General features: G+C 47.6%; 1 pseudogene across 1 annotated transcript; it reads right to left on the bottom strand.

The window, feature by feature from the left end:
- Positions 1-16,063: 16,063 nt before the first annotated feature.
- LOC147738081 (uncharacterized) lies at positions 16,064-70,553 on the bottom strand (annotated as a pseudogene). The gene is made up of 2 exons (XR_015296415.1): positions 70,405-70,553; positions 16,064-18,201 (listed from the first exon to the last, which is right to left on the bottom strand). The product of XR_015296415.1 is annotated as an uncharacterized LOC147738081 (transcript).
- Positions 70,554-72,089: the final 1,536 nt, after the last annotated feature.

Here is a 72,089-nt window from a genome sequence, read left to right as displayed (position 1 = left end):
GGATGATACGCTTTTAATATCAAAAACCCCAATAGGCCTCCAAAGGCTCCTAAATAACTTTCAATCCTTCTGCTCCAAACGAGGCCTGGTAATCAACACAAGCAAGACAAAATACCTTGTGTTGAATCCTCCTAAAAAACCAGTCCGCTCCCCTACCCTGAACGCTGAACCTCTGGAGAGGGTAGAAGTCTTCGACTATCTTGGTATTCGCCTATCACACAAAATGGAATGGACCCCACATTTGGACAAAATGCTGTTAACCCACAAGAGGATAACAGGAGCTCTCCTGAAAGAACAACGCTCCTGTACAATAAGACCAATAGCTGTAGTCCTTGAGATCTATTCGGCCAAAGGGGTTAGTTCTGCTCTCTATGGGGCAGAACTTTGGGGGTCATCCATCACTGACGATTTACCAAGATCAGAGAAGAAATTTTGCAGAGCGATTATGTCACTCCCTCAGGGTACTCCCACGGTCCCGCTAATGTTGGACCTAGGTTGTCGCCCAATTGATGATCTTGCAAGATTCCGCCCACTTTTGCTATGGGCTCGACTGTGGCGTGTGGAGGAACTTGGCAAATATGCGCAAGGTCTAGCAGAAATCATGTCATTACCAGGGTGGCACAAAATCAAATGGTTGAGAGATATGAAGACATTGTTACTAAATCTGGGCTTAAACGAAGCGTGGGCAAACAGATCCTCACCCCCGAAGTCAACTCTCAAGAAACTTTATTGGGACTGGATTTTGCTACAAAGGAACACTAGTACTACTACGGGCAGACTTACGGAGGACTTCTTGAAGTTTAAGGACCAACCAAAACGGGAAGTGTACCTTGATACTATCGAAAAACCCTTTGACAGGGCTTTGTACTTCAAATTTAGAGCAGGAACTCTTCCTTTGTACTCTTTTACCTCACGCTGGAAATCCCCTGCACAGACTACAAAGCTTTGCCCAGTATGCCTAGATAAACCAGAGACAGTGGCACATTTTATGTTTGAATGCGTAGAGTATGCCCTTCCTAGGAGGGTTTGGCTCAAAAATCTATGCCGGCAGCTGGGCACTAGGAGCCACATGGTCGCAATTCGGATATTAATGTCTGACAGTCGTGCCATCTATGCTTGCGCCCTAGCCAAATTTTTATCATGGGCTTGGTCCATTCGAACTAAAAGGCTAAAATTAACTGTTTAATTCTCTTTTTAAACTGACTGCTAAATGAACTTTTTAAAAAATTTGTAAACTTTTAACCAATTTTCTTTATTGGGTTAAACTTCTTCTGTATGTTCATGTTTGCTTTTTGCTTTTAAATTTGATGTATTTGTGATCTATGTGCAGCTTTTATGATAATTTTTTATCGAAATAAAGCCTTTTTGACTTGACTTGACTTGACTTTGCATATGGCTGGGTCTAATCTTGGATAGCATGGTGAGCTAAAGAAGGATGGATTGAACCCAGATCTCTTGACTGGGGGTGAATGTTTGATTTGTTCCTCATTCCGTCCATCATTTGTGTCTTTTGCTTTCTTGCCCTAAGTGCTCCTGGTATGGCCAGACATGAGCCCTGGGCTCACTGTGCCACTGAATTGAACCTGACTTGGCTGATAAGTGGGATACGCCAAAACCGTTCTCAGGATGCTCGTTTCTGGTTCTAAGAGGACCTGGTTCGGCAGTTCAGGCTGGACTGTTCCCAATGGGGAGCAGGGTCAAGACGGATTTGCTTATGGCTGGTTCTAAACTGGGATGGCATGATGAGCAAAAGAACGATGGATTTAAATCAGATCTCCTGACTGTGGATGCATGTTTGATTTGTTCTGCATTCACTCCATCATTTGTGGGTTGTCTGTAGACTCCCTGCAGGCAGCACAAAGTATCTTGATAGTGTAGGGGAGCAGTCTCATTCTTTACAATCAGCAGTCAAATACTATAAATCCAAATTATTTTTTGTTTTATTACAGATACAAAAACATACAATTTTATTAACATGTAAAATCTAGTCATTATTATGTACATTCTATAGTGTCATGATTAGTTCCAACTATTTAATAGTATGGTGCAATCAATCTCTTTTTTATTTTCTTTGTAGAACAATCATTTCAAAATGCAGCTCCATCAGCCATTTATAACTGTCACCCACGAATGTACAATGGTGATTTTGTTCACTTTGTGCTCGGCCTTGCTATAAGACATTGGGAGGCTCTGGGGCTTTTGTTAATGATCCGTCACTTTTCTGCAGAGAAGCCCTGTGCTCAGCCCGGCAATCACACAGCCTGTGGGTCGGAGACTTTGTTAATAATTCATCTATGGTGATTAGAATTCTGCCTGGCTATCACACAGCTGCAGCAGCTCTGCGACCTTCATTATTGATCCTGCTCTCTTCTGAAGTGTGCTCGGCCTGGCTATCACACAGCTGCAGCTCCGTGACCTTCATTATTGATCCTGCACTCTTCTGAAGTGTGCCCGGCCTGGCTATCACACAGCTGCAGCTCTGTGACCTTCATTATTGATCCTGCACTCTTCTGAAGTGTGCTCGGCTTGACTATCACACAGCTGCAGCAGCTCTGCGACCTTCATTATTGATCCTGCACTCTTCTGGGATGAAGTACTCTGCATGGTTATCACACAGCTGCAGCTCTGCGACCTTCATTATTGATCCTGCACTCTTCTGAAGTGTGCCCGGCCTGGCTATCACACAGCTGCAGCTCCGTGACCTTCACTATTGATCCTGCACTCTTCTGAAGTGTGCTCGGCGTGGCTATATCACAGCTGCAGCTCTGGGACCTTCATTATTGATCCTGCACTCTTCTGAAGTGTGCTCGGCCTGGCTATCACACAGCTGCAGCTCCGTGACCTTCATTATTGATCCTGCTCTCTTCTGAAGTGTGCTCGGCCTGGCTATCACACAGCTGCAGCTCCGTGACCTTCATTATTGATCCTGCACTCTTCTGAAGTGTGCCCGGCCTGGCTATCACACAGCTGCAGCTCTGAGACCTTCATTATTGATCCTGCACTCTTCTGAAGTGAAGTACTCTGCCTGGCTATCACACAGCTGCAGCTCTGTGACCTTCCTTATTGATTCTGCACTCTTCTGAAGTGTGCTTGGCCTGGCTATCACACAGCTGCAGCTCTGTGACCTTCATTATTGATCCTGCTCTCTTCTGAAGTGTGCTTGGCCTGGCTATCACACAGCTGCAGCTCTGTGACCTTCATTATTTTTTTTTATTTTTTTTTGCAAAACCTTTATTGATCTTTTACAAAAGTACATCATTATTGGCCTACAACCCTGGGGCCGGCCTCAAAACCACTATAACACCGACGCAAGTTAGATATACTTTTCTATTTGAATGCTTTCGTTGGTCACACACGCCATCTATGACGTCTGCTCATATATAACAATATTGCACTAGTGGTCTTACGTTTTGCACTTTTTTTCTTTTTTTTTCAACTGGAATTAAAGAAATTAGCCAGAAACTGAAACTTAGATACCTAATCATAATACATATTGTATTCTATACTTCTTTGACTTACAATCCTTATGGATTCAGAAATGGCAACAGTTTCATGTTACAGCGGAACATATCAGGCATCTATCGACTCACGAATAGATATTAATTAGATAGTCAGGCCTTACGATCCCCCCCCCGTCTTTATCGTCCAATGTGAGCAGATAATCTGTTAGATAGCACCAAAAGTCTTTAGATCTGGATATCGCTGGCAACTCTTCATCATATGTCATAAGCTTATCCCTGCAGCTAGACATATCTTGCAACCATCTGGACACCGTAGGTACTTTTCTACTGTGCCAGCATTGTGCAACCTGTCGTTTGGCAAATAATAGCGAAACCGCACAGAACTTTCGTCTAGTGGATTTGAGGTGTGGAGTTAGCCCCAGTAGGCAAACCTGTATTGTGCAGTCCAGTTCAGTGCCTATCATAACGGAGAGGGTTCCGCTTACTTCCCCCCAGTATTCCTGTACTTTTATGCAGTTCCATGCTAAATGTGAAAAATCTGCGTTGTCTAGGCCGCATCTTTTGCATCTATCTTCCATTTCACCACCAAATTTGCACATCCGTGCGGGTGTATAATATGTTTGGTGGAGGAATTTATAGTGAATGATTCTTAGGTTGCCATTCGGGGTGAGAATCTGTGTCAGTGCACATGCTTGCGCCCATTCCTGGTCTGATAGTGGTCCTGTCAATGCCCTGTCCCAACGTGCTTTGGCCCTCCCCGTGTCGTGCGGTATTTCCTCCTGCGCCTTGGAGTATAATCTGGATACCATGTGCGATGTGTCTGATGTTGTAATAACCATTTGCAGTGTGTTCAGGCTATCAGGTTCAGTAGGGAATGTAGGATACAATTCTTTCAAAGCACTTTTCAGCCTGTGATATGTGAAGATAAACATAGGTGATTTGTTCTGAATATATGTAAGGTCTGACATTTCTAGAAATTCACCCTCGTTGAATAGATCTCCCATTTTGTCAATCCCCGCCCGCTGCAGCAGTGTCATACCTACTTTTTCCCCGGTCACTGATATTGCTTGATGGTGATGCAGTGGCATTGCTGGTGCATATAGTGGTGTCTTATGCGCTGGTTGAGCTAGTTTTTGCCAGGCTCTAACGTCACGTCTACCGAGTTGATGTCTCGCGCATGCAGTGGTTGTCTAGTGTGGGATGTAATTGCTGTCAGTGGAATTGGTGCTGCGTCATCACTTTCGATAATGGTATGGGTGAGATATGGTATTTCGTGGTACCAATAGGCAGCATATTGCGCCTGTGCGCACAAGAAATATAGCAGAAAGTCTGGCACTCCAAAGCCTCCGCGCGCATAGGGAAGACTAAGTGTCTGAAGGTCGATACGGGCTTGTTTGCCTGCCCATATGAGTTTCAACACTAGTGTTTTTATTCGGCGAAACACTTCGGCAGGGGGCGTAATGGGGATATTGTTAAAAAGATATAGCAGTTTAGGCAGTATGTTCATTTTGACAATCGCAATGCGATCTGCAAGTGACAATGGCAATTGGATCCACCTTTGTACCTTATCCTCCAATTTGGAAATTGCTGCCCCATAGTTTGATCTAATTACCTCCACCGGGTCTCTGTGATACATCACCCCTAAGTAGCGGATGGGTTCGCTTTGCCATTCTAACGGAAATTCCATCGCAAACGGGGTCGTTGTGTCCGTGAGTGGGATAATCGAAGACTTAGTCCAGTTTATAGCTAGGCCCGAATGGCCCCCAAATTTGATATATTCTCTCAGTAGTTTGTTTAAATGTGTCTCCGGGTCGCGGACATATAAGAGCATTTCGTCCGCATATAGAGATATGTGAAGAGGTCTTGCATTGAAACGGAGAGCCGATGCTTTGTAGTTTTCTCTGATTATGCAAGCTAAGGGTTCCAGCGCTAGAGCGAACAGCAAGGGTGATAGTGGGCACCCTTGTCTGGTGCCTCGCTCTATTGCAAAAGCTTTAGAAATATACCCATTGACACGTATCCTAGCACATGGATTGGTGTAGATCAGTGTCACCCATTGGATGAACCGTTTAGGAAAGCCCATCCTCTGCAGTACAGCAATCAGGTATCTCCATTCTATGGATTCAAAAGCCTTGGCGGCGTCGAGTAAAACCGCTGCCGCTTTTGTAGTGGGTTGTAAATAGTGTGATAACGCAAATAGTGATCGAGTGTTGTGTGACGTTGACCGTGTGGGGATGAATCCTGCCTGGTCCGGTAAAACTAACTTCGTCATCAATGGCGTTAGGCGAACTGCTAGTAGTTTCGCTAGAATTTTGGAGTCAGTATTTACGAGTGATAGCGGTCTATAGGAGTCGCATTTTTCCGGGTCTTTGGAGGGTTTGAGGAGAGCTATTATTACAGCCTCTTGAAGCGTGGGAGGTAGTTCTTTCTGGTCGAACGCTGCTCCAAACATGCCCACTATGTGTGCAGCAAGATCTACATACTGCTTGTAGAATTCATTTTTTTTTTTTTTTTTTTAAACCTTTATTTGGAGATAAGCAAGGAAAAAGGAAGTGCATACATGATACATACAGTCATAAATGGCCATTACAGTAGTACGACATACTCAAAAAAGTCCCGAGTACAGAGTGACATAGCAATCAATATATATAGCAATATTTAAATCCACATAGCATGTAGGAGAATGATGATCCAGGACGCGCAGGCAAGCTGATGAGACGATACAGTATGGGCATGTTCTGTTAGCGCAAAGAAACAAAGGAGAAACAGAAAGAAGGGCTAAAAACCTGACAGGAGTCCGATCTCTATTTCTACCATCTGAGTGACATACAAGGAAATACAGCCCCCTTGAGCTCGCTGAAAGAGGATGCAATTCAGCCCCCCCCGATACCTGAGGACCAGCAAATGGAGAATGAAATCCCAGCCCACCGTGCTGCTGTCAACCAACCCCTACTCGGTCCTCATGTTCAGAATCAGAATCCTGCACAGCTCTAGTTAGGAGGTACACCTGAAGCGGGCTCCAAAAGTCCTTGGGTCTGCACCTCACAGGCATCAATTCAGAATAGACATTATATTGGTCCTGACAGTATATGAGGTCATTCAACCAATCCTGGAAGCGCGGTACCCTGCCACGACCCCAACAGCAAGCAACCCTACGCTTAGCCAGAAGTAGGGCCACGTCAACAAATCTACGATGAGAGGCAGGCACGTCCTTAGAATAACCCAGCAACATCACCAAGGGGTCAAACGTCACCCCATCCTCCGCCATAACCTGCAGGGCCACATGGACCTGAGTCCAGTATTCCAGCACCCCCGCACAACTCCAAGCCAAGTGCAGAAAGTCAGCACCTTCTGCTCGACACCTAGCGCACCTGTCATCCTCCGCTAAATGAAACCGAAGTTTCCTCGCCGGGGTGTAATAGTACCTCTGGACAAATTTGTAATGGATGATTTTCAGGCGACAACTGGGAGAAACTTTGGCCGTGAGTCCACAGCAATACTTCCATTGCTCGTCAGTAATAGGGGCTCCCAGCTCAGCAACCCACTGCTCACGCACCCGATTGGACGGGACAGAGCGCTGTCGGCGAATAGCACCGTATAATTTCGACACCAGGTGACGCCCATCTGAAACCAACAGCACATGGAGGGGGAGGGTGACCTCCGGCTCCGAAGGGAAATCCGGTAACAAGGCACGCATGCCCTGCCTCAGTCGAACATAGTAAAACAGCTCCAAAGGGGAGCAGGCAGCAACTCCAAAGAAATGAGCCTGGGTACGGAAGGCACCTTCGTGAAACACGTCACCCCACGTGAGAATACCGAGCCGCCTACACATTCGTTGAAACCCCGTTTCCAACAACAGAGACAAATCAGGATGATAGGGCAGAGGCAGGGCCGGCGAATAAAGAAAGGAGACGCCCAGCAGTCGTGCTACCCGTTGCCAAGCATCCACCGTGCATGTCACCGTCGTTCGAGGCGTATCCACATCTGACACCTTGCCCAATACTAAACCCTCCAATGGGAGCGGATGGGCAACCCAATGTTCAGCCGCTATTTGGGGCATAAACGGCGTGGGGCGCATCCAGTGATAAGCGTAATGCGTTTGAGCGCTAAGATAGTAAAGCTCAAATTCAGGGACGTCGAATCCTCCATCAGAATAGGGTAGTGTAAGGGTAGCCCAAGCCACCCGCGGCTGTTTGCCCCCCCAGAACAATCGTAGGAGCTCAGAGCGAAGTCTGCGAAAAAAATAAGCACCAGGATGATATGGAAGGTTTTGAAAGAGGTACAGAAAGCGGGGCAAAACTACCATCTTGATAAGTGACGCCCGACCGGCCATGGAGAAAGGCAAGGACATCCATCTAGTGACGTCGTCTGCCAGTTTAGTAATAGCCACACCATAATTAAGCCTGATCGTTTCTTCTCTGTCCAATGACACAACAATGCTGAGGTACCGCAGCTCCGAATCGCACCATTCCAAAGGGTAATCAAGAGGAAACTTAGCCACAGCCGCAGTAAGGGGGAAGAGTTGGGATTTCCGCCAGTTGATATGGACACCGGAGACACCCCCAAAAGCAACCAGCTCTCGCAAGAGCGCATTAAGGTTGTTTTCAGGATCTTTCACATAAAGCGTGACATCGTCAGCGTACAAAGAGATCCCGACCTGGCGCTGAAGACAATTAAAGGCGCTCTGCTGGTGTAGCTGACGAATCCTGCAGGCCAGAGGCTCAATGGCAATGGCAAATAGGAGGGGCGAGAGGGGGCACCCCTGACGAGTCCCCCTTGTGAGAGGGAACGGGGGGGATAGCACCCCATTCACCACCACCCTCGCCATCGGATCAGTATATAAGAGCTTAACCCATGAAATAAAGATCCGAGGAAAGCCCATCCGACAAAGTACATCAATAAGATAGCCCCACTCAACGGAATCGAACGCCTTAGTGGCATCAAGGAAGATGGCGGCGACCGGGATATCTGGAGCGATGGTCGAAATAAGGGAAAACAAGGTGCGAAGATTGTGGGAGGTAGCACGACCGGGCACAAACCCCGACTGATCGGGCAGAACAATAACAGGCATGAGCTCAGCGAGTCTCACCGCCAGGACCTTCGCGAGTATTTTGACATCGCAGTTGAGCAATGAGAGGGGCCTATAGGAACCCACATCCAACGGATCCTTTCCCGGCTTGAGCAGCGACGTAATAGCGACCTCCCGCATGGAACACGGCAGTCGCCCCTCCTCCAGGGACTCCTCAAAAACCTCGCGGAGAACGGGGGCCATAATGTCTACATAACACTTGTAGAATTCAGCAGGAAGGCCATCCAGACCAGCGGCCTTCCCATTATTCAAAGACATGATGGCATTCCTGACCTCCTCCACCTCCAGGGGCCTACCTAAGAACGCCCGGTGATCATCCGACAACCAACACAGTGCCAACTCATCAAGAAATCCGCCATATCGTGTCTCACCAGTCTGCTGTGTCGTGTAAAGGTGTGCGTAATGGTCAATAAAGGTACGCTGAATCTCCGCAGTGTCCCGACAGCGAGTGCCATCCGGCAAAACCAATTCCAGCACGTCCGACCCATGCCTTGGATATCTAGTAAGGGCAGCAAGGACCTTACCGGGCTGCTCCCCCTCACAGTACCTCCTCGCCGTCCAATACTTTCCCCTATGTTTAGCCTCCCTGGCGGCCTCCTCTTCATACTCGGAGAGCTTGGTACGGAACTGGCTCAAAAGATCGGGATCCGAGTCAGCCTGCATCCTGCGTTCTAAGACACGCAAGTCACCCTCCAAGCCCCCGAGGGTCCGAACAATCAGTTTAAGCATTCCACAACTTTTAGAGATAGTGACTCCCCGGATCGTAACCTTGAACGCCTCCCATATAACCTCGACACTGTCGACAGAACCCTTGTTTCTGGGGAAGAACGCCTCCACCTCCTCGCCAAGCTCCTCCCTGAACACAGGGTCAAGCAAGGCAGTCGGAAAAAGGCGCCAAGGCGGGCGCGGCCTGTGCAGCCCGGGAACAGATAAAACAACCTTCACCGGGCAGTGATCAGAATACGAACGAGCAAGGTGCACAGCCTCCAGCAGGCCAGCCACCAACCCCCTAGAGAGAAACACATAGTCCAGCCTCGCCCATGAGCGCGCATGTGCAGTGTAATGAGTGCCCTCCTTAGTGGCAGGGTGAGAGTACCTCCAGCTGTCAATCAGACCAGCCTCCTCTACAACCCCACACAGAACTTCTCGAGCTTGCACATTATACTGAGGACTCCCGTCTGACCTGTCCAACTGAGCATGAAGTGCAAAATTGAAATCCCCCCCCACACAATGTAAGTGGCATCTACAGCAAGCACATGACCCCACAATGTAACAAAAAAGGTTGGCGTATCAACATTGGGAGCATAGCAATTAACAAACAGCACAGTGATCTGCCCAAGCCGCCCCCACAGTAGCACATAGCGCCCCTCAGGGTCCCCCATAGATCCCAGTTCTTGAAATGCGAGCGATCTTTTAACAAGGATAACAACCCCGCGAGCATAAGAGGAGTATGAAGCAAACATCCTGGCCGCAGCCCACCTCCCACCAAAGCTGGGGGAAGGTCCGGGTCGCAGATGCGTCTCCTGGAGGAGGGCAACATGAATAGCATGCCTGTCCAAATATTGGATCACACTACGACATTTCCTGGCATCATTAAGACCCCGTACATTCCAGGACAAAATTGATATCTGGTCTATAATGACAGTCGACATTAGCCATTTTCAGGGCCCCACAGGACCCAATGAGCAAAGGCGGAACGTCCGACTCCCGGCAGCAGCCAGCAGCAGGACACCAACCCAGGACGCAGTCGTCCCACCACATACACTCCACACACATCCCAGCCATCTCCAAACCAAGCAACCAGAACCACAACAACTCCCCCCCAGCAGCACCATCCGTGCAACAGGCACCCAGGAAACACATCGCGCAGCCCGCAGCAAACACAGCTCATCCGGCCCACAACACGCACACGCATTCCTCGTGTAGTGCGCTCACCACCACGCGGTCGCCAAAGATGGCGGCCGTTCCTCTCAGGCCCACAACGGACGAAGGCAAGGGCCCCAGGACCAATGCCGCCCAAAATAAACATGGAACAGCCGAAGCAGCGGGCTCGGAGCCGCGCCTGTACACACAGACAGCAATAGCAATCCACGCAAGGACCCATGAGGCCTGGGCGAGCACGTGTCGTCAGCATCATCCCCACCCCACCCACCCACCTGATGACACCCCAACTATCAGGCCATGCACACCCCCACCCCCCCCTGTTCCCCAACACACATCCAGTCAACCAACAAAGGACTAGAATCCAAACGAAAGGTACAAGTGGGGTACACCCTCCGGGGAACCCTCTAGAGGTGCACGACACCACTCCCACACACCACGCCAGTGTCCGAGCCAACGAGTCCCAAATGGCCCCAGGCGCAGCGCGGGGGGGTGGGTGCCCAGAGCGCGAAACCAAATAGCACCATCCTGCGGTTCCATACCGACCCCAAGAAACGCCACCCATACATACAATTGCAATCAGGCAAGATAAGGCCCCCGCCTCAAAAAAGAGGATGGCAGTTAGGCCTCCAGTGCTGTTAAGGAAGTCAATGCAAAAGACATACGTCTATAATGTCTCAATACAAAAAAAAGAACAAAGTCACCCCAATCGGGCGACCTCCTCCTCAGCCGCCGAATGTTCACCCTCAGGGTCTCGATCGCCTCCTCGATCTGCAGCCGCTCGATCGCGCTTGAGGCGCTTTGCAAAATCCTCAGCATGCTGTGGGTTAGTGAAAAAGTGTTGCTTAGCCTGGTGCGTCACTCTAAGCTTGGCAGGGTAAAGCAAAGCGTAGTCGACTTGCAGTTCCTGAAGTTTCTTTTCACCCCCAGGAACTTACGACGCTGGTCCTGCACCATCGGCGTGAAGTCGGGGTACATGTGAAAGACACCCCATCAAAGGAGAGGGCCCGATTGGTGCGGGCAGCCTGGAGGGCAGCGTCCCGGTCACGATAGTTTAAAAGACGCGCAATGATGGGGCGCGGTGCGGCTCCAGAGGCCGGCCGAGGCCCCAGTGACCGGTGCGCTCTCTCGTCGATGAACTGGGACGAGAAAGCATCCGCCCCAATGGCGCCCACCAGAAGTCTCTCCACATAAGTTTCTATCTTTCCAACATTCGTTGACTCCGGCACACCTACAATACGAACGTTATTGCGCCTACTCCTCGCCTCCAACTCCTCATTCTTAGCGGCAATTACCCGCAATATATTATCCATTCTCGCCAGCTGGGTGGTATGAGTGGCAGCCGTGTCGTCGTGGTCCGAGATGCGCTGTTCCGCCGTTGTCAGGCGTTCCTCGTGCACGTCTAGCTTCTGGACCACCGCATCCATGCGCGACGATATCTTGTCCACCTTGTCCACTATCGTGGCAAACCCCTGCCTCATCTCCTGCATCATCTGGTGAAAGTCCGGAGTTGGTGGCTGCGGCACAGTATCAGCGACAGGCGGGGGGGGAGACCGCGAAGTCCCAGCATCCTGGAGCAGTCGCGTTCCCCTCCTAGCCACTCCAGAGTCAAAGGACAACTTAGATTGTTTAGTGTCCGGCTTCCCCATAATAAAGCGCTAGCAGCACAGCGGGGCACCAAAGTCAAGAAGAGTTAGGCTGCGGGCCGGCCCAAGTTCTCGGCCAAACGCCGAAACACGGGGGCACGAGCAGGCATGTACGCCCCGCCACTCCCAGCGAAGAAAAATGGCCGTCTCCGCTCCCAGGCCAAAGGGGTTGTTCTCCAGGCGACCAGACGATGATCCACTGTGCCTCCGTAAGCAATAGTTTCTGGGCAGGCAGATGTGGGAGCCGAGAAATCAGTTCAAGGACAGGGGAGCATTCAGCAGCATGCCCGGCCAGCAAGCAGGCCCGGTGGAGAGAGGCAGAGCAGGGCCTACACCCCACGTGCAGAGCCGCGGGCTAGCGTGAATGATAACGCCGGGCTACGAAACACCCGACCTCCAGAGCGCAAGTCGGGGAAACTTGGAGCCCTCGTAACTTCGGCCAGCAACCTCCGAATGGACCAGGAGTTGGACCGTGGGTGGCCAGTCGGTATCCCAGTAGATCTATAGGGTCAGATCAGGGCGCAGCGATGGTAATCAGGATCCCTAGGCGGATAATAGCTCCGGGCAGCAGGAGCCTCACGACAGTGCGGCCATTCTGCAGTGCGCCCTCTAGCGCCCTGCTTGTAGAATTCATTGGTGTAGCCATCTGGGCCAGGCGCTTTACCGTTGGGAAGGGTCTTAATTACATCAGTGACTTCTTCCACTGAGATTGGCATCGCTAAGTACTCCCTATGTCCGTCCGATAGCCACCCTATTGCTACATCATCTAGATATTGGAGAATTTCGTCCCCTGGTGCAGTCGGTTGCGATTTGTATACTGAGGAATATGTGTCTACAAAGCTATGCAATATGCCCTCAGCCTGTGTGTGTATTTTGCCATCATCCGATTGGATCCGTAGCACAGCCGAGTGACTCTTGCCTTCAGCTAGCAAGACGGTATCCTGTGTAGCTTCAAACTCTGTCTCAAGCTCTCTCATGCGTTTTAACGTCGTTTTATCTGGTGTCGGATGTCTTTTAGTATGCCAATGGTAGTTGTAATACAGACCCCCCTTATAGTGGCTTTGAAAGCCTCCCAGAGAAGCACCGGGTCATCTACCACCGGTTCGTTTATGTGAATAGTATAGTATCATCATACACATTATCAGTAAGTGAGACCCTGAGCTGATGGTGAGCAGAGACCTGGGGGTGATGGAGGAGTGCGCGCTGGGGTGGAGGGGGCGCTACGTGGCCCTTGTGTTGAGCGAGGCGCAATGGGGTGGAAGGACCTGGAGGTGGTGGGGGGGGCAATGAGTAGAAGGGTGAGAGCCTGAGCTGATGGTGAGTGAGCGGGGCACCTGGGGGTGATGGAGGAAAGCGCGCAGGGGTGGAGGGGAGAGGGGGCGCTACATGTCCATACTGCTGAGCACGGCACTATAGGGGTGGAAGGACCTGGGGGCGATGGAGGGGTGAGGGTGTGAGAGGTTGAGCTGACAGTAATGGTTATTTGAGGGTTTAACCCCTGGGCTGACTGAGGGCCCGGGATGAGGGAGGGGAGTCCCCTTGAGACATCGGGAGCACTGTTTACAATGAGGATTGGAGTCGTGTGGGTGTGGGCAGGGGGTTGCGTAGCTCCTAGTGTGCGCTCATGCCATAGTCACTAAAGTGTCAGAGAATGGAACAAGGTTCTGGAGAAATGTTTTTATAATTAACACATGTATAGCGCCCATTGCTTAATTTGTGAATACGCCCCCAGCCCAAAGGGTTGCTCAGAAGCCCTCAGCGAACCGGGCCTGTCTGCTGCTTGTGAACAGCACTTGTGCAGCTGACCTTCTGCCCTGATTCCTCACCTTGACAAACATCCTCGACCAGCACTCTTTCCACCTTCCGCAGGGATTCGCTGTCTCATGCAAATACTTTTCGAGACTTGTTTTTGTCGCTTACCAAGTAATCCGCACAAACCTGTAATTACAGCGCAGTTACCTGGCGCTCGTTTACCGGGGAGTCCCCAGGGCTGGCTGCGATGAAAATGTAATGTAATGTAATGTATGTGTTCTTGTAAAGCGCACTGCTGCCTTGAGGCGTCGTGGCGCTGTAGATCGCTGGGGAACCCGTCCTGGCTATCCCTGTGAGATGGTCCCTACTGGGTATCTCCAAGGTGAAACCAGGCATCCCCGGCGAATGTGGGGGGCCGTTGTAGAGATGAGGCAAGCTAATGCCCAGAGTTGCCGAGTGTGATCCCTGGTTATAGTAGGCACCGAGGCGAGAATTATCGAGTCCGCTGACCCTGGTCCACGACCCTGCCGCGTCGGGAATTGAACCCTGGTCCCTAGCCGTTCTCTGCTTCCGGGTCTGCCGCCTCTAACCAGTGAGCCACACCACTCCACAACAGGCCCGGGCTATTTATTGCCGGAGTAAATGAGAAATATATCATTTACCGTGCTCCCAAGTGCCCCGACATACCTTGGGGACCGGATCACTGACAGCTAAACAGAAAGCAGCTCAGTATCCGGGCTGTGACTGAGAGGGCGGGGGCTGCCCGCGCATGCGCGCTATTTGTAATGAAAAGGGAGCCCCGGTGCCAAAGCGAAGTGCGGCAGCTGAAGTCCTGGGTCCCAGGAGGGGGCCCGGGTGAAGACCAGTGGATGGCACTGCGGGGCTCCCATACCTAAGGGGAGAGCCCCGCGTCGTGCTGGCAGAGGAGCTGGAGTGCCCTGCGGAGCTCCCATGAACAAAGGAACCCCCGTGTGTGCCAGGTGATGCAAAGATAAGAGCACCGTGAGGTAAGGGGAGAGAGGGGGGAGGGTGTGTGTGTGTGCATGCGCGCAAGTGTGTCTGTGTGTTATCTACCAATGTGGGACAGGAGATGTGCACGGCGTTTGGGTGAACGTGCGCGCTCACATGGGCGATTCTCCTGCACGTGCCCATCCCCTATCTCACATTGCGGCACCAGGGGGTGGGGTGGGGGGTTGTGGTGTGTGTCTCTATGTGTGCGTGCGTGTATGTGCGCTCGTGTCTCTCTGTGTGTGCGCTTGTGAGTGTGTGTGCGCATGCGTGTGCGAAAGCAGGGGGGGTGTGACTGTGTGTGTTGGAGGCTTTCAAGGGAGACAGGAGACGGTGAACGCGCGCGCGACCTGATCCGATTCCTGAGACTGCGCATGCCCATCTCTTGTCTCCCTTTTGGCTCCTTGTAAACAGAGCCGACAGCTATAGGTCTCGCGCTGCGACAGGGCTTTCGCACTGTATCGCAGGTGCGAGACCTAAAAAAGCATTTGCAATGCAATTGCGACGGAGATGATCAATATTCAGCCCATAGTTGGTCCATGGTACCTACTGAAGATATACAGGCATACTTCCACATTCATCCAGTGCCTATTTCTATATAGATGCACTGTCTAATTTTTAACATAATTGTACAACAGTTGCTACATCGTAAGGACAGACCAAAAGAGTAACATCAATGTAATTGTTGTCACATAGTTTCACAGTTAAAACGTAATCATTATTTTCATGGCCGAAGAATTTGTGTCCTCATTAGTTCTACATCAGAGCTTCAGAGGTAAATGTCATGCACTGCGAGGGTTAACCCAGAGAGCTGCAGCTCACATTCTCCTGCTTTCACTTTTGCTTTTCTACACAGTTCTCTGGCCACTGTCACAGAACAATTAATGATGCATAAAATGACAAAAACCACAGCCAGCTCAGGAGACCTCATTTTGTGCTTGTTAAATTGTTTTGAGTGTGTTGGGTTTATATGTTTTAAAATTAGCTGAAAATAGACTTGTTAGTCCAAGCATTGTTCATGGTGTTGCATGGTCCGGTGTTCTTGTATTTCTTTCGTTAAAACTCTCTCACAGAATAAAAACCAACAATGTTTCTTTACTTTTAGTCCACTTTGTGCTAGTCTCCCAATGGGTTTCGTGATATTTCATGTTTTTCCTAGCTGTAGGGAAATAAACAATAGCACAGAATAGACATGTTCATTGATGGTGATGGAGTGCTCGCTGATTTTATTTTAGGTTTGAAGACTGACAAGAGCTTTTTTCACGTTCACTGCCATGATATGGTTTTTCTCCTGTGTGTCTTCGCTGATGAATCCTTAATATTGAAGTATCACGAAGGCTACTTCCACATTCACTGCAATGGTATGGTTTTTCTCCAGTGTGTGTTCGCTGATGTCTATGTAGGTCTGATAAGCGACAAAATCTCTTCTCACATTCTTTGCACTGGAATGGTTTTTCCCCAGTGTGTGTTTTCTGATGCCGCTTTAGGTGCGATAATTTATAAAAACTCTTCAGACATTCACAGCAATTATATGGTTTTTCCCCTGTGTGTGTTTGTTGATGATACTTTAATCCTGAGGAGGAACTAAAACTACTTCCACATTCACTGCAATGATATGGTATTTCCTCTGTGTGTGTTCTCTGATGCTGTTTTAAGTTTGTTAATTGACTAAAGCTCTTCAGACATGCACTGCAATGATATGGTTTTACTCCAGTGTGTGTTCTCTGATGACGTTTTAGGTGTGATAATCGATTAAAGCGCTTCAGACATTCACTGCAAGGATATGGTTTTTCCCCAGTGTGTGTTTTCTGATGCCGCTTTAGGTGCGATAATTTATAAAAACTCTTCAGACATTCACTGCAATTATATGGTTTTTCCCCTGTGTGTGTTTGTTGATGATACTTTAATCCTGAGGAGGAACTAAAACTACGTCCACATTCACTGCAGTGGTATGGTTTTTCACCAGTGTGTTGTCGATGATGTACCTTTAATGTTGATGAGTCACTAAAACTACTTCCACATTCACTGCAATGGTATGGTTTTTCCCCAGTGTGTGTTTTCTGATGCTGCTTTAGCTGCCATAAGTTATAAAAACTCTTCTGACATTCACTGCAATGATATGGTTTTTCACCTGTGTGTGTTTGGTGATGATGCATTAATACTGAAGAGGAACTAAAACTACTTCCACATTCACTGCAATGATATGGTTTTTACTCTGTGTGTGTTCTCTGATGCTGTTTTAAGTTTGTTAATTGACTAAAGCTCTTCAGACATTCACTGCAATGATATGGTTTTACTCCAGTGTGTGTTCTCTGATGACGTTTTAGGTGTGATAATCGATTAAAGCGCTTCAGACATTCACTGCAAGGATATGGTTTTTCTCCGGTGTGTGTTCTCTGATGCTGTTTTAGGTGTGATAATTGATTAAAGCGCTTCAGACATACACTGCAAGGATATGGTGTTTCTCCAGTGTGTGTTCTATGATGTCGTTTTAGGTCTGATAATAGACTGAAGCTCTTCAGACATTCACTGCAAGGATATGGTTTTTCTCCAGTGTGTGTTCTCTGATGCCGTTTTAGGTCTGATAATAGACTGAAGCTCTTCAGACATTCACTGCAAGGATATGGTGTTTCTCCAGTGTGTGTTCTCTGATGCCGTTTTAGGTCTGATAATAGACTGAAGCTCTTCAGACATTCACTGCAAGGATATGGTTTTTCCCCAGTTTGTGTTCGCTGATGACTCATGACTTTAGATGATTCCGTAAAACTACTTCCACATTCACTGCAATCATCTGGTTTTTCCCCTGTGTGTGTTTGCTGAAGCTCTTCAGATATTCATTGCATTTGTATGACATTTCCCCTGTGTGTGTTCTCTGATGCAGTTTTAGGCTTGGTAAATATACTCTGTGTTTTATATAGCAGAACCCCCATTTCCTTTAACTTTCATTTAACTGTGCTTTTCGCTGATTGCTGTGGAATGGCCTGAAAGAGTTTAAAATACACCTCTAGCTCTGACTGGTGGTCTGATATCACTTTAGGAAGCAGAGTACTGCAGTAACCACCTCATGATCAGAGCTGGTATTGGATATGTTTACACAAGAAGTGGTTGATCAGTGTTGCCTTCATTTTCTAGAGGTCATTTCTTCATCTTAAGGCACAGAGTTGCACAGCTGAGACTCGTAGAACCACCGAATTGCCCTTGACGGTACTTCCAAGATCTGTCAGTTTATGTTCAGGTTCGGCTGCCTCTGAGGGCTCTTATGTTTTCCTGAATACTGAAACTCAATGTTTCGGACTTTGCTTTTGTAGATTTACAGTATTATCTTCATTATTCCTAAACATTTTGTGCATTCAAGGATTGTTTTCTGTTGGATGTAAAGAGATTTAAATTACTCATATGGAAAATACCGGAATGTGCATATACAATTTTTAGTTGATTGTAAAAGCATCTAATTTATTGCTATTGTTGAAACTTATCAAGACATATTTAAGACACATTTAGCCATACAGAGATATTTGCATAAAAGTTTCTTTGAACATGCCACAAACTTATTTATTTCAGCAAAGGTGTTCATAGAGTAACTTTGCAAAAAAGGGCACTCGCATAGCACACATATACTAGTTACAGATTTAGGTAGATGCATATGGTCAAAGTTTTGTTAAAACAAGAACAGCTCTTGGAGTAAAAGATGGATCAGGAACACTCAAGACAGCAAGGTGGGCAAAAGGAAGTTGTGCCATACATCAAATCTTATTGTTCACGGAGGTGCCTGGCTCCATTCACTACTAAATCCTAACTCTTTTTTCAGGAGGATTCCCCTGGCTGTTGTCTCAAGGCCTGGTTAATGGGGGCCTTTTGTGCGCTGATTGTGTTTGGGGCCCTTGTGGCATAAAGGGGCTCTATCGGGGCCTTGTAGGCACTGCATCATGTATCAATTCTCTCCCCATATAAAGTCCCTTCCCAATCTAAAATGGCGGCGCCTCTAAGACTCTAGGAATATAGATATCGACATAGGACTTTGCATGTCCTTCTTATGTACATGAAAGAAGGACTATCATGTTCTATAGCTTCAAAGTATTTCCACGGTGGCGGCCATCTTAGAATGATGTTGTTTACTAATTCTGCTTAGATTTCCAGACTGGCTCGGTCTATCGAATTTCCAAGTGCATCCTAGGCCACTGTTCATTCTATCCCCCCTATCCCTCTAATCTGGATTCTGTCTTCCTAATTGCATAATCTAGTTTGACCTAATGTATTTCAACTTCCCCTTTTTATATTCGCAGATGAGCCCTCTCCTGAGGATTTTTAGTTTTCCACCTAGTAATCACATGCATATAACGCTGGGAAGCCTAAAACAGAAAGAGTACCTTCTCTCTTGACATCTTCTGTCATTATGCTGCTGTTTAATGGGCTGTCTTTGTAGAACGGAGTCATCCAACTTTCCTCCAGCCACCCCATGATTTGCCCCATCCCTTCCTTCCTTCCTTCCTTCCTTCCTTCCTTCCTTCATCTGACCATACCCCCTTCTCCTCCTATCCCCTCAGCTTCCCCCCACGTGAGCATTGAGTACCCCGGTCCCTCCCCTCTTTCCACTCTGAAAATTTGGTGCCCTTAGCCATGGATTACCTTTCTCTGTGTGAAGCAAGCACACAATGTTACTCTCATCTTGGTACAGTGGTAGTCTAAACGCTGAAAGATGCAATCTAAGATTGAGCGAAGTGTCATGGAGATTCTCTTCCTTGCTCGAACACCTCCAGCACCTGAGATCTCTAAGAATCATTTACAACAAACACATGCATAGCTCAAAAGCAAACTTCCTTAGGAAACTGATAAACAATGCCAGGAATCGACCTAAAAACTGTTTGAACTCGTTAAATTGCAATCTAACAGGAAACCCAACCTCCTTTCTGGGTCTTATCTGCAGCCTAACTGCGAAGAACTTGCCGCCTTCTTCCTGGGAAAGACGAACAAAATTGAAAGTGACTTAAAGACTGCATTGGATCTCCCCCCGATGCTTTCACACGTCAGTCCCCTCTCACCTGTGTGGCCTGAGCGTCCTACACACACCCCCAAAAATATTGCTGCATGGTGTTCATTCAAATCCTTTGATGAAACAACCATACTAAAAATCCTGTCAACACTTAAACCTTCAAAGCACTTCAGCGATCCGCTTCCTTCAAATCTCTTAATTGAGATTAAAACCTCTCTTCTCCCACTCTGGACCAAAATAGTAAATGATTCATTAATTCAAGGCAGCATAACAGACTACCTCAAGTCTGGACAGATAACCGCCGTTCTGAAAAAACCCACAGCAGACCACACTGATCTACATAACTTCCGCCCTATCTCTAGCATCCCAACTCTTTCAAAGCTCCTCTAGAAATGTGCCCATACCCAGCTATGCAAACACAGAGCAATTTCAACTCTTAAATCAATACCAATCTGGATTCCTTCTGGGACGCAGCACTGAATCAGCCATGACTCACATAGCTGACGATGTGTTACACAATGCTTGATCAAATTTAATCCTGCCTTTTAAGCGTCCTTGACCTGTCATCAGCATTTGATGACTTCAAGTCAGTTGCTCAAGCCCTAGTGTTTTCCAGGCTGGACTGTGGAAATGTAACCCTTTGCGGCCTTCCTAGGTCAAAGTACCCCCCTTAATGCCTCCCTTAACTCAGCTGCAAGGCTTATTACTGGATCTGAATGAAATAACCACATCACACCGTTTTTGAAATCACTAAACTGGCTCCCTTACGAGGCACATATACATTTTTAAATTGCCTGCAGGACACACAAAGCCATACACTCCAACACCCCGAGGTACATTGCACAAAAACTGGAGATGCCTGGTGACTCTAGAACCTCAGGAAGCACCACATGCAGAAATTCAAGAAGAAACACTTACATGGCCCAATTTGAGGCACCATACGTGATGAATTTGAGAGAATGGATACATGTGAAGTTATATTGCCGCTTCATCGATGATATCTTCTTAATTTGGGACGACACTCAGGAATCATTGGAACACCTAATCAGAACTCTCAACCAAGTTGAGGCAAGAATACAATTCATATACAAAATAAGCAAAGAAGTAATTGATTTCCTGGACGTCAGGATAACTAAGACAGATAATGGATTTGACACGGAACTGTACACAAAGTCCACAGACCGAAACAGTGCACTCAGTTACACCAGCTTTCACCCAAGGAGTCTAATAAGGAATTTACCGCTATCACAATTTATTCGGATCAAACGTATATGTTCCAATACACAAACGTGTGAAAACACCTTGGAAAGACAAGTCCAAAAATATGAGGAGAGAGGATACCCAAAGGCCATACTTCAAGAGCAAATACAAAAGGTCTCATTAATGAACAGAACAGAATTGTTGAAACCACGGACAAAAAATCAACAAAACAGAATGGTATTTGTAACAAAATACACAACCCAATCACACAGAATCAGATACATCATCAACAAAAGATGGGAACTATTATCTATGGAGCAAGACTTTAATGGATTATTTAAAGAGCCTCCATTACATGCATACACCAGAGGATTGAATTTAAAAGAAAAATTGAAATTCAAACAACAGCCATCATCAACGACAATAAACAAAGGAACAACACGCTGTCTCAATTGCATTAATTGCAACAACGTAATAACAGGAAGTTCATGCACTCACCCAACCTCAGGAAAACTGATCCAGTTAAAACATACCAGTGACTGTAATTCACAGAACGTTGTGTACGGGATTAAGTGTCCGTGCGGAAAGATTACATCGGGAAGACGGAACGGAAAATAAAAGTTCGAATATCAGAACATAAAAGCCGAATTCGCAACAACTCCCTAACTTCACCATTGGTACACCATTGAACACAAGAGAAACACAGTATCTCTCAACTTAGATTCCTAGTTTTGGAACAGGTACCCTTAAAACAAGGAGTTAACAACCATCAAAAACTATTGCAGCGTGAACTTTTTTGGATCAAATATCTTAATACCATGGTACCAATAGGCCTTAATGATAAATATTATTTAGCGTGCTTTCTGTAGGGTCAGTAGATGAACTGAATAGCAATTGAGGTCAGGGAGGCATAACTCAACGTGATTTTCTGATTTTTAAACTCATTAACCAAATGTCAATGTGACCATAATGTAATATCTTGGACAAACCTGCTATCAACTGTATGTATATAATAACATGAGGTAACCTGACAACAACGTTATACACTTAAAAAACACATACAGATTCCTTCTGTTTCACAGGCTATCACTAGATTATACAATAAGTCAAGCAGCCAGCTGTATAACATTCATGATCAATCATGATAGTGTTAGAAACAGTTAACCACACAACAGAACGAGTGTTTGATCTCTTTAGAGTGTTGATAACTTTATATTATCCGGAACGCTTAGTTTTTTACAAATAATATCCAGGAATTATAACTAATATCTGGAAAGGCAGCACGAGTTTCTGAATCCTGTAATAACAAATTGTTGTAGCGGGTTTCATTAATGGCAGCAGAATTAGGACCACTCTAAGATGGCGCCTAACGGAGCGTGGTGAACAGAGAGATACCAACAGATAGTCCGACTTTTATTTCCACCATCACGGAGTTGTCCCGGAGTTTTGCGGAGTGATTTTAAACTCAGTTATTCTCGACACACGCTGATGTGAAAACAACTAACTAGGTTGCGTTTTTTGTTGAGGACGGAAGAAGGCTTTAACAGGTATGAGCAGTATGCGTAACGCGGTTATTCAGAGTAATGAACTTGGTAGCACCTAGAGATGAAGGGTAACTGACGGTTATTATTGTTTGTTCTGGTTTCCTCAGATACGAGTTGGAAACGGAAGATAAGGTAAAGTCGGCTTTTTGTCGAGAGTTGATTAAAGCTCATAATTTATAACAATACGGTGCTAAGGCATTTTTCCGTTTGTTGTTTCAGAGATTTTTGGCACATTAACATAAGGTACGTTGCCCATTGAGTGGCTGGCTATTCAAAATAAGTTAATAACAATAAGGTGTTAAGGCATTTCCCGGTTGTTGTTTCAGAAATTATTGGCACAATAGCAGAAGGTACGTTGGCTATTGAGTGGTTGGCTATTCAAAATAAGTTTAACACATTATACCTGGTCAATTAAAGAGATGTTTGAATTTTGTTTTACCAGAAGCATTGTGTTCAAGGCGGAGCATTGCATTCATACGTCACATACCAGCAACATTAAGGTACGCTAGCTAATATATTTTTAACTAAGTGAACCCCCAAGAACTAATATAGTCAACACACTTACACCATGTTTTTTAATTTTATTTTCTGCAGAATTTCCCCTGATGAAGGCACTCCAATAGTGCTGAAATGCATTGGGCTCAACCAAGGAACATTGATTATATGAGTCATGTACAATATTGAAAATGTTGAAAAATTTGAAGAAATGAAATATGCATTGAAATAATGTATTCAAAAGCAAGTTGTTATGAAAATTGTGAATAACAAAACTATAGTTTACATGATGAGGTGAACATGAGCACAAATTTAAAACTTAAGTAAAAAATAAGACATACTGTTGGTTTAAATTGTGTTTAAAAACGTAAAAATAAAAAGGTGCGTAGCACCAAGTGAACAGTGCGCGAATGGGTGGGTATCAATATCCATCATAACGAATCATGATGCCAGCTTCTAACATATGGTGTGGGAGTACCTCAAGCCATGACTACAGGTGGTATGGCTTGAAGTTACAGCCACTATAGCGGAACTCGCAGACCATACATGGTCACCTACTCCTGAATCCTGACTGCTAGGCCTTTGACCTAAAGTAAAGAGGGGGCAAATACTTACACCAGTTTACAGACCTTGCATAAGTACTTTTTAAGAATATGACTCGTTAACGAGTCATTACATCGCGTGGCATTACAACACGGTCGTTACAACAACCGTTTTGTTGCCACGCAATGCCATTACTATGCAAGTCATTACATCGGCTTGCAGTAGATGGCGCGCTAACATTAGAAATGTATAATTTACTACTCCAACTCCAGTCTACGTAACAGTAGGGAAGGTGTTGGAATAGTAAACTATACTATTCCTTTTGTTAGAGCGCCATCTACTGCAAGTCGTTGTAATGACCTGCCTTGTAATGGCATTGTGTGGTAACAACGCAGTCGTTGTAACGACCACGTTGTAATGGCATCACGGTGTAATGACCGCAATGTAAAGGTCGTTTCCCACTTTTCAAGCGCCAAATAGAAATGTCTTGGAAAGCAGGCTCTGTGCTGGACACCAAGAGGCAGCTGCATACTCTCCTGCACTGTGCAGGACCAGAGGCCAACACACTACACATGCTACTCACTGGAGGAGTGGGGAGAGTGGATGTGAGGGAACTGTGATATGTATATCTTAGCATAGAAGCCAAAAACGATATTCAACCACAATGAAGGGACTATGTCCGGGACCTCATGAATGCATCACTTCTGTACAATTGTACCTAAGTATGATGTATATCATCCTGTTCATCTGATCTCTGTGCCCCTGTTGATCTACCCATATGTGTTCCCTGCAGCATCCCCCTTACACCTACTTCCTTATAATTTATTATTTTATTGACGCACTGTCTGCTATTAGGATTGGCATGTTTTGTAGTCCTCACCGTCCTCCTTGCCTTGTGATCATACTTTACTGTAATGATGAAAGGATCACCAAAGGCTGGATATATCAAGTGAAGTATTTATTGGTCACAGCTGTAGCAGGTCCTGAGTAACTGAAGATACATAGAATGTCTCAGGCAGGTAAAGCATTGCACATTCTAGACTCAGGTGACATGGGCATATGACATGGCTGATGACACAGTCCAGCCAGATCACCACATTTACCTTAGTAGATCTTGCTCTGAGACTGATGTAAATGGCAATGCTGCCCAACCATGATCGGTTTACATATGTCACATATATGTTATGTTATGTTATGTTATTTTTATTTGTACCGCGCACAGCTGCCCCAGCAAAGGGGCGCCCTGGCGCTTTGAGGAGGTAAACACAACACAGCATTAATAGCGGGCAGCAAAAAGAGAAAAGACCTAAGATGAGCTAAACAAATAAAAAGGTCTTGATAGCCCGTCTAAACTGAAAGAGGTCATCGATGGCCCGGATTTGTGGAGGGAGAGAGTTCCACCAGCTCGCCGCCAGGACTCGAAACGAACGGCCACCAATTTTGTCATTCATGCTCCCTGTAACCTGTATTCCTCAATTCGTTTTTCTTGTTGATTTTTTTTAAAACACCATCATTTTGAACCCATGGAAACTGAAAACAGAACAACCTACGCATCTTGTTTTCAATGATCATTATCAGAGAAGAGGACTTGCTGCATGCACAGGAGGATTAACAACGAGACCTAGTGTGCCATGATAGGGCACCAGGTTCAGTTTTCCGTAGTCATGTATTCCAATGGGCTTTGGGAAGTGCAGTCTTTTTGTAACTGTGTTTAACTTGGATGCTGATAAAGCAAGGGATGAAATGCAGAATATTTGAGACTTTCTAAATCTTTAAACTTAGGAAATCTACATTCTGAGCGGGCACACAACGTGAAGTGAGTGAGCACTTGGATTAGAACAAACAGATGGCACCTCTCTCATCTTTTGCTTCCTATATACACGAAGCAGCCTTCCCCTCACACCAATTCTGACCCACTGTGGGAGTCTCAAAGGGAAGAGGACCAACCAGGCGATGACGCTGGATAACGACGGCCTAATCCTTGCTGACAGACACAGAGGTGAGGAGTGGGGGGAGTGGCATTGATCAAGCCCTGCACCGCAACAGAGGCAACTAATTGCCCTGGGGCAGAGACTGAGGACGTGTGAGTGCCCAAACAGCAAATACTCATGCTGGCTATTGGATTGCCAATATTGTGAAGGGGAAGGTTGCAGGGGGGCAGGGACAGATAGATAAATACACCAAACAAGTGGCACATGGCGGGTCCGTAGAGGGAGAAGCACAGGGCCTCCCATACTACCACAGGAAGTGACAGTTTCCACAGCAGCAGTACTCCAGGTGATCAAAGACAAACACAAATACTTGACAGACAATATTTATGGGGTAGGGGTCTCATTCCTTCGTCAATACTTGTGTAACTTATCTTCGCGAGCGATGGAGGCACAGGGGCGCATTTCCTCCCTGCAAGATGTGGCAGGCACCATTACATGAGCATAAAAGACTGAATGAGCAGACAACACTCCTCGAACACTGCATGGAAGATGCAGAAGGCCAATCATGCAGAAATAATCCGTGGCTGGTGGGACTGCCGAAGGGCATGGAAGGACAACAAACCAGGGAGACTGGTTTAAAACATGAATTCCAGGCAGAGTTATATCCGTGCTTTAATATAGAGAGGACGCAGGCCCCAAGACTGCCTCCGTCATCATCTGGAGGGAAGTACCCTTTTTGTATGGTCACACCCATACGTTTTGCTCCAGATACTGTTGGTTAGGACTCTGAAAGTGCACTGGAGCAGGTTGAAATTGCTATATGTGAATTGGCATCCTCAATTGGCAATGACTTTAACCCCCTTATAAGTCCCTAGTACATGGTCCCAATGGTACCCAGGGCATGGGTGTTAAAGTAGTCACCAGGGCCTGAAGCACTATTTATGCCACCCTGAGTAGCCCAAGTAAACTACTAACAAGAGGACGGCCAATGCAGACTGCAGAAGAGAATAAACTGCTTGATCTCGACTCTGCCTTCACCATGTGTGGTAAAGTCAAACACGATTTTTAATATAGGTCTGTCACCCCTAAAGAAGGCCTCCTGAGCCAGACAAATGGCTGGGCCTGCTTTGGCCCAAGGATCTGAGTAAACTCCGAGCTGAGCAAAAGCCAGGCATCCTTCACTGCCTCGCCCACCTCCATAAAATAATGGAAATTAAGGGCACAAATGCATAGTAAGATATTATTTGACTATCTACAAAAAAATTGATGAAGCAGCAGTACCCACACCTCGGAGCAGAACTCCTTGTTTCAGGATTCATAACTTTCTCACTACATCATATTTTAGTTAGTGTATTATGAGACTAGGTGTTCTCTCCCCAAGGGTCAAAAGAAATGATCATTGTTTTACAGCGCAGTTTTATCATCCCATACTTACTACCAGTGATTAGTTTGATTTAAGTTTCCATCTGGGTCACTACACAATGGGGTTGTGAGTTGTTCTGATGGTTGGACTCAGGAACTCCTCTCACCAAGAGATATGCCACTGTGCTGTGGAAACTGTCCAGGCTAAGTATAGATTTCACAACCAGCATACTGCCCATGTCTTGCGGTGAAGGTTTGGTGTTAGAGTCTGCCCACCACAAAATAGAATAGGCTTAGAGTGTGAAATCAAAAAAGCATAAAGCTTCAAAACCCAATTAGAGCTACAGAACTGCCCATAAAGAGTAGTTCATAATACTCAGCTGAGCCCCAATAAATCCAAGTAAAGCAGCAAACAGTTGTAACAGCAATCTGTCAAATTAAATCAGAAAAGGAATACAATGAGGGGAAACAGCAGCAGCAATCTGTCAAATCAAATAGGAAAAGGAATGCAATGAGGGGAAACAGCAGCAGAAGTTGCCACAACCATCAAGGGCCTGGGCGGGAAAGGGAATAAGAATAAGTTGTAACTAGCTAGGAACACACTAATATAAAAGTCAAAACCATATGTCGTAAACATTGACATATGTTTGCTTGCTCTCATCGAAAGTGTGTACCTTGCGACCATCTTCTCTCATAAATCATCGGACTCTGGCCCACATCACCCACTCACCCCATAGTTGGGCTTCCGCTCCTCATCCTAACGACCCTTAATGGCCATCCAGATGTAGATCCTCCCTATCCGATATGGATATCCATTCTCTCCAACCATTCTATGATCCAGAACACTCCTCCAACATATCCAACTTGCATTAATCCCCACTGATCCATTCCGGGAACCGAGGCTAAACTCTAGACTTTAGAGCATTAAATGAGAACAACTTCACGTAAGTCACCACCACACTATCTGCACCAATTGACACAAACACAAAGCTCAAATCCATGCTCCTGAAACTGTAGATCGGCAGTGAAACACTCTGCTGACATTGCATAACTCATCCCTGCACAGGACTTGGACCTTGTAATGCGGACTGAAGCGTGGCTGAATTACTCAGCTGCTCCCATTCTAAACATTGTAGTACCTACTAACTATGATATAATTCGGTTGGATAGAGCAAGCGGTCATGGTGGAGGCATCGCCTGCTTACATCGCAGCAACTTAATGAACAAGTTACTTACCTTCGATAACAATATATCAGTAAAAAACATTAGTTTGTGATAGATTCCTTACCTTATAATTCCCCCCTAGGCGTCAGATTGGATCCGGAAAGCTTTCGTCAGCAGTACCCCTACGCGTCAGGAGATGGCGTCGGTCTGCTCCGCGTCTGTCGTCGTGATCCCCGTGATGACGTTGCGGCGGACACTTAGATGCCGCGCCAGGAACGCAGAGCTATGCAAGAAACTGACCACAGATGCAATGAAACTAGGGACCTGAAAGGGATGACCTTGACCCTAGAGATCCGTTTGTTGGAGGACCTTCTTCTGTTTCGTAAGGCCATAAAAACCTTCCTATTTTAATGCCCCTTAGTTGTACCTCTTTTCTAACTCTCTGCATTGGCGGTGATGTGTTCTACCTTGTCGTGCGCCGGGACGCTCTATTGCTGGAGCATCTGTGCGCATTATAAGTGCCCATAGCATAGCATAGCATAGCAAATCAGTTTACATAACGGGGAGAATGGGTGGGGCGGAAAGGAATACATCACTAACTAATGTTTCTTGCAGCTATATCGTTACCGAAGGTAAGTAACTTGTTCATCTGAAAGAAAAACATGAGTGATAGATTCCTTACCTTAGAATAGATACCCCAGCAATACCAACCCAGGTAGTGGGTCTGCGGACCAAGAGCACAGCAGAAAGTCCCAGAGAACAGAACGGCCAAAGAAGCTGTCTCTCCGGACTTGGCTGTCCAGGCAGTAGTGCTTGGTATATGTGTGCAGTGAGGCCCATGTAGCTGCCTGACAGATGTCATGCAAAGGGACTCCCCGTCCCAAAGCAGTAGTGGCTGCCGTCGCCCTGGTAGAATGGGCACGCAGCACCACAGGAGGCTCTTTTTTAGCCAAAGAATAGCATGCTTTTATGCACAGAACGACCCACCGAGAGATGGTCTAATTGTGCAAAGCCCGACCTTCCTTGGCACCCACGTAGCCAACAAAGAGCTGGTCATCCACCCGGAACAGTTGTGTTCGGTTCAGATAGAGTTGAGAGTGCACGTTTTGGGTCCAGATGGTGGAGCCTCTCTGCCTCTTTCGAGGGATGCGGAGGTGGAAAGAAGGTGGGCAAAGTGATGGTCTGCCCGATGTGAAAGGCAGTGACAACATTTGGCAGAAAAGATGGATGAGTCCTTAGAACAACTTTGTCTGGATGGACAGAGAGAAAAGGTGGTGTAGAAGAAAGAGCCCGGAGCTCACTCACTCTTCTGGCAGAGGTGATGGCTACCAGGGAAGCAGTCTTTAAAGTAAGGAGACGTAAATGACAATTGTGAAGTGGCTCAAAGGGAACATACATCAGATATGTTAAGAAAAGATTCAAGTCCCACTGAGGCATTACGAAAGGAACAGGAGGGAACATGTGCAGAAGTGGTATAGGTGGAAATTAAAACAACAGACCGCAACTCCACTCGCAACGAAAATCGTCGTCTAGCGAGTTCTGCCTTGGAAATTCCAATGCGCAGAACTGAGGACATTGCGTGTTATCTTCGGTGGCGAATAAATCTAACCAAGGCTCTCCCCACTGCTGAAAGAGACCTTGCGCCACTTCTGAGTTCAGACGCCATTCGTGATCCAACATGCATCTGTGGCTGAGTTCATCCGCCCTGGCGTTCAAAGAACCTGCCAGGTGTTGAACCACCAGGGACATGCCCTGATGTTCCAGCCATGTCCAGAGGTGGAGAGCCTCCTGACATCGGGGCCAAGACCCCACCCCGCCCCGTTTGTTGCAGTATCACATGGCGGTGGTGTTGTCTGTAAAAACCTGCACCACACTTCCTCAGACAGAGGGAAGGAATGCTTTCAGTGCAAGTCGGATTGCCCAAAGCTCCAGAAAGTTGATATGGAGCCAGGACTCTGCCGCAGACCAGAGGGCTCTGATCTCCGCCTCTCCCACGAGGGACGCGTTCGTCAATACTGTATGCTCCGGTCGGGAAGGGATCTGCCATTGACCCAATGGCGATTCGTTAGCCACCACTGCAAGTGTTGTGCAGTGCCCTTCGAGATCTGGATGTGATCGGACAGGTTGCCCTGATGCTGTGCCCACTGGGACTTCAGGTCCCACTGCAGAGGCCGCATATGCCATCGGGCATGATCCACTAGCAGGATGCAGGAGGCCATCAGGCCCAGCAGCCGGAGGGTCATCCTGACCGAAACCCAGGATGGGGGCTGAAAGATCGGAATCAGAGCCTGAATATCCCGGACTGGAGGTGGGAGATGACTTTTTGGGTCGAGACCACCTTCAACTACTAGTCGTCGAGATAGGGGTAGGCTGGAACTACTTATCTGCGCAGATAAGCTGCGACCACTGCCATCACTTTTGTGAACACCAGAGGGGAGCTGGTAAGGCCGAAGGGGACAACTGTAAACTGAATGTGCTCTTGGCCTACCGGCAACCACAGGTAATGCGGGTGGGCGGACAGGACGGGGATGTGGAAACAAGCGTCCTGCAAGTCCAACACTACCATCCATTCTCCAGGGTCGAGGGCAGACAGGACCTGAGCTAGCATCAACATCTTGAACTTCTCCTTTTCAGAGGAAGCGGTTGACGTTCCCGAGGTCCAAGATAGGACTCATGCCTTTGTCCTTCTTGGGCACCAGAATTTAGTGGGAGTAACAACCACGACCTACTTCTGGCGCAGGAACACGCTTGATGGCCCCCTTGGCCAAGGGGGCCGTGACTTCCTGCTGGAGAAGCACCAAATGATCCCTCGACATGCAGTGGTACTGGGGTGGCATGGCTGGAGGGGTAGTCTTGAAGGGGAGGGAGTAACCCCTTCGGACAATTTGTGGCACCCACCTGTCCGAAGTGATATTGCGCCAGTGGGGGAGGTGATGGCGAATCCTGCCGCCCACTGGTGTTTAATGGGCTTGAAAGGTCGTATTAGGATGACTTTGAGGCAGATGCTGCGGAGGTGGAGGTGGAATGACCCGTCCGCTGGCTCCCTGCACCGCCTCGGCGGGGACCACATCCGGGCCGCGCTGAGGCAGGTTCTGTGCAGGCCTGTGCCTGAACTAACGTGTCGGCGTCCCTTCCGTGGCCACAAAATGGCCGGAAAGCAGAAGTGGCCGGGCGCCTGGTGGAAAGGTCCAAGGACTTGGCCGTAGCCCGGGAGTTCTTAAAGCGCTCCAGCGCACTATCTGCTTTGTTGCCAAAAAGGCGACGGCCATCAAAGGGTAAATCCATAAGGGAAATTAGGACATCCCCCGAAAAGCCAGTAGACCGAAGCAAGGCATAGCGATGGAGCGTCACTGTCGTGGAAATCGCTCTGCCTAGCGTGTCCGCAGTGCCAAGTCTACACCGTATGGCGAACTTTGCTGCAGCCTTCCCTTCAGCAACAGCCTGGGAGAACACTGTTCGGGTCTCCTCTGGATACTGAGGCAGCACCTGCACACCCCTATCCCACACAGAGTGGGAATAACGGCACAAGAGGAATGCAGTGTTCACTGATCGCAGCCCTAAGCTGGCACATGAAAACAGTTTCTTGCTAAACTGCTCCAGCTTCTTGGATTCCCTATCTGGAGGGGCGGTAGGGAACGCGCTCTGGGAAGGCCTGAATAAGTAGGTTCTCTGGGGTGGGGTGGGTGGACAGAAAAGCAGAGTTGCCCAGAGCCGGGGGGCTGCGCCTGGCCACGTTCCTATCCACACATTGGATGGTCCTATCCCGCCTGTGGTGGGCCAGGACCAAGTGCCCAGAAGAACGCCTGTCAGAGCTTCATTGAAAGGCAGTAGAGGCTCCAATGAGCTTGCTGGAACGCTTCAGTGAGGAGGTTAGTTGTCAAGGCCATCGTAGGAAGTTCGAGGTCCTTGGCTACCCTACGTAGAACCACACCTAAGTCGCACCCTCCTCCATAGCCACGGTAGAAGGAGGGAGGAAGCCAAGGTCAGGCGATTGATCAAAACCACTGGCATTCCCTAACTCTTCTGCCCAGTCCTAATCCAACTCACACTGTTGTGTGAGAGGGCCCTCAGACCCCTCCCAGTCCTCCCCTTCCACCATAGCCCGATAAACAGGTCAAAAAGATGGAGACTGCACATAGGGATAGAAATCCCCCATCGGCATCGGAATCGAACAACACCGAACTGGCGCCGTACCGGGGCCGACGTCGTCCGAGGCAGTGCCGGTGGGGTCGATGCCGGCGGAGGAGTTGTGAGGTCGACCGGAATCCAGGCCTGGACCCAAGGGGGTCCTGCAATGCCGGCAACAAAGTTGTTGGCGGTGCAGGGGCCAGAGCTGCCGGTAGCACAAAGCAAGGACCCCAGATGGGCCCGCGGCGCCCGAAGGCGCTCCGGCGGGGGCCGACGGCCCAAAGAAAATCTTGCACCTGGGCTTGAGTCGCTCCTGGACCCGGAAAAAGTGGGTAGGACGGGGTTGACTGCACGGGCTCCACAGTAGTCACAGGGGTGGCACCACCCGCAACTTCAGTTGAGTTGTGCGACCGGCGAGAGTAAGTCAAAGGGTGACGATGCTTCTTCGACTTCTTTTTCGAATGCCTCGACTTACCCGACCCCTAGGACTTTGATCCTGAAGATCGATGGTGGTGACTCCGTGACCGGTCCCTTGACTTCCTCCTTGACTGGGACTCAAGCGGCACGGAGCCAACTCCTGGGCTTCCAACAACTTTCGGGACCGCTCCCGCAAAATCTTTGTTGCCATGGCCCGACAGTCAGAGCACGACTTGGGGTCGTGGTCGCGTTCCAGGCAGAAGAGACACACGTCATGGGGGTCAGTCACCGACATCATGCGGGGACAGGCCCCGCAATTCTTGAAACCGGGCATCCCTACCCAGCATCAGGAGTCGATAGACTCGAAAAATAGAGACACAAATCTTCAAAAAACTCAGTCATGGAGGAGCTTCGCGCGCACCCAAGATGGCCACGTGAGCTCGGGGCTCCGAAGACCCTCCGAACCTCCGGATATATCCTGTCACCTATCCTGTCCCAAAATAGTGGGAAAATATTTGTGAACCGACGCCGACACTGGACCCGTTGTCAGAATTGAAATCCGACTTTGTACGGGACGGCTACGTTGTGTAGAACTCTGAGGTCCGTCGCCTATGTAAGACCTGGGCCGGAGCTGGCTCGAGAGGCGACACTTGGGGGAGACGACGAAGATCTGTCAGGAGTGGGGTGACCGAACAGTAGCTACTGGCTGCGGTGACATCGAGAACGGCTGGTGGGCTCTGGTGAGGCAGGGCGAGAAGGTTTCTGCCCGTGGGCTTGGAACACCGGTGGGCTGGCAAAGCCCCGGTGTGTGTACCGAAACGCTTGCTTGGTGATTAAACATGGCGGGCAGGCCGGAGACCGAGAAGACAAAGCCCAGGACCACCAAGAAGACGCCCTACTCCCAAGTCAACAACATGGAGCGCTACGCCCACCCGAAGGAGTCGCCCGGAGTCTCAGGCAGGACGAGAGAATCAACGCGTGAGAGTTTGCCCGCAGCTCCAGATCCAACGCTCCGCGACATAATGGGCGCCATTGAAGGCGTGAAGGCCACCATGGGCCAACACCATGAAGCAATGGCGCACAAGGTCAATACTATTGCGATCAAAGTCAACTTGATCCGTGTTGACCTAGGAAAAACGAATGAGCGGGCCAAGTCATTGGACATTAAGACCTCAAGCCTGATGACCGATGTCTCGGACCTACAGCTCGAGGTCCGGAATGTCAAGTCGGCCAACGACCATTTTGCGAGGAGGCTTGAAGACTTTGAAAGCCGTGCCAGGCGACAGAATGTCCGCATTATCGGAGTGCCGGAGCGATCCGAGGAGCCGGCTGCGGACTTATTCATCGAAGACTTGGTACAGAACCACTTGGCACCCAAGGGGCTGAGTAAGTTCTTCTCCGTTGAGCGGGCTCACAGAGTGCTGGGGTGTCGCCCTAATGTAGGGGCCCCGTCGAGGCCCATCATCGCCCGGATTTTTAACTTCAGGGACCGGGATGCCATCCTTCAGGCTTCGAGGAGCGGAGGGCCACTGCAGTTCGAGAACTCTAACATCAACTTTTACCCCGACTTTACCCAGTCCGTACAAAGACAGAGGCAGAGTTTTATGGGAGTGAAGCGACGGTTACGGGACATGGGGTTGAAATATGCCATGTTGTTTCCGGCTAAGTCGCGGGTGGAACACGAAGACTGGACTCTGTTCTTCGATTTGCCTGAGGTGGTGGGGGACTGGCTTGACTCATTGCCGCAGCAACATCGGGAACGTGAGGAACACACGGAGGAAGCTGATGGTGGGCACGATTCGCAGGAGTGATGGCTGGCAGCGGAACATTTGGACAATGGGTCACGACCCGGCTGTGCGGTTTGACAATCCTGTGTTCAGTTTTTAATTTACTTTCAAAGTGGGGGGTTCTGGGGGGATAGGGTAGTCTCCTTTGTCCTCGGGGGCTTTTTGTAGGCTAGTTTTTCTAAATAAGGGCGACAGGCACACTGTGAGTTGGGGGCGCTGTTTAGTCTAATGCAGGGGTGCAGGGAGGGGGGAGGTGGGGGTGTTTGGGACTGTTCTTCTCAATTTTCTTTTTCTTGGCAAGGCAGACGGCTGACTACGTACATGTTTGATGCGACTGTGCCCATTCGGGGTGGCGCAGGTCTTGGGTTTGATGATGGGGGGTAGGAAATTGAATGTTCTTAGTTGGAACGTTAATGGGCTGGGGGACCGCATAAAGAGGGGGATTGTGCTTCAAATGTTTAAACGGTGTTCCTGACGTGATTCTGTTGCAGGAGACCCATTTAGTGGGCAATACATGCTACGCACTTAATAGGAAGGGGTACAAAATGGTGGCACACTCTGGGTTCTCTTCGGGCTCCCGGGGGGTGGGGATTTTGGTGCGCTCAGCTCTGCCACTAGAAATAGAGTCGAGGGTGGTGGACGATAGAGGACGTTATGTCGCTGTTTCAGGGAGGTGGGAGGGGCGTACCCTGGTTTTGCTTTCGATTTACGTTCCTCCTGGTTTACAAACAGCTACCTTCACGGATCTTGGGGGCGCCATTTTAAATCTCCCGGAGGGACTTCTCATTATGGGTGGGGATTCTAATTCTGTTGGTTCAGGCACTTTAGATAGGCATCCATCCAGAGACCTCCGTGGTGCGCAGAACTGGCTTCCTGATTTTATGGAGACAATGGGACTTATTGACTGCTGGAGGCTTTTACACCCTGCCCGGCGTCAATACACTTTCCACTCAGGGGCTCACGGTAGCTTCTCCAGGATCGACTACGTCCTGGCTCTTGCGGCCCATGCACCGGCAGTATCCGAGGCTCGACTTATGGCGAGGGGTATCTCAGACCATTCCCCGGTCTGGGTATCCTTTGACTTTGACGTCGCAGCGGCCGAGAGGGTGGCACCGGTTAACCCATGGTACTTCCGCGACCCTAAGACCCGGGGACTCATGGCCAGGGCTATTGAGTTGTACTTTACCGAGAATGCAGGTTCGGTTCCCTCAGCTATCTCCCTATGGGAGGCGTTTAAAACAGTTCTGAGGGGTGAGGCATTCTCCCTTATAGCGGAGGTGCGGAAGCGTAGGGACGCGGAGGCACTACAGATTGAGTCCGACATTGCGGAACTGGAGTCCCAGTTGGAGGCCGGCCCGTCCCCGGACCTGCTGCATAATCTCTCCCTAAAACAATCAGAGCTCCAGGCCACAGTCACGGATGCGGCGAAAGCCATGGGCAGGGAGCAGCAGGGGCGCATCTATGATGTTGGCGATAAGGCCGGTAAGTTGATAGCCTGGCTTGATAAAAAAGAGGGGGCCAACTGCGTGGTTCCTGAGGTACTGGGAGAAGACGGCGTTGCCGTGACTGACCCTGGTCCTATTGTTCAGTGCTTTGCGGAGTACTTCGAGACGGTTTATATTTCGGTCTCTGATAGGCCTGAGGAGGACTCGCGGGATCTACTGAGGGACATAGAGTTACCGAGCCTGTCAGAGACCGAAAGGGAGGACATGGACAGGGACATCACGGCTGATGAGATTGCACTGGCAATACGCTCCCTACGTTCAGGCAAGGCTCCAGGCCCTAACGGGATTCCCGTTGAGCTACATAAAATCAAGCCAGACATAGTTGCCCCGCCGCTGAGAGACATGTTTCTGGAGGCGCGGGAGACGGGCACACTTCCTCCCGACCAGAGGCTAGCTACTATTGTAGTTATCCATAAGGAAGGGAAGCCTAGAGATTTATGACGCTCCTACCGGCCGATCTCTTTATTAAATGCAGAGCCCAAAAGTTTGGCCAAATTGCTGGCTAACCGGCTGGTCGGCGCAATTGGCGACTTGGTGCACCCAGATCAATCCGGCTTTATCCCGCATCGCAACACCGCCCTCAATCTCAGGAGACTCCATGGAGTTCTCGCGAGGGTTGGTACCCTCCAGGAGCCGGCCATCTTGGCGTCCCTAGATGCTACGATGGCCTTCGACTCCCTTGAATGGTCGTACCTTAGGGCGGTGCTTGCAAAGTTCGGATTTGGTCCAGGGTTTATAGGGTGGGTCAAGCTCCTATATGCAAGTCCTCTGGCCAAGGTGGCAGTGAACGGACACGCATCGGTTCCCTTTGTTCTGGGCAGGGGCACCCGACAGGGATGCCCACTGTCGCCGCTGCTATTCGCACTGGCTCTGGAACCACTGGCCACGTGGATCAGGTGGCAACCGGACATCAACGGGATTCGCTGGTCCCAGGGTTTTGAGGATAGAGTGTCCCTGTACGCAGACGACATTCTCCTCTACCTCACATCGCCGCGAAAATCCCTCATTGTTGTCTGCGACGTTCTGCGTTCTTTTGGCAGAAACTCGGGACTTGTCATCAACTGGTCTAAATCCCACCTTTACGTGCTGAAGGGCGAGGCCCCTATTCTTCCTCGGGGCTGTGCTATTCAGATTGCAAGGCAGGGGTTCAAATATCTTGGGATCTACATTTCTGTTGACCCTCGACTACGTTATACGAACAACTTGCTTCCCCCTCTCGAATGCCTTAGGCGAGACGTGGAGGGATGGCGGAAGCTCCCGCTTTCCCTTCTGGGACGTGCGGCATTGTTCAAAATGATGTCCCTGCCTCGTTTCCTGTATGCACTTCAGAATACTCTCGACCCTGTCCCATCGCGCTACTTTAGAGAGGTCGAGGGCCTTCAGCGTACCCTGTTGTGGGATGGCAGGCCGCGTATCGCGGTGCCAAATTGACTTTACCGTGGTATGATGGAGGGATGGCGTTGCCGGACATCCGAAGATATTATTGGGCGTCCCAGTTGGCGGCCCTCAACCACGGCCTCTACGGTCAAGCTCTGAGTCCAGGATATGCCATGGATCGGTGGCTTCTGAACAACGGGAAGTATTATAGGGCTCTGTACTCGAGGTGTCTGGATGGACGTATGACTGGCCCCACTAAAACAGCGGTGCACATTTGGAGGATAGTTACCAGAGTGCAGGGATGGAAGGACAGGCTTACTCTAGCAACCCCCTTGTTTGACTCCGATCTGCTTGGATAATTGTGGCACACCAAGGGCTTTGACCGATGGGACTTAATTGGAATCTCGAAGGTGGGAGACATGCTGGTCAAGGGTCAGGTCAAGTCCTTTGAGGTATTGCAGAAGGAGTTTCAGCTGGGGGGCACAGAGTATTTTCGATATGCACAAATAACACATGCCCTGCTCTCAGTGATGACCGATGGTGAGACGGTTCCCGAGTCGTCCCCTCTGGAGGACAGGGTCCTAGATGCCATATGCCAGACAGCGCAATCTCGCTTATATACAAAAAACTTATTAATGTACGTACCGACCTCCTCCTTGGGGTGCGAGACCAATGGACCCGAGATGGTTTAGAATTGGATGATGAGGACTGGTAGTACGCGGTCTCGTCCCCAAAGGAGGTGGCAATCCCGGCCAGATTGCGCCTTGTGCAACTTAAGATTCTGCACAGGGTATATGTTACAGGACCTCGGTTAATTCACATGGGTTACTCAGAATACGGGCTCTGCAAGCGGGGATGTGGATCTCTCGCAACATTTATGCACATTGTGTGGGAGTGTGGGGCTGTAGCGGCCTACTGGAAATGCATACATGAGGTCATGGGCGAGGTCACTGGGGTTGATTTGTTGGCAGAAGCCCGAAGATGTTTGTTGAATGTGTGGGGTCCCACTGATTACGATGGCTCACAGACACAATGGGTTACCCTGGGCAACATGGTGGCGAAGAGAGACATTGCACAAAGGTGGGGAGCGGCTTCACCCCCCACCCTAGAGATATGGATGACTAACATGGACTGGTGCATGTTTTGTGAAAAGACGGTATATGTTGCCCGGGGTAGACCCAAAAAATGGCACAAGATCTGGGGACCCTGGAATGAGTACCGTGGGGACATCTGCATCCCACCCGACACGACACCCATAGAGGAACGGATGTCTCCATAGCCCACCATTCCAACAAACGTATTGATTGCCATAGGTCCTTTTCCCTCCCTCCCTCTCTCTAGCCTAATGATTGCATTTAAAGTATGTTGAATGTCAGCTAGGGCCTAATCCGCCCCTGGAAGGGGTGACGTCGCATTATTAATACACTGCCTTGCCTTTCAACACTTATATAGTGTTTCTGGTTTTCTTTTGTTTTTCAAAAATATAAATTAAACCTCATTTGTTTATGTATTTTATTCTGTGTGCACCATACATATTGATCGATGATTAGCTGCCAAGCCTCAGGGATGTTCGGCTGAATAGCTGTGTACTACTGTGTGTAAATAAAGGTTTTCCAAAAAAAAAAAAAAAAAACTCAGTCACGGTACTTGCTCTTTCTGGATCTGCGCTTGCTGGTGTGGAAAACAAAAGAACTGCCATCAGCGCGCGAGAGTGGCGTCTAAGTACCTGCTGTGACGCCGGTGAACACGACGACGGATGAGGAGCAGAATGACGCCACCTTAGGACACGCAGGGGTACTGCTGACGAAAACTTTCCGGATCCAGTCTGACGCTTGGGGGTAAATAACAAGAACAAAAGCAGAAAGGGACACTAGTTCTACACAAATCGTAAACTCACTTCTAGGTCAAAGTTGCCCACCTCACTGGTCTTCTGCCAAGAGACCACACAGTTATAGTAGACATAATAAAGCACAGAGATGCAATATAAACATTTTAAAATGCACAAATGCACAGTAGATGAATCAATCCGGACTCTTCAAATGATGTTAGGCATGATCTTTTAGTTTAATGGATTCTTGGACCACATATGAATAGTACACACAGAGTGCAGCCAACGCGTTTCGCCCTGAATAGGGCTACCTCAGGGCAGTCTTCCAGTTACTCCAATCTTATGAGGTAAAAGAGGTGCCCAGATAATTACTGCAAAAAACTTTCAAATTTGGTGTGTATTTATTCCACAAAAGCGAGTATTCTTCCAGTTTCTATCTTGCTTTGAGTAAATGGTCTGTAATCACTTAAAACCGTGATGTATTAAGTCTCCAGTATTCCAAATTCTGTAGTGTATTCCAAATTCTATTTTCTGGTGATCACTATGATAGGTGATACACCTGGGGTTAATCAATATCACTGGTCCTGCAAAACCCAGGTATGCAGGTAAATGGTTAGGTGTTTCCCAAATGATAACCCTCATGCACGTGTCTTTATTTCGATCTCGTAGCGGTATATGATGGGTCCCCGCTTATTGAAGTACATGTAGGTGCATAATCATTGGGTTATTTTTTGTATAAAATGCCCCTCCACCAGGAGGTAGTACCTTAGGTTGTGACAGTAGTGATCGTGGATAGTGATCAGTGAGTGCTAGGATGTATAAAAGCCCGGACAGCCAGATGGCACAAATTTTTAATAGGTCTGGATTCGGGTGGCTGCAATGAGCACAGGGATAAAAAGTAGGTGCGTATAAAGATTTGGTTATGAAATCTAACGCAGTCATTTAGTGCAAAAAGAAAAAATAGGTCAACATGTTTCTGCCCTTATAGCCGTGGAGCGGTCAGTGGGCATTCTTCAGGCCCAACGAGTGCTAAGTGTGAGGAATAGGAAAATATTCTAGACCTGTTCCTTGGTGCGAGGTCACTTTGTACCTGTAAGAAAAAACAAATGTACAGGACAAAACGTAGGAAGGGGGACACAAGGAGGGAAAACACATATGTACAATTGTACCATGCCAAAATCACTGATTCTGGTAAAACAACTAAAAAACGGCAATACTTTCACAGAATCACTGTTGTATTAGGTTTCCCATCTTTCACTCTCATGCTTCGGCATAATAGGTGCAGTAATGGTGTTTCTGCGGTTGACTTGAATTGGTGTTATGTACTTAACTCTACCGTGTGGTCTCTCTCTCACGTGCCACACAGAAAACATTCTTAATTCTGTGAATAAACTCTTTTCATGCTGCTATGTCTGTGGCAGTACGCTTACAAATGATATGCTTTGTGTCCCACTAGCATGCCGGAGAAAGGGGCGTGTTTCTGTGCGTTTATGAAAAAATGAAAAAATGAGCGAACGTGTTTTTTATCAGCCCGTTTTGAAGTTGAAGCGACTGGTGCTCTCGCTTTTTATTATCGTTTCAAGTAAATTTAGGGGTCACACAGGTGAGTCGTGTACAGGTGGAGTTTGCCCATGCTCAAGATTGATATCTATGCTCGGTTTGTATCGTAAAAAATTGCAACTATGCAGAATGGGCATCAAGTCCCCACCGCTCAACGGACTCGGAGGTGAGGAGCCGTTTTGCGGTGAAGTGCGACTATCGTGACGTACCTCTTATTCTAAAGCGCATTGTGGCATTGGTTGTAGCTGGGCACGGTAGGGGTGGCTTGCTGTAGGGAACAAGGAAATTTAGTTGGTAAACAACCGAAGGTTATACTTGCGGTTCTCGAAGAAAAAGGTCGGCGTCTGGCAATACCTTCAGCCTTAACTTCCCTCCTCCTGCAGCTTGTGCTGTCGCTGCCTCTTCATAACCGGAACTCCTAGAGTTCGCTGCCGGTGGTGTTTTGAGTCGAGGTAGTGGGAAGCAGAAAAATACTATGGAATTGTAGTTTTATGTGCATCTGAGCGAAGAAATACTATTATTTGTAGTTTTCATTGGATATGTAAATTAATCAGGGGATCATATTAATATTGTACGTTATTATTACCATCAATTTATAAGTATTGCAAAGTACGTTGGGCATTAGGGGGCAGTAGCAGTGGTTTGCTGCTGGTGATGTTTTAAGTCGAGGCAGTGGGAAGCGAAAAATTACTATGAAATTGTAGTTCTTCTGAAGGAAAAAAGACTATTATTTGTAAATTTTCCGGAATTTATTGGGTATGAAAAATAATCAATAGATATTGTACGTTGTTATTACCATCAATTTATAAGTATTGCAAATTACGTTGGGCATTAGGGGGGCAGTAGCAGAGAGTTATTACTGCTAGTCGCTGTGAGGCGGTTAATAGGTGTGAGAGAGTGTCGAAGTACAATATGGGATGTTCATCTTTTATTAAAACTCAGCCATGGAACATTGTCATTCAGACCTTGGGTGTCTGTTTTTAATCTATGCACCCAACGCTGCTCTTTTTCAAATAGAATGGTGGCAGCATTGACATCCACTATATCTAGTGTCTCAAGGATGACCCATTGGAGGTCAGATGCAGAGTGTCCAGTTTCAATATAATGGGTAGACATTTTTGTCGTCATTTTCTTACAGTTTATGTTACTGCGGTGTTCACAAAGTCTTATTTTCGCTTTACGGCATGACATGCCAATATACCTTAATTGGCACGGACAGGTAATCATATAAATGATGTGACTGGTGTTGCAATTAGTGTGACGTTTTAGTTTCCACTTCAGATCTGGTAATAGTTGTAGTTCTTTGGTGGGTTTTGTAGTGTCACATGCAGCACATGTCCCGCAAGGAAAATGTCCTGTCACCGGTGGGTTGTCCCATAGGCCTTTGTTTTTTTTTCTTTTCTTTGGTGGGGGTCGAGTGTGAACTAGTAGATCCTTCAAATTTCTACTCCTTTTGTTAGCAAACCTTGGTTTGGACCACTGTAGAGTATTGGATGTGATGATCTTCCAGTTTTTGTTGATGATTTTTTTGACTTGATTAGACACCGGGCTGTAGGTGGTGACGCATGTAAGTCTATCTTACACAGGTTTTTGGTGTGACTCCAGGAGAAATTCTCTCGGTTGATTCCGCGCTCTTTTTTTGCATTGATTGATTACTTTTTTGGGGTATTGGCGTGCCGTGAGTTTGTGGCACAGATCATTCGCCTGTTGCTTGTAATCAGTTACCTCGCTACAGTTTCGTCTTCACCGGAGGAACGGGCTGTATGGAAGGTTGTCTCTTAAAGGCCGCGGGTGAAAGCTATTGTATGAAAGTAGACTCTTTTTGGCAGTTGGTTTAAAGAAAGTGCGTGTATGTAGAGTATTGGCCTCTGCAAAAATTGTTATGTCCAAGAAATCCAAGGTTTTTCTGTTTGCTGTATAGGTGAATTTTAGACACTCATCAAGAGAGTTGATCCAACAATGGAATTCTTTCAGTGTAGCTTCATCACCCTCCCAAATAAGTAATATATCATCGATATATCTTTTCCAGAAAAGTATATATCGTTCAAAAGGGTTGTCCGTGGTCTATACAAAAGTGCTCTCAAAAGTGCTGACGTATAGTCCTGCTATGCTGGGGGCAAAGGTACTACCCATCGATGTTCCATGGCGTTGAAGGTACAATTTGTCTTTCCTTATACTGAAAAAAGTTTTCTGTCAGGGCTAGTCTGCAACATACCAGGACAAAGTGTCTCGGGGTTTTATGAGGCCAGGTAGTACTGAACAGGATGGTTTCCAGAGTGTCCATGGTTTTCTGCTGGGGCAGGCTGATATAAAGACTTTCAACATCTAAACCTACTAGCAGCATAGTGTCTTCTGAGTACTCAAAGTCTTTTAGTCTCACTAGTAGGTCTTGTGTGTCCTTTAAATAAGTTGGTGTTTGTTGGACAAGAGGTCATAGGTATTGATCTGCAAATTGTGACAGTGGTTCCAGAATTGAGTTTATCCCCGATACTATGGGTCTCCCGGGTGGTGGCATTTTCTCTTTATGAGTTTTTGGGAGAGAGTAGAAATATGGTGTTTTTGGTGTCTTAGTCTCCAGGTATTCTGCTTCTTTTTTAGACAGCCAATTGTTGGCTTCTGCTTCTTCGACCATCATGGAGATGGTCCTTTGTAATCGGGCAGTAGGGTCCAGAGTTAGTACCTCATAGAATTTTTCATCCGTTAGGAGGTCCATACATTGCTTGTCATAGCCGGAGGTTGTAAGCAAGACCATGCCTCCGCCTTTATCGGCTTGTTTGATCACTATTTCTCCATTGTTCTTTAGTTCTGTCAATGCTCGTTGCTCGTTCCTAGTGATGTTTTGGAAAGGTTTGCATGTGAGCAGATTGATTTGGTCTATTTCTTTCATTATTGCCTGCTCAAAAGTGCAAATTTCTATAGGGACTTGTGAATTAAGAGGACAAAAGGTTGATTTATTCCTCAGTGTAGTGTCTCCCTCTGGGGCAGGTGATGGTTGGTCCTTAAAGAAAGCCTTCAGTTTCAAGGTGCGGCAAATGTTTGCAAGTTCGCATTTGGTTTCGAAGATGTCTGCTTTTGGAGTTGGGACATAGCCTAGTCCTTTATTGAGGACTTTTTCTTGTTCTACTGTCAGGATTTTGTCGGTGATATTCACTATTAAGTTGTTGGCCCCGGTCCTGGTTTTGCCTTGGTCACACTCCTTGTTTGATGTTGTCTCGTCTGGTCTGACCAAGTTACCCCTCCTTTTCTGGGCCGTTGATTGGCCTGGCCATTCCCTAAAAAAGGACGTCCTTGTTGATAGTGTTGGGCAGATTGTTGTTGTAATTGTTGGTTCATCTGATTCGGCATCTGGAAGAATGGGTTGGGCCTTCCCTGGAAATGTGGATTAAATGGTAAGAAGGGCATTCCTTGTGGATTGTTCTGAAAGTAAGGTGGGCGCCAGTTTCTGCGTCCTCTTCTGTTTCCTCTTCTGTTTTGATAATTCCTCTACCTTGATTGAAAAAGTCGTCGCCAAGCTGTCGTTTGAAGAGACACTACTCGAATCGTAATTATCAATCAATCAATCAAAGACATTTATAGAGCGCACTACTTACCCGGAGGGTCTCAAGGTGCTTGGGGGGTGGGGGGGCTGCTACTGCTCGAACAGCCAGGTCTTGAGCTTCTTCCTGAAGGAGAGGTGGTCTTGGGTCAGGCGCAGGTCGGGAGGGAGGGAGTTCCAGGTCTTGGCGGCCAGGTAGGAGAAGGACCTTCCTCCTGTTGTCGTTCTTCGGATGCGGGGGACGGCGGCGAGGGCGTGACTGGCTGATCGGAGATGGCGTTTGGGAGCGTAGAATTTGATGCGGTTGTTGAGGTAGCTCGGGCCTTGATCGTGTAGGGCTTTGTGTGCGTGGGTGAGGAGACGGAAGGTGATTCTTTTGTTGACGGGGAGCCAATGCAGGTCTCTCAGATGTCCGGAGATGTGGCTGTGTCGTGGGATGTCGAGGATGAGTCTGGCTGAGGTGTTCTGGATCCGCTGGAGTCTCTTCTGGAGCTTGGCGGTGGCTCCGGCGTAGAGGGCGTTGCCATAGTCCAGTCGGCTGGTGACAAGGGCCTGGGTGACCATTCTCCTGGTCTCGGTGGGGACCCACCGGAAGATCTTCCGTAGCATGCGCAGGATGTTGAAGCACGACGAGGAGACGGCGTTGACTTGTCTGGTCATGGAGAGGGAGGAGTCCAGGATGAAGCCCAGGTTACGTGCGTGGTCTGTCGGTTTGGGTGCGGGCCACCAGGAGTCGTCCCAGTCGTAGAGGTATTGTCATTGGTTTTAAAATCCTTGCTACTATAAGGATGGATTTTTTCCAAAGAGAATCTTTTTAATTCTTTAGACAATTTCTGTAATTTGTTTTGTGTGAAATATTCTTGAGTGTCCTTCATCTCTTTATTAATCTCTTCTAGTCTGGTTTTGTAGATGGTGACATTAACCGTATTCTTTAGTTTGGTTTCAATGATCTCAATCTTCACTGTAAGTTAATTTGTTAATCTTGTAGCTGTTTTAATGATGAGGACTAAATAGTCCCTGGTACATTTCCAAGAAATGGCCGACCAATCCTACCTGAAGGCTAAGCCTTTGAGGAATATACAGGGAGCGTTAGTCACCCATAATCCTCTTGGTGCTGCGTTCACTCTTAGGTATTCCGTCATGATTATTCCATGTACGGCGGTTCTCACTTGTTCTTTTTTGGCTTCGCTTAGTTCACCGCATTCTGTGGTAGAGGTCAGAGTTTGATTAAGGTCGCCTTCTACAAGTAGTGGTGGTCTGGAAAGTATTTCATCAAAATCTTTGGAAGTGTAGCTCAATCCAAAAATGCCCGCTATGGTGAAATACCGCGGGTCTCTGTTGTGAGTGATAAGCTTACTCAATGAAATTCTTCATTGGAAATCTCCCACAGCTGTACGCTGCTTATTCACAAATAATCAGGTGGGGGGGGAGGTAGAGTACTGATCCCTTCAGTCTCCTTAGTTATGCAAATAATCAGTATTGGAAAGGATCACTGGTCCTGCAAAACCCAGGTATGCAGGTAAATGGTTAGGTGTCTCCCAAATGATAACCCTCATGCACGTGTCTTTATTTCGATCTCGTAGCGGTATATGATGGGTCCCCGCTTATTGAAGTACACGTAGGTGCATAATCATTGGGTTATTTTTTGTATAAAATGCCCCTCCACCAGGAGGTAGTACCTTAGGTTGTGACAGTAGTGATCGTGGATAGTGATCAGTGAGTGCTAGGATGTATAAAAGCCCGGACAGCCAGATGGCACAAATTTTTAATTTTTAATAGGTCTGGATTCGGGTGGCTGCAATGAGCACAGGGATAAAAAGTAGGTGCGTATAAAGATTTGGTTATGAAATCTAACACAGTCATTTAGTGCAAAAAGAAAAACTAGGTCAACATGTTTCTGCCCTTATAGCCTTGGAGCGGTCAGTGGGCATTCTTCAGGACCAACGAGTGCTAAGTGTGAGGAATTCTAGACCTGTTCCTTGGTGCGAGGTCACTTTGTACCTGTAAGAAAAAACAAGCGTACAGGACAAAACGTAGGAAGGGAGACACAAGGCAATACTTTCACAGAATCAGTACTCCACCTCCCTCCCCCCACCTGATTATTTGTGTTGTTAATGAATATATCAGCAGTTGTTACTTCATATCGCCATCATTCGTAACGCCGTGTCTCTCGAACCGCCGTCACTCTCAAAATACAATGGAGGCTTGAACGTTTTTTTGCCTAACATCATTTGAAAAGCCGTCCTGTGAATACATATGCATCGAGGTGGCTGGTAGCAACAATGACCCATGCAAACTGCAGACGTTCTACTACTCGCCTTGAGACAACCTTCCCTTTGCTGAACAGATCATGGATATTATCTCGGCTTATGAAGATTTCCAGGGCACTCAGATCTTCTTGAGAGATTTCAATCCTGGTTTGAGGGCCATTGCCGAACTACGATGAATTTGCTGACCTAGTTAAGACCACTAAGATCGAAGTTGAACTACTCTCTGGCCTTGAACAACTGTCGATCGGTCCGCTGAACACCCTTCCACCCACTGGGTTGGTTGACATTGTCCCCATGCAGCCTTACCTCCTCAAAAACAACGCATCTTGGAGTCTTTTCCAAACCTTGGATGAAGCCACTATACGCAATACGCTGGCTACTCTGAAACAGTCTAATCACTACAATGACCCCCTCCCATCCAACCTCTTTTCCCAAGTTAGAACCACCTGCTCCCACGTTGGACACTTTGGACTTCCTTAATGTATCCCAGATTGCCTAAAATCAGGTCAAGTTACCCTGAATTCTAAAGAAACCATCTGCAGATCACACCGACCTTCATAACTTTTGCCTAATCTCTAATATCCCCACATTGGCAAAGCTCCTGGAGAAATGTGTTCTCGCCCAACTATGTACCCACATCCATCACTTCCAACTCCTGGACCAGTGTCGATCTGGTTTTCGCCCGGGCCATAATACAGAATCTGCTTTAACTCACATTGTCGATGATGTGGTAAGAATGTTGGATCAAAATGAATACTACCTACTGATCCTTCTCGACCTTCCATCAGCATTTGACACCGTCAAACACGATAACCTAATTGACCTCATTGAACATAGAATGGGGCTTTCTCGGCCTATATTAAACTGGTTCTCCACATTCCTTCAAAACAGATCCCAAAGCTTCAAGGTCAACCAGTCTCTCTCTCATACTTCGCCAGTCACTCTTGGGGTCCCACAGGGTTCAGCGCTTTCACCCACGCTCTTCAACCTCTTCATGGAGCCTTTGAAAGAAATTCTGAAATCATCCAGCATTCACTATCACATGTATGTGGATGACACCCAGCTATACCTGAAGATTGCCTCCCTTGAGGACATCCTGTCCCTCAACACAGTCCTACTGGAAACTCAAAGCTGGCTGACACACAACCACCCTGAAGTTAAACTCTCTCAAAACAGAATTCCTCCTAATCGCACCACACAAGCAATCCCAGGTCATTGAACAATGGTTGAAGCAGCTCACTGCTCTAAATTGTAGGCCGCACCTTGTTGATTCTGCAACCTCTCTGGGAATTATCTTAGACAAAAGTCTGAACATGCAGAAGCACATCAGCTCCCTCACCAAAGGAGCGAACTTCCAACTCAGTATTCTAAGGAAACTCAAACCTTACCTCTCTGCTCATGAACTCAAGGCGGCAGAGCAAGCCTTAGTGATATCTAAGCTGGACTAAGGTAGTGTAACCCTCTGCGGCCTACCTAGAGTGAAGACAGCTCCTCTTAGGGCTGCACTCAACTCTGCTGCTAGGATTGTAACAGGCGTCAAGAAATACAACCATATCACCCCTGACCTTTTGTCCTTGAACTGGCTGCCATATGAAGCTCGGATACAATTAAAAATTGCATGCATGGCAGACAAAGCCATTCACTTCAACACCCCTCTGTACCTCGCTCAGAAACTGGAGCTCTCATGCGGTGCGAGAGTCACCAGAAGCTCCAGCACACTATTGCTCAAACAAACAAAATTCAAGAAGAAAAAAACCTACAATCCAGACTTCTCAGGTATAGCACCGAGGATTTGGAACTCCCTCCCCCCTAAAGTCAGGGTGAATCCTTTCATTGTCCTCTTCAAAAAGGAAGTCAAAGGGCTCTTGATGAAGAAATCTCTGCTTCAGACTGGCTATTCCAGTGGACACTGAGGTCACAGTTGCTGATCTGTGGCCCAGCTTCTATGGTCGCGAGAATCCCTTCATTATTGTGTATTTTTTGCTTTGTTGGTTGTGTTTCTGATTGCTTGTTTCCCTCTTGTTGTATAAACTGTAAAGCGCTCTGATACCCGAGTTGGTCATGTTTGCACTACAGAAAACTTTCAAAATAAATACATTTTAACAGGCTTCTTCCTCCACAGGCCAATAGGATGGCAGGATTCTTCAGTAGCAGACTCAGTTCCACCGTTCCCAAGTAAATACAGGCAGCTGATACTTTTTATCATTTGGTTAGCTACAGACAGTCTTACGTAGTTAAATAAATCCAGTATTTGTAAAGTGCACAGCTACCCGAAGGTATCCCGGAACTGGGGGCTGTAGGGAAGATTAGGTGAGCTATTGCCCCGAGTCACATGGTGATGGGCTGACCTGCCGCCGGAGCCGGGGATCAAACCGAGAGTCCGGCGTCCAGCATCAGTCTGACACATCAATAATTTTGGATTCTTTGTCAGCGGGGTAGCTTCACCAGAAGTCTGAGAATTGGCCCTTTTACGTGCATTGGACTAAGGAGTCTAGTGGTAGGTGTCCTTTAATATAGACTCTGTCTGAGGGTGCAGGTCTATATTTCTTTTCAATCCTGGGGTTCAAAATTCTGGTACGCACAGGATCTTTAAAGACCTCAGTAGCATGTTTAACCACTCCTTTGATCATGGGAAGAATTTGAGCGGATCTCTGAGACTGCTCAAAAGTATCTAAGAGAAAATCTTCCTCAATGGTTTCACAATGTATGGAGACACCATGGTATGTAGCAGCTCTGTTTATCAGCTGTCCAAAACCAATAGTATCCTCAGGAGGAGAAGGTTTAGATGGGTTTGAGGGTGTCTCAGGGACATCAGGTTAATTTGCAGGGTATAGAAAGTCCCACCCAGACGCAGGTTTTGTGTATGGAAAATTCCACGTGCCCTCGCCTACAGGGTATGCAGTGTCTCCTTCCCCGTCCCCTCCACCCAAATCATATTCATCATCATTCTGTGGCGAATGTGGTGACAATGGAGACTGTATAGGAGAGGTTTGAAGTGAAATATAGGGAGGAGCGGGAAAAGGAGGAGAGACAGGAAAGGAAAAGTGCATTGGAGAGGTTACACAGTCCTTCTTTTTGGCAGGAACCACAGGTGTAGGTGGTGTAGCTGCAGGTCTCTTCTTAAGCGGTGTGGCACCAACATGACTGGTTTTCGGGTCGATGAAGATCTTTTTCTGTTGAGGATCTAGTTGAAAAAGGTCCTCTTGAGGCACAACCTTCTTGGATGTTTTTTCGGAGCCGGCGTAGGTTGTCTAGTGTCCTAAGCCTTGGAAGGTATTAGAGCCTCCTGCAGCTTAGGTTTCTGCGCCGAAGGCGTTGTTTTTGGCTTGGAAGGCATGTTCGAGGGCTTGGAGGCCTCAGAATCAGGCTGTGTGTCTTTCGGCACCATGAGCGGCTTCGGAGCAGGTGCGTCTTTTGGTTTCGGTTTCGGGATCGAAACAGGTTTCGGTATCAGCACTTCTTTCGGTGTCGGAGCCGAAGGGTGTTTTGGCTTCGGTGCCGACGGAGTCTTGCTCGGTGACGAGGCACCGGAAGGCGGAGGACATTTTTTCGACGGAAGACTCTTGGCGTGGAAGATTTCTTCGGAGTAGAGCCTGAAGGCGGGACTTTCGAAGTAGATGATTGGTCTCGACTGGGCCCAGCAGGCAGAGTGCTGATCTTTGCCTTCTGTTTGGGCATATGTGTGGCCGGGGCAGTAGTACTCACGCGCTGACCCGATGGAATGGAGTCGTCGGAGTCATCTGCCTCTGAGACGATCAGGAGATCAGGAGATCGGTGAGTCTTCTTCGGGAACGAGTGGAACCTCGCCGAAGATGTCTTCCGGTGCTGGAGCTGTTCTCCTCATCTCGTGTCGACGGGCCCTGCGATCTCGGATGGTTTTCTTCGAGCGGAAGGAAGCACAGGCTGTGCAGGTCGACTCGTTGTGATCGGGCGACAGGCAGAGGTTACAAACCTCGTGGTAGTCGCAATCTTAAGAAATCCAAGAAACTCTGCCGCTCCCTTGAAAAGGCCTGGAAAAAAGACCCATCCACTAGCACCAAGGACGCCTTCAAAAACGCCACCCGCACACACCACCAACTAATCCGAAAGGCCAAGAAAACTGCATTCAAGGATCGACTAGACAACAACGCCCACAACAGCAAGGAACTTTTCAACATCGTCAAGGAATTTACCGACCCCTCGGCCAACTCCAACGACATCACCCCTTCCCAAGCCCTCTGCGACTCTCTGGCTTTATTCTTCCACAACAAAATTGCAGACATCCACAACAGCTTCGACAACCAACCCAGAGACCAACCCACCCAACCATATGCTGAACATCCTCCCCCTTTGAACACTCTTAACGACTGGAACCCAATCTCCACTGAGGACACCATCCGCCTGATGAACTCTATCCACTCAGGATCCCCCACAGACCCATGTCCCCACCACATCTTCAACAAAGCAGACTCCGTCATAGCACCGCACCTCCGAGACGTCATCAACTGCTCCTTCAACTCCGCCACCTTCCCGGAAAGCTGGAAACACGCTGAACTCACCGCCCTTCTGAAAAAACCCACAGCGGACCCCACCGAACTCAAAAATTACCGCCCCATATCGCTCCTTCCTTTCCCAGCCAAAGTCATCGAGAAAGCTGTCAACAACCAACTCTCCGCTTTCCTCGAAGCTAACAAATCCCTCGACTCCTCACAATCTGGCTTCCGAGCAAAACACAGCACTGAGACCGCCCTCATCGCAGCAACAGACGACATTCGAACTCTACTGGACAATGGAGACACAGTCGCCCTCATCCTCCTCGACCTCTCTGCAGCCTTCGACACAGTCTGCCACAGCACCCTTTTACAACGCCTCAGAAACATCGGAGTACAAGGAAAAGCACTTGAATGGATCACCTCGTTCCTCACCGGAAGAACCCAGAGAGTCCGCCTTCCACCATTCAAGTCCGAGGCCACTGAAGTCATCTGTGGCGTACCACAAGGATCCTCACTCAGTCCCACCCTCTTCAACGTATACATGAGCCCCCTTGCGGCCATCGCTCGCCAACACAACCTCAACATCATCTCCTACGCAGATGACACTCAACTGATCCTTTCTCTCACCAATGACCCCAGCACCGCCAAAACCAACCTACACGAAGGAATGAAAGAAGTTGCCGAATGGATGAAACAAAGCCGTCTGAAACTGAACTCAGATAAAACAGAAATCCTCATCTTAGGTACCTCCCCCTCTGCATGGGACGACTCTTGGTGGCCGGAAGCCCTTGGAAAAGCACCCATTCCGACAGACCACGCACGGAACCTAGGCGTTATCCTGGATTTTTCACTCTCAATGAACAGACAAGTCAACGCCGTATCCTCATCCTGCTTCAACATTCTCCGCATGCTCAAAAAAACATTTCGCTGGATCCCCACCGAAACCAGAAAAACAGTCACCCATGCTCTGGTCACGAGCCGACTGGACTACGGAAACACCCTCTACGCAGGTACTACCGCTAAACTCCAGAAGAAACTCCAACGAATCCAAAACGCCTCAGCCAGGATCATATTAGACATCCCGCGTAACGAACACATCTCTGGCCACCTGAAAGACCTCCACTGGCTACCCGTCAATAAGAGGATCACTTTCCGACTGCTAACCCATGCACACAAATCACTCTACGACATCGGACCAGAATGCCTCAACTCACGACTGTCCTTCTACACCCCCTCCCGCCAACTACGTTCTTCCAGCCAAGCCCTCGCCACCGTACCCCGCATCAACAAAACCACCATGGGAGGCAGATCCTTCTCATACCTGGCGGCTAAAACATGGAACTCACTCCCCACCTACCTTCGCCTTACCCAGAACCACCTAGCATTTAGAAAGCAACTTAAAACGTGGATATTTGACAAGTAATCCTCCTCCCCTCCCTTAGCGCCTTGGGACCCTCTGGGTATGTAGTGCGCTATATAAATTCTCTGACTTGACTTGACTTGACTATGTGGGAACTTTGCTTGACATTTTGGGCATTTTCGGAATGGAGTCCTTTCCGTATGGTGCAGGCCGCACGGCGTCGATAGGCCAAAGGGCCCACTTGGATGGCCGGAATGGAAACTTCATTGTCGAAAGGTGCCGCACTCGATATCGAAGGAAGGTAGTATATGTTTTATGAAGTTCTGCACATCGTAGTTGCAGGCCGGAGCGGAGAAACTTTCATCCGAACCCAGTGGCGGAAAAAAACAATCTGAGGATGGAGCCGATGCCGATGCGCAGTATTTCCCAAGGGAGGAGTCACCTATCGGGACTAACAAAGACTTCATCCGAGCCCAACACCAGGTGGCGATCTAATGCAGTGTACTACTCTGTTGATCATATGCCTCGAACCATGAGTTTCCGGAAAACTATCAGAATCAGCCGCCCTTCACAACCATGAATGATTCAGTCTTTGGAGGGTGAATTGCACGTGGTATAACAGGAACACTACATGACTCAAAGCTCACTTCTCAGGGATGTACTGAAATGCCAGCCTCAGGGCACACTTAGACAGCTCTTCACCTCCTCCTCCTCAAACTGTTGACCAGCCATCGAGGCAAATGAGCCTGCAGCAAAGCATCGCTGGCTTGAGGCAAGGTGGTCATCTCCATACTCCTCCAAGTCAGCACGCACTCTGGTCGAGCCAGTCCTAACCCCACATGAATGTTCCCCATCACAACTATTTTAACAGTACTAAGTTATGTTCCTGCCAAATGATTGAGTCAAAAACTGAAAGGTTTTACTATGAAGTGCTGGAAGAGAAATCATGAAGTTTTTCAATATTTCTGAGTTCGCCACAGTACACACACTCAGCCCTCCACAGGGCTTGGTCGCCCCACTCACTGCTGCCGCTCCTGCCTGCCTTTGCCGCCTCCTGCCTGCAGATTCCTTTGCTCGCTGCCCGCTGCTCCTGGGAATTTCCCACTGCTCCTGGGAATTTCCCGCTGCCCGCTGCTTCTTGGAATTTCCCGCCGCTGACTCCCTGCGGCCCCGCGCCCCCCTGTGATTTCATTCGCCGCCCCGCTCCCGCCACCCACCTGCTCCTCCCTCCCGGCTCCTTACTTATGACGCCCCCAGAGCGACCGCGCAGCGGACGCGCGCAGCGGGAGCACCGATTGAGCGCCGAAGGTGCGCCAAAGGTAAGCCCTTCTGCGCCCGTCCGTGCCTGGACCGCGCCAGAACCCCTGGCCCCCGCAGAGGCCACCCCACCCGCCGGACTTACGACGCCGCCACCCTCAACGCACTCAACACCGGCCGAACCCCCGGCTGCTACCGAGCCACCCCGAGACGCACCCACAGACCCTTCACCTGCCAGTCCTGCAAGTTCTCCTGCATCCGGACCTGCACTGCACCCACCAAGCCGACCCCCAGCAGCAACCACCTCAAGTGCATCCTGCTCAACACCCGCTCCGTCCACAGACACGCCGTGGAACTCTGGAACCTCCTCGACTCGACATCTCCAGACGTCGCCTTCCTCACGGAAACATGGATGAACGCCTCCTCAGCGCCCGACATCGCCATCGCCATCCCGGACGGATACAAGATCACCCGGAGGGACCACGCCAACCAGACGGGAGGAGGCATTGCCATCGTCCACAAGAACACCATCCGTATCACGACCAACTCCGACGACACCCTCACAGCCGCCGAACACCTGCACTTCCAGATCCATACCGACCCCAAGACCACCCTCAGAGGCACCCTCATCTACAGACCCCCGGGACCACGCACACAATTCAGCGAAGACATCGCCGACTTCATCAGCCCGCACGCCCTCCCCTCCGCTGACTACATCCTCCTCGGGGACCTCAACGTCCACCTGGAGAACAACAACGACCGCAACACCACCACCCTGCTGGACAACCTCGCCAACCTCGGACTCAAGCAGCTGGTGACCACCCCCACCCACTACGCCGGCCACACGCTTGACCCCGTCTTCTCCTCCAGCAAGGACATCTCCTTCAGCCACGCCACCGGACTCCACTGGACGGACCACAGCTGCGTCCACTTCAGCTTCAGTAGGACCACGATCCACCACCACCAGCAGCAACAGATTCCACGCGGAACCATGCCGCCAACAAACTCACGAGGTGGATCAGCAACTGCGCAGACGACCTCGCCCCACTGAGGGCCCCTCCCAGGAGACCCGGCAGCAAGAAAGCATCCTGGTTCACCGACGAACTCAAGAGCTCCAAGAAGAACTGCCGAGCCCTCGAGAAAGCCTGGCGCAGAGACCCGACACCAGACAACATGACCACCCTCAAGCTCGCCACTCGAAAACACCACCAACTGATCCACACCACCAAGAAAACCGCATTCAAGGAACGACTGGACAACAACGCCCACAACAGCAAGGAACTCTTCAACATTGTCAAAGAGCTCTACAACCCCAGCGCTGGAAACAACGACATCACCCCATCGCAAAACCTCTGCAACTCGCTCGCGTCGTTCTTCCACAGCAAGATCGCAGACATACACAACAGCTTCAGCACACAGCCAACGCACCCTACGACCGCAGCAACTCCCCCCCCACCACCCTCCGCACCTGGACCCCGATCAACACTGAAGACACCATCCGCACGATGAACTCCATCCACTCCGGATCTCCAACCGACCCCTGCCCTCACCACGTCTTCAACAAGACCGACTCCGTCATCGCACCCCCATCTACGGGACATCATCAACGCCTCCTTCGACACCGCAACCTTCCCGGAGAGCTGGAAGCATGCCGAACTCAGTGCCCTCCTGAAGAAACCATCAGCAGACCCCACCGACCTCAAAAACTACTGCCCCATCTCGCTCCTCCCGTTTCCTGCCAAAGTCATCGAGAAGACCGTCAACAGACAGATGGCCGCCTTCCTCAAGACGAATGGATCCCTCGACCACTCGCAGTCCGGCTTCCGGGCCAACCACAGTACCGAGACCGCCCTCATCGCAGCCACTGATGACATCCGAGCCCTGCTCGACAATGGGGAAACAGCTGCCCTCATCCTCCTGGACCTCTCCGTGGCGTTTGACACTGTCTGCCACCGCACCCTAGTGCAGCGCCTCAGCAACGTCGGAATCCAAGAGAAGGCACTGGAATGGATCATCTCCTTCCTCGCCGGAAGGACACAGAGAGTCCGCCTCCCCCGCTCAGATCAGAAGCCACCGAAGTCATCTGTGGCGTACCACAAGGATCATCACTCAGCCCCACGCTGTTCAACATCTACATGAGCCCCCTAGCGGCCATCGCACGCCAACACAACCTCAACATAATCTCCTACGCCGACGACACTCAGCTGATCCTCTCCCTCACCAACGACCCCGCCACCGCCAGAACCAACCTACACGAAGGGATGAAAGACGTAGCCGAGTGGATGATGAGCAGCCGCCTGAATCTGAACTCAGATAAGACGGAAGTCCTCACCCTGGGATCGTCGCCCTCCACCTGGGATGACTCCTGGTGGCCCCCTGCCCTGGGCAGCGCACCCAAACCAACGGACCACGCACGCAACCTGGTCTTCATCCTGGACTCCTCCCTCTCCATGACCAGACAAGTCAACGCCGTCTCCTCGTCATGCTTCAACATCCTACGCATGCTACGGAAGATCTTCCGGTGGATCCCCACGGTAACCAGGAAGACGGTCACCCAGGCCCTCGTCACCAGCCGTCTGGACTACGGCTACTCCCTCTACGCCGGAACCACTGCAAAACTCCAGAAAAGACCTCAACGTATTCAGAACGCCTCAGCACGACTCATCCTGGACATCCCCCGACACAGCCACATCTCCGCACACCTAAGAAACCTGCACTGGCTCCCCGTCAACAAGAGAATCACGTTCCGACTCCTCACCCGCGCACACAAAGCTCTCCAGATCCAATGCCCAAGATACCTCAACGACCGCCTGAACTTCGACACTCCCACCCGCCAGCTTCGATCGACCAGCCACGCCCTCGTCGCCGTCCCCCGCATCCGAAGAGCCACAACGGGAGGAAGATCCTTCTCCTACCTGGCTGCCAAGACGTGGAACTCCCTCCCCATCCACCTCCGCCTGACCCAAGACCACCTCTCCTGCAGGAAGCAACTCAAGACCTGGCTGTTCGAGCAGTAGCGGACCCCCCTCCCCCAAGCGCCTTGAGACCCTCCGGGTGAGTAGCGCGCTATACAAATGCATTGATTGATTGATTATTTCTCTACTGCAGCAAATCATGTATGTGCCCTGTAGAAAGCATGTTTGAATGAAACATGGAATGCATTGCAGCCAACAAGCTATGTAACATCATAGCAGAGTACAAGATAACTTGTGTTATTATTCCAGCAGAACGAAATGCCATTCCTAATGTGTACGTCATTTTAAACAAGGCGCCAGAAAATGTACGGTCAGTGTTGTTCTTCTGCCAGTTAAAAGACTATCACCATTAATGTGCCAGGAAATAAAATACTATGGGAAATCCTACTGGTTGGCACGGTGCTGCCTGCCACTGTATTGCAGGTTACTTCCAACATAATCTGATTTATGCATACATACTCCAGGGTGCTACCAGCTATCAGGTCTGCACACAGCAGTCTTTGTAGTGTAGTTCCTATATCCCTAATAGGCTCTGCGCATTGGAATAATATACACTATAGTTTTGACATAGGACTGAGGTCAGTATGTCTTTATTGAGTAAATTTACTTAATTACTTGTGTGTGCTAGCTAACTCAGAGGTCACTAGAAACGTTCTCGAATGAACAAGAAGGGATTCGTTTCTGACAACCGCATAAACATGACAACTTTGTCCATTTAACCTGTTGACTAATATCTTTGCAAAGATCTCATAATCACAGTTCAGCAAAGATATTTGCCGATACGAACCACAATTTTTTGGGCATTTGCCTGGCTTCAGGATTAGAGAGATGTTAGCCTCATCCCATGAGGCTGGCATGTTAGCCCCCTTCAAAAAGAACTCGTTAAAGAATTCTACAAAGATAGGTTTTAGTACACTGGCCAGTACTATGTATACCTCAAGAGGTAAGCCATCGGGACCAGAGGCTTTTCCTTTCTTACCTTGTCCTATTTCCCCTTCCCCAATCTCCTGATTCAACTGCCTGCTCTTCTATGCTGAGAGGGTGCTACTTGAGCCCTGTCCCAACCAAGCTTAGACCTCGTCTAGGGTGGGTTTTAGATCTTCTTGGTATACCCTGCTGTGATAGCTGTGAAAAACATGCTCAATCTCCCTATTGTCACTAATAGGGTCGCCAGTTTGTTCAAATTTAACCTGGTCCATACTGCTTCTCACCTGCTCCTTTTTGACCTTCCAGGCCAGCAGCTTACTGCAGCGTTCACTATATTCGAAATAAGCCAATTTACTGGCGTCCTATTTCTTCCTCATCCTTTCTTGTAGGATTACTGCCATCTTACCTTTTGCTTACTGCACTTTTTGAAGCAGACTTTCCCGGGCTTCTTCGTCTATCGTGGGATCAGTCTGATCTTTCTCTAGGGCCAGAACCTGTACCTCAACTGTTGACACCTCTTTGTAGTAACTGCGTCTTTTTCAGCTGCCAAAGCCCCTAATCTACCCCTCAGAAAGGCTTTATAAGCATCCCAAATTATTCTGTGTGCTGCTGACCCCTGATTGAGATGGAAAAACTCGTCTGTCTCCCTAGATAGTGCTGCCATAACTTATTCTTCTTGCAGAATTGTGCAGTCTAGAGTCCATCTGGAGGGGGAGATTCTCTCCTGTGACTTCAAATGTAGGACCACAGCTGAGTGATCCGACAGATGAACTCCCACATGCTCAATCTTCTGGATCCAATCTACCAGATTACTGTTGATAAGGAAGTAGTGAATCCTCGCCTGGTGCCTATATATTTTATTATAAAAGGAAAAGCCTTTTATTTTCCCAACCTTCTGTCTCCAGATGTCACAAAGCCCCAGCTAAGCCATAATTTGCTTGATAAATGTGGACATCTTTGGATTGACGCATGCTCTGCTGCGTGAAGTTCTATCTAGGGAATGATCTAAAACAGTATTAAAGTCCTCTGCCATAATGATTGGATCCGGAGATTCTATTAATTCTGCTAGCAAATCTCATAAATGAGAGACATCATCTTTGCGTGGACCATAATATCCCACTAGAGTAAAGGCGTGCCCCTTAGCTTTAACGATTAGCCATCTTCCAGCGTTGTCAGAAATCTGTGCCCCAAGAACCACCTGTGCCTCTCTCTTTACTAAAATCACCACCCCCTTTGTTACAGCCGTATGGGATGTGCAAGCTATCTAAGAGATCCAGTTTTGGGCCCCAAAAAGATCCAAGGGCTCCTCCTTTGATAGGTGGGTTTCCTGCACAATGATGATCTGGGCTGAACAATCTTCAGGTACTGTAGAATTTTATACCACCTCGCTTGTACTCTAAGACCATTGACATTCCAGGACAGGATTTTAATTTTTATTGTTTTCCCTCCCTTCTCTCCCATCTTTCTAGGGGATCAAAGAACCAGCACCAAAATTCCAAACACCTAATCAATACTAAAAACTTTATAGAGGCAATAGAGGATCTTTTTTTTGTCTTTTACTCCACTGCTCCCCTGTGAGAAGTTGGCCTGATATATAATGCTCACTAATTCTAGTGAGCAGTTTGTATCAGTCCAAACAACCCTTATGGTGATTGGTTGTAAGTCAACCTTATAGACCAGCTATCCTAGTAGGAGAGCAGTCTTATGCTAAACTCTTTATGGCATGTGAAGCCAGCTGTTTTACCACATATAACCCTTTGAATACCAAATGAAAGGACACCACACAGGTTGTTATAAAAATAAACAGTCTATTTATTTATAACATACACCTCTGAACTCTTTATGAGGTCAGAGGGCTAAGCACATGACAATGACTTAGGAGGAATACGAGTAGTCGCACAAATTACAAGAGTGCCTTAGGGGCACGACAAACCATATACTATGAAAATGGAATGCAAAGTGAAATGAAGAATGTCAGCAGATCCAGAGGCTGGAGGACCGCTAGGACTACGCTACCCTAACCGTAAGTAAGGAGCAGGAGGCCCACGGGACTCACATGCAGAGTGGAAACTCACACGCGAGATGCGGAACAAAGGCTATGGAGCCTACAGTTTACAAAGTTACAGATTACGGACGTTTCCAACTAGCTAGGACAAAAACGACTGTGGAACTGGACACTTGGATAGTCTATCCCTACAGGAGCACCGAGATGCCCACGTTACCTAACCCACGGGGCTGCGGGTGTATAGGCTTGAAGTTGTGTCGGGTTTCCTCGTTGATGTTAATGGAGCCTGAAGACAAAGATGCTGGCAGGCGACCAGGTGGAGGTGTCCGGATGGATCCAAGGGCGGATCAAGGAAGATGAAGACCTGAAAACAGAGGGGACAATGTTCACAGTCACTAGCCCGTGACCGGATTGGAACCAGAGTGGAACCAGGTGATGTTATCGCGATCAGGTGAAGAGGAGACGCTTGACTCTGCAGCTGCACGGACCAGAAGGCGTTGTCGAAGACCAGGCTGGAGGCACGAGCTGTCCCACGTAGGCTTCTGTTGATGGCGGTGTTGGATCGAAGATCGGAACAACAGGCCTTGGCAAATGCAAGCCCACGCGGCAAGCAAAGATGGCAACTAGCGCAAACCAGGAGGGTCCGGGGTACTTCTCCTTTGCAGGGAAGCAAGGGCCAGTCTGGAGCAACTAGACCAGCGGTGTAGATTCAGGAGTTCGTTGTCAGGAAGGCCACAAGCCAGCCGACAAGTGACCAGACAACGAGGAGAGCAGCAACCAGGCAAAAGGGCCCCACACAGATCTCGTGGAGGCTGGGGGGCTGGTCTTTGGTGCAAGTGCTGCTCAGGGTTAGGGCTTCTCAACCCTAAAGTACTTTCTCGAGGATCCCTCGGCGGTCGTGCTGGTAAGCGAAGTGCAGGTTTCTGATGATGGCCGGTCCCACGTGTCTCGTCGCACCGACGGATCTCAGCTGTGCTGCAGAGGTAGGTAGAGGTCGGAGAGGTCTGGAAGTCCGGGTCTCGTCGAGCTATGCAGTCTGGTTCCTGGAGGAAGGACTACACAGCAAACCGCGCTTGATGGTGCCTGCTTGTGCAGGGTGGTCACTCCTTGACCACAAGGGAGATTCTTCCGTCTTCTGAGGAGCAGAACGTCGAAGGTCAAGAGTTTCTTCTTCTGAAGAAGTTCAAGATTATCTGATTTGAAATGGGACCAGCTCCTACCTTTATTCTCCTAAAGGGGGCTGCACTCACAACTAGGTCCCTCCCCTGGGTGGGACCAGGAAGGGGGGTGGTTACACCCCCTATCCTTTGTATAGTTTCGCGCCAGAGCTAGGGCTGGAGTGCCCCAGCGACTGGTTTGAACCGGTGTATGCAAGGGACACCTTGTGTGCCCCAGGCATGTCTCATTCCTTTGAGCCAGGTCCTACCTAATACACATGTTGATACTTTGCTTGGACCAGTAATGGCTCATGCGCTGTGTTGTCCCCAACGGCTACCAATCCTGATGACAGCATTCATTGAGATCTCACAGAGGCACCATGCTACTGCTGAGGTATGAGAGGAAAGTGGCACACATTCAAATTCGAAGATTGCTAATGCTACAAACGCTGATGGCGATGCTTCACATCTATGTGTGATTGACCTTCTTAACGAGGTAATCCAGCTTTCCCCTACAATGGTAGACAAATTCTTTACAGACTTAGAAGGCTTGATGTTTTCCCCAAACAATTACACTGACTTTTGATTTGGCACACAATGTCTGAGAGACTCTGAATTCGACCTTCATTTTTTATTTTTTTCAAAACAAAGTTTCTAACTTTGGAACTCTTTTTTCTATGATTAATTTTTGTTTTCCAAATTTGTACTTTTACATTTTTTGGCAACAAGTAATCTGCTTAAAGTAGAACTATTCATAGAGAACCAGAATTCTTTGAAAAATCTTCCATGTAAGACAATATTTGACCTTGTCCACATTCAACAAGTTTATATATTCTGCCATGAATTGGTCTCAACTTTTTCTTCTGTATTTAAGAGCCATTTCATAAATGTATTTTCGTGATTCATTCGGATAGCAATTTTAAGTGTCAAATGATCTGCTTTGAATGAAACATAGCTTCAAATGCGTACAGCACAAATGCTTCTTTTTGTGTACAACCAATCCCAATGCATTTTTTATGTATTTTTGGTGGGTTTTTAACATAACATGTTTAGATACGTTTTTATGTGTTTAGAACTTAGAAATGTCGGACTTGGGAAAGTGGAGTGGGTGTTGTGTGGTGTTTTAGGCCCTGAGTGAATTTTCCCGATTCATGCCCTTATATAGGTACAATTCACATTGCCCTTATATAGGCATAGAAATCAAAGCCCATGCTACCCAAATACAGGCATGGCTACTTCCACCCGTACCAAACGTCATAACGATTTTTTGGAAAACCGGCTTAAGCAGTTAGGGAACTTCCCCTTGCTTGAATATTGATTTCTCCAAGAACTCAGTTACTTACAATGAAACACTATTCCCCAGGGGTTAATTATGACGTTCATATGCCCGACTTTACGTCAAACTATGGCATTCCTAAACACCTTCAAGGTATAAATATACCTTCACTTGCTGTGGCAAACGACGGTGGTTCGGAGCAGTTCGACTATCTACTTGCCCGACGCAGCTCGCTACAGCAAGTGCCGAAGGACGCCGACTCCCCAGCTGACGCACTGATCAGGAAGCTGCCCTGCTCCTGCAGAGAATCCAGCTCCAGTGTTTCCAGCTCCCCTTGCGGGGTGTTGGGAAATCGAGTCCCGAGACTGAGATACCAGACCTCCTTTATTCTAACCAAGGTATGGAGCTGATTAGACCCTAGAGAAACCTTTGGTAGATTCTTGGCAAAGAAAACTAAAACCTATGCTACACAATACCTACTTCTTCCAGCGTACTAGACTTAGGTTAGGTACATTGGGGTAGGCGTATTTTAGAAGCACCAGGGGGTATTTTAGCCTGTGTATTTATGTATGTATTTTTATATGGCTTAGAAACCATATAATGCTCTTACAGTATTATTTCATATTACTGTTTACGCTGTACGCATTATACTTTGAAGTCTGCCTAACAATTATAGCAGTTCACTTCTCTTGCATGAGAAAGAAGACTGTTCAATAAACCTTTTATTGAAAACGCCTGTCTCTCTATTATTCTGCAACTCTGTAGAAACTAAGCATGCATGATTGACACTCTGAGAGATATATTCTTATTGTTGGGAAACAAAGTTGTCATGTTTATGCGGTTATCAGAAACGAATCCCTTCTTGTGTATACGAGAAAGTTTCTAGTGATCTCAAAGTTAGCTGGCACACACACAATTAAGTTTAGTATATTCGATAGAGACCTAGTTGACCTCAGTCCTACGTCAAATCTATAGGATATATTATTCCAATGCGCAGAGCCTATTGGAAATATAGGAACTACACTACAGGACAACATGGATTTGTCTCAGTTAACCCTTTTAGTATTGAAGCTAACCAAAGAAATGCAGGAAGTAAGGTAGGAAAACCAGGCCCTTAGACAAGAGCTGGATAGAACATGAACAGAATTTACTAATTGGAGAGACCCACAACCAGGAGAAACTGAACCTATCATTGCGCCCGGTAAATTTGGTCCCTCGTCTTTTTTTCCCCTAGTACATAAGGCCCTAACACTGATCAGAACCTGCAAGTCACCGTGGTAACTCGAACCCCAGTTCCCTTGGCAAACCCGGAACGATTTACAGGTGGTAGTAGTCATTTTACTACTTTTATGAGCCAATGCCAGTTACATTTTTTATGTAAACCGCAGGTTTTTTCCACCAACACTTCCAAGATCGCTTTCATCATCTCTTATTTAGGAGGCGTAGCAGCCACCTGGGCTAGCCTTTGTTTGACACAAATGATACTTCATTGCAAAATCTAGCTGCCTTTAAAACAGCTATGTACAGTTTATTTGCAAAACATGTTTTTATTCTAACATCTGATAACTGTCGGGTGTCCCCACAAGTACCTTATTCTTGTGGTGAGTCCTCGCAGAGACGACACGAGCTAATGTCCCCACACACACCCTGTCCCAATGTGATTACAGAGCAAACCAGAATAAGGGTGTGAGTGAAGATGATAGCCAAAAAGGGGCCTGGGACTGGAGGGCTGCTGAGTAGGGTAGTGGAGCGTTCCTCTGGTGGGTTGTTCCGGGATAACAGCTGGACAGGGAGACAAGGGAACACAAGTCAGCGGTATTCTCTGACGTGACAATCACATCCGTCATACACACATATGGAACCCAGCTTACCTCCTCCTTATCTTGGCCTTGCTGCCATCATGGAAATTATAAAAAGGATAATATAAGCGCTCCTGCGCTGTCACTTTAAATGTCCCAAAGGGTAACGGCGCTGCTATGCCAAAAGTCTGGTGCTCCTGGGTGAACCAAAGGAAAGTAAAGCGCTCCTGCGCAAACCAAGGAAATGTAATGCGCTTCTGCGCTGCCACTGTAAACGTCTCAAAAGCGCAACGACGCTGCTGTGCCAAAAGTCAAGTGCTTCTGTGCATCAAAAGGTATGTAAATGTATGTATAGGCATTTATATAGCGCACTACTTACCCATAGGGTCCCAAGGCGCTTCGACCGCTGCGAAACCCTTCCTGGCTTCCCTGAGAGATGGTCCCTTAATGGGTATCTCCAGGGTGAGACCAGGCATCCCCGGCGGTCTGGTGGGGCCGTTAGTGAAGATGAGGCAAGCTAATGCCCAGAGTTGCCGAGTGTGATCGCTGATCAGAGTGGGCACCGAGGCGAGAGAATTATCGAGTCCGCTGACCCTGGTCCAGAAACCTGCCGCGCCGGGAATCGAACCCTGGTCCCGGGCCGTCCTCTGCTCTCGGGTCTGCCGCCTCTAACCAGTGAGCCACACTACTTCACTTCAAAAGGAAAACCAAAGTGCTCCTGCGCGGTCAAGGAAAGGTCGTTAATAGCTGTTAACGTGTAGTAGTTCATGAGGTTTCACCGAACCTCTTTATGTCTGGAACGGTGCTCCGATACTGAAGCACGCCGAGAAAGTACACAAAGCGCTTTCTCTGAGTGAATCGCCGATGATAAGCGTCCATCCCCGGAAGCGCTGGTGACGTGTACGGACTTCCGGTCGTTGACTGAACCGCTAACTCATTGCGGCCGGAAGTGTATTTTCTGGAACCCATGCAAACGTCCGTTTCATTCACACGAACAATACATGGGGAGACGTCCGCATCATTCACACGGACAACAGGTGAGCGGGGACAATAGGGAAGACTTGGAACCATGCCAATAACGAGCTTTTAAATCTACGCCAGGGGTCCAAGGATCTTTTAACCTATGTAACCAATTTCAACAGATTGTTATCAGAAACACACTGGCCAGAGGAGAAAAGAATATCTTTATTCCATCGGGCTTAGAGATGAATTAAAAGATTCTTTGGCACACATTGTTAATTTGCCTGAGGACTACGCAGAATTTTTAGATCTAGTGGTTACGTTAGATCACAGATTGGGAGAGCGAAAGAGTGAAAGATCCAGAAGTGATTTAAGAACTTGGCATTTTAGAGTTGGGAAAAAAGAAACAGAAGAAAAGAACACACATGTGGAATCAATGCAGATTGGTGGTCTGAAAAGACCACTTTCTGCAGAAGAAAAAGAACGCAGGCGAAAGGGCAATTTGTGTCTTCATTGTGGCAAGGCAGGTCACTTTGCTCAGGATTATCCAGTTTAAAACTAACAAAAAGAAATGTATTGCAATAACAGACAAACCATTGAGGGAGTCGGAAAACTGGATTTCTCAGAGAAAAAAGAGATTGTTTCTTTGAGAACAACTGCAGTACAGATCTCACAGTATGCCACTAATATTGTTAATCGTACTCCGAAGCACTTTACAATTAGGGTAACCTTTATTATAACAATTCAAGAAAGACACAGCTTGGCTTTTCTGATTTATTCTGGGGCTACCGGCAATTTTTTAAAATTTGGAATTGGCCAGTAAATTAGGAATAACTCGAGCTGCAAAATCTGAACCAGGATCAGTCAGAGCTTTAGACGGCTCAGCTTTAGCCTCTGGATTAATTAAGTTTCATATCAAACCTTTGACCATAGTTGGAGAAAATGGGCACACTGAAGAAACTGTTTTTGATCTAATTGATACACCCACTTTTGGTGTCATACTGGGAGTTCCTTGGTTAGAACTACATAAACCGAAAATAGATTGGATTAAAAGAACTGTCAATTTAGACTCCTCCTATTGCAGAAATCTTTGTTATTCGGAAACTCAAGATCCCATAATTCCATTATTTTGTTCTGCCTTACAACAAGATTCTCCACAGTTACCCAGCGAATATCAAGACTATGCTGATGTATTTGATCCTGTCCGATCAACTAAATTACCACCACACAGAGTGTACGACTGCAGGATAGACTTGATCCCTGGTACAGTCTTACCCTGTAGTAGGATATATGCCTTAACTGAGCCTGAAAACCAATATTTGAGAACATACTTAAACAAACTGTTAGAGATTGGTTTTATAAGACACTCTACGTCACCAGTCTCTTCTCCACTTTTCTTTGAGCTAAAAAATCTGGCGATCTGAGGGCGTGCATAGATTACGGCGCAGTCAACAAGGCAACGATTAAAAATTGTTATCCATTACCTCTTAGCTCAGTCTTGCTAAATCAAATCAAAGGATCAAGTATTTATACTAAATTGGGTTTACGTAGTGCGTATCACCATGTTCGTATTAAGGAGGGAGACGAATGCCAGACCACCTTTCGCACGAAATATGGTCTATTCGAATATACAGTAATGCCATTTGGTCTCTGTAACGTCCCGGCAGCATTTCAGTATTTCATCAATGAAGTCCTACATGATTTACTTGATATCTGTGTCATCGTAAATATTGATGACATACTGGCCTTCTCCAAGACTGAGGAAGAGCATACTACACATGTTCGCTCAGTTCTACAAAGATTAAGAGACAATTCTTTGTATGTAGAACTTGAAAAGTGTGTATTTAACACAAATAAGGTCAAATTTTTAGGTTATTGGCTTTCTCCCGAAGGAATAATCATGGACCCAAAAAAGGTTGAAGTAATTTTAAATTGGCCCACTCCCTCTTCTGTAAAAGACACGCGGCGAGTACTAGGTTTTGCCAATTCTGATGGTAGCTTCATATCTACATTTTCTGAGATAGTGACACCTATCACTCTATTACTTCGAAAGGGTGAGAAAGTTCAATGGAACCCAGACGCTGAAAAAGCTTTTTTTAAATTGAAGCAAGCTTTTACATCAGTACCTTTTTTGATTCATCCAGACCCTGATAAATCATTCTTTGTCGAGACTGAGCTTCCCAAACTGCATTGGGAGGCGTGTTAATGCAAAACGATGCTGCAACTGGACATTTACAGCCAATTGCCTTCTACTCGCGCAAACTGTTACCAGCTGAACAGAATTATACCATTGTAGAACGCAAGTTGTTGCAAATTAAAGCAGTCTTTCTTGAATGGAGACATCATTTATTGGGTGCAAAGCATACAATTACCATATTTTCAGACCATAAAAATCTCCAGTTAAGGCACTCGCTCCCAGACAGATGCGCTGGTTACTTTTTTTTAGTGAATTCGATTTTATCATAACATACTGCCCTGGGCAAAAGCAACTCCTGTCTGACGCTTTGTCTAGATTAGTGTGTGAAAAGGATGTTTGCGAAACAAAGAATTCATAAAGTATAATTCCTTCTGAAAAAATAGTTGCAGTCACACAAGCGGATACCTTTTTAGGCCAAGTTAAATTGAGTGTTCAGACGTTAAATGAACAGCAATGGCTAGCTCAGAAACAAAACACCATATTTGAGGGTTACTTCTTCCAAAAGGATAAACTGTTTATCCCTCAAGAAAACTTGCGACAACAGATATTACACTGGAATCATGATATTAGTACAGCAGGACATCCAAGGGTCAATAAAACTTTAGAGTTATGTCAGCGGCATTTCTGGTGGAAAAACATCAGACAGGACGTCCAACAATATATAAAAGCCTGCTAGTGTGCGCACAACAAAAGTCCTCCCATTCATCCCCTAAAGGTCTTCTACAACCATTGCCCATACCTCTGCTTCCCTGGCATACTATCAGTTTGGACTTCATCACAGATTTGCCTAAATCCCTTAACTTCACTGCAATTTTAGTAGCTGTGGATCTTTTGTCTAAAATGGGGCACTTTATTCCCTTACAAAAACTACCAACAGCTACAGAATTTAGTGAAGTGTTCTTAAACCATATTGTAAAACTACATGGCCTTCCCAGTGAAATAATTTCCGACAGGGGCCCTCAATTTGTTTCAAAATTCTGGAGTCAGTTGTGCAAACATTTAGGAATTGAAATAGCATTATCCTCCGCTTTTTACCCACAGACTGACGGCCAGACAGAAAAAGTTAATCAATACCTTGAACAAAGTCTACGTTGCCTAACCTCCATTATATCGGCTCATTGGGATGAGGTCCTACCATTGACAGAGTTTTCATACAACAATAGCTATCATGCAGCTTTTGGCTGTTCCCTTTTCTTTTTTATAACTGGCTTACATCCACGATCTATTCCTGCCATCCTTCCAGATTTATGCCTGCTGTGACCAAAAGATTAACAGAATTGCTAGAATTTCAAGAACAAGCCAAGCGTAGTTTAGCCAAAAATAAGCAAAAAGGTCAAATTATCAGTCAATAAACACAAAACACCAGCACCACCCTATAAAGTAGGGGATCTTGTCTGGTTATCAACCAGAAATATCCAGATTGAAGGCCCCAAGAAACTAAAACCTAGGTTCATTGGCCCCTTTCCCATAAATAACATTTTGAATCCAGTTTCAATGAGATTAACTTTTCCCTCGGAATATGCCATCCACCCAGTTTTTCATGTATCTTTGCTCAAACCACATGATCCATTGTAGTGACTGAGGTATTGGTGCCTTTTTGGCTCGGTTATGACCGTTGCCCACCACCATCTCATTATATGCTGCCGTCATTCAAACATGTATGGTGTTTTGTCTATTCCCGACCTTTATTTCACCTAGTTGGTAGGGCTTGGCTATAGACTTTGACAGCTTTATGTCCCCTTATATGCTGCTTTTTGCTCTTTTTCTGGCCTAAAGGCCTATGCTCGAGCGATGCCATGTTTTTTTCTGACACCATCCTGCTAAGCCTCTTTAGGTGAAAGGCAATGTTTTAGTTTCAATGTGTTGTTCGCTAGTAGTGAACCAGCAAGGACCGGTTCTTATCGGAGGAATGTGCTCTCTTAGCGCTGGAGCCATAACAAATGCTTGGCCAGCTGCTGTTGTGTGCCAGGTACGGAAAGGTACAGGAATCTCATGAGAACAGTAAGCGGGATCTTCTAGAAGCTTCGAGAGAGAGCTACATTCTATATTAGTGAAAGCGGGTCCAAGTGAGAGTGAGATGATTGGCTGGTGGTTTTGGCGGTCTGGTGAAGCATCTCCGTGCAGACGTGCAGACGTGTTTTTGGAACAGAGTCCTGACCCAACCGAAGAGGGAAAGAGAGACGGACCTGTCTTCAGATTGCAGATGTCTAATAATATGGTGAGGTGTTCCATGTATGACTAATTTGATCTAATTATTCCTTTATTTTCAGGTTCTATATGTGTGTATGTATGTTAATAAGTCATTTCTTTCTATGTCCTTTCATCATTGTGCATTAAAAGACCCTGTGCATTAATTCCATTTGTTTGTTGTCACTAAGAGGGAGTGTGGGTTCATCTTAACCAGGTGCTGTCGTATAGAAGGATGGGTGATTCCCTTCTTACAGGTAACTGATGGGAAGGTGCGCTGCTCATGATTAGGGATGACTACATTGGAGAATATATAATTTGTCCTTATTCTCTGTGGAGGAGGGTCGGGCCCCTTTGTTACCAAGTGCTTAAAGAGGGATGTGCTAGTTCCCCTCTAGTGAGTAATTGTAGATACGGAAGGGAAATCGGCTCCTAAGCAGGAATACCTAAATTGCTGGTAGACCAACCCAACATAGCGTAAGAGGTATGTACTGATTTTCACCTGAAAGTGTTGCTGATTCGCACCAGGGTGCGTTGCTCGCGTAAGTGCGCCTTGAACATCGGAAGACGTTGCTGACTTGATTTGATATTTGATTCGTCGGAAGACGTTGCTGATTTGATATTGATTCGTCGGAAGACGTTGATGATTTGATATTGATTCGCACCAGGGTGCGTTGCTCACGTAAGTGTGTGTTGATCGTCGGAAGAGGTTGCTGACCTGATTTGATATTTGATTCTGATTCGTCGGAGGCCGTTGCTATACATACCCTCTGAGCTATGATCTATAGTATCTTTAGTTATTTATGTTATTCCTTTCTCAGATAGGTAGTCTGAATGTGGTGTTTTGTTGTTAGGCATTCTGGGAAGGGACTGTGATGAGTAATTACTTTATAGCTAACTAGCTGAAACAACAGAAAAGTAGGAAAATATCAGTCATTACATACGTCCAAACGAAAAGACTACCCTCCTCCACCTGTTGTAGTTGGAGACAATATTGCATATGAAGGAAATCGCATTATAGATGCAAAACGTATACATGGTTGATTACAGTATTTAATTGACTGGAAGGGTTATGATGTGTCAGAAAGATCCTGGAAACAGAAACGCATGTACCTACTCCAAGATTGGTCAGATCTTTCCATGCCTTGCATCCGGAAAAACATACGCAGACCTTTGGGGGGGGGGCAGGAGGCATTTCCTGCATGTGTAAACGGTCTTGGCAAGTACACGTGAATTACTTGGGAAAGATTTACGGCCCAAATCACCTTCACATGCACACGTGAGAAAACATGAGACCCAAAGCTATTTAAACCCCACCCACTTGGTTCCCGATGCTTCGCTTCGTGCCTAATCACTCACCTGACTCCGGACCTTGGTGGCAGATCACCTGAAGCTCTTTAGTGCTCCACCCTGCTTCCTTCCCTGTGTTCACTCAGTGTCTTCGGCTGCCTTCTTGCTGCCCGGAGCACATTTCAGACGTTCCTTCCTGTTTCTGAATTTCTGGCTCCAAATCCTCTCCCGGCACTGTTTCCGATTTCCTACAAAAGAGAAAAGAAAAAAGAATCAACAAAGGGTTGTCAAGCAACACCTCGCTCTGAATGGTAAAGCGTTAGCATGCTTGAACACATACCAGTAAGAATTTAAACTTTATGAAAACTGTGGCAAACCTCTTGACCTTCTATAAATCAAGAGTACGTTTTGAAACTCTTCCTGAAACAATCCAAGGACTTTAAGGACATTGAGTAAGTGAAGAATGTTAAAGTAAAACGGACATTTGTGTAAATACCTTGAGTCTGATTAGAAGACTGAAAGGTAACAGAGAGCTCGATTGTTATTATTATTTATATATATTTAATGTGAAATTACGGAGCAAATATTGTAAAGGAAATCAGTAACTCTTGTGATAATTTGAGCAATCACAGATTATTAGTGCATCTGTAGTGTTCTTTTTGTTAATTCTTTCTTTTAGTTTCAAGAATCCTTTTGAGAAAAGGTCAAGGGTAATTCAGATATATCCAATTAAGAGTTCCAAAGCAGATGTTTGACCTAAAGAAGTGATTTAGGGTGTTCAGATTAATCGGGTACATTTATCAGATTATACACGAGCTGAAAACTGAATCCCAGTAACACTTTGCCTTTCTTGAGAGACATTCTACATGACTGAATTGTCAAGTCGGTCTACAAGAATCCAGTGTGTCTTCTCTTTTCTCTCGTACCTATTCCCCCCTCCCCCGGGGTTCGATCAGGGCGGCAAGTGAATCCTATCCTTGCCTCTCTGGTGGAGTACAGAGGGAGTTGGGTAATAGCGGCATCAAGGAAGGAACAAACCGGAGTACAGGTGGGTGAATTTGTGACACCATTGGCCCCAGTATCTACCACCTCCAAGGGGCTTTGTACTCGTTGGGAGGGGGGCCGCGCAGCCCCCATTCTTGAGCCCTTGATGGCCTGGGGACTATCACCGCCTAGGGCCAGCTGCAATGTCTCCCGCCATGTCATAGCAAATTCTGCTTTGCTTCTTGGAAGCGAGAGCAGGAAACCTTGAAGGCCACCATAAGTGCGGCAATTGTGTTGCTTGTTCCAGTACAATTGAGGGTAATGAATTTATCCACCTGGGAGTCAAGTGGCGACATACAGATTTCTCCAATTGCAGGACAAAAAATGTTGTCTACGGAATATTGTGCCCGTGCTCTATGGTTTACATAGGTAAGACCAGCCAACAGGTAAACCAAAGTTTCAGTCAGCATCGATCACGTATCAAGAAGAGGGTAATGACGGCACCAATGGTGGAACATTTCTGTGATAGGGGTCATGCTGAACATGATTTTAAGTGGTCAGTGTTGTATACTGTGAGTTCAACAATTAAATGCCATGACGTCGAGCGTGTCTTGCTACAAAAAGAGGCTTACCTCATTTTAAAATTTAACAGTACACAAACAGGACTTAATAGTATGTCAGAGATATCCAGCATATAAGGTTTTTGGATATCTTGTATGGGCGGCTGCCCATCTGGTTGACATCCCTGGTTGAATCTGTGACCTGTTTCC

The sequence above is a fragment of the Lissotriton vulgaris genome, chromosome 1_1 (genome assembly GCF_964263255.1).
Source record: "Lissotriton vulgaris chromosome 1_1, aLisVul1.2, whole genome shotgun sequence".
Lineage (NCBI taxonomy): Eukaryota > Metazoa > Chordata > Amphibia > Caudata > Salamandridae > Lissotriton > Lissotriton vulgaris.
The sequence above is the reverse complement of the archived record's forward strand: the minus strand, read 5'-3'. Positions and strand labels throughout refer to the sequence as shown.